The sequence below is a fragment of the Loxodonta africana genome, chromosome 2 (assembly GCF_030014295.1).
Source record: "Loxodonta africana isolate mLoxAfr1 chromosome 2, mLoxAfr1.hap2, whole genome shotgun sequence".
NCBI classification, from domain to species: Eukaryota; Metazoa; Chordata; class Mammalia; order Proboscidea; family Elephantidae; genus Loxodonta; species Loxodonta africana.
Genome location: NC_087343.1, coordinates 19,395,199 through 19,456,146, shown reverse-complemented (window position 1 = coordinate 19,456,146; position 60,948 = coordinate 19,395,199). Strand labels below are relative to the sequence as shown.

General features: G+C 41.3%; 1 non-coding gene across 1 annotated transcript; it reads left to right on the top strand.

Annotated features, from left to right (window-relative positions):
* Nucleotides 1-19,593: 19,593 nt before the first annotated feature.
* Nucleotides 19,594-19,664, top strand: TRNAG-CCC (transfer RNA glycine (anticodon CCC)). The gene has a single exon. It is a non-coding gene; the product is annotated as a tRNA-Gly (tRNA).
* The last annotated feature ends 41,284 nt before the right edge of the window (nt 19,665-60,948 follow it).

The window sequence follows — 60,948 nt, the reverse complement described above, 5'->3', positions numbered from 1 at the left end:
AAAGCCTTCAGTAGCAGCACTATCTATTTGCAAACCACTCCACAACAAACTGTCTTCTTTTCTCCCTTACCACAGCCAGAGGAAACCCCTGAAGTCCATTTCAAAGACAGAGGTTGCTACCATATGACCCATCAATTTGACCCCTGCATCTATATCCATAAGAACTGAAAATAGGAGTTCAAAAAAATACTTGAATGTTCAAAGCAGCATTATTCACAATCACCATAGCCAAAAGGTGGACACAACTCAGGTGCCCATCAGCTGATGAATGGATAAACAAAATGTGATACACATATACAATGGAGTATTATTCAGTTATACAAAAGAATGAAGTACTGATACATGCTACAACATGGATGAACCTTGAAAACATTATGCTAAGTGAAAGAAGGCAGACACAAAAAGTCAGATATTGTATGATTCCTTTTATATGAAATATTTAGAATTAGGTAAATCCTTAGAGGCAGAAGGTAGACTAGTGGTTGCCAGGAGCTGGGGAAATGGGAGTGACTGCTTAATGGGTATGGGTTTCCTTTTGAATAATGAAGATGTTTTGGAGCTACATAGAAGTGATGATTGCACAACTTTATGAACGTACTCAATGCCACTAAATTGTACACTTTGAGATGAAGTCATATGAATTTGACTTCAATAAAAAAAAAAAGAAAGAGAGAGAGAGGTTGTTTAGATATTACCGAAGTGTTCCCTTTTTATCCTGTCAACAGCCCCTGGAGAGGAATTCCATCATGATTCCTTGGATTTCCTTTGTTCTGATCTTGTCTCCCTCTTCATCCTTGCCAAGGCACAATAATCATACCACCATTCCTTTTCATTTAGATTTTTTATTGTTCAAATTCTTACTCATTAGAAGGACAATGCCTTCAAAGGCTTAGAGCTACAGTAAAAGTGCCCCACTCCTAGACACAGAGCTTGCTGCAAGAGTGAGAAAACAGAGTAGAATCTTGTACCCTAGTCTCTGCTTTCCAGATAATCCTCTTGGAGGGACTCAAAATGATTGGTGATCAAACTATTCAATATAAAGAACCAGATGAATGCAGAAGCCTTGACATCCCACTGGGTGTACTGTGGCGGGAGACTCGGTGTAACCTTGACGTTACCCAAATTTGATGGATGGAAATCAGGCTCTTAACTTTATTTTAGTATGGCTTGTTGAGCCTGAGACTCATATTTACATGTTGTATACAGCTGTGGCTGCTTGCAAAGGCAAATCCCTATGATCATGACTTTAGTTTTGCTTTTGGAAAGAAATGCTATACTTGTATTCCTCAATAAACCACCTCTAAACCTTTTCTCATTTTTGGCAAATTCCAATTTTCCTAGATTCAGACTATGTACATTCCACGTACCAATTATTAATGGATGTTTACAGCTGTTTCCTCTCATTTTGAGTCATGCCACACCAACCAGTGAAGGCCCTGAAAGCGTTACTCCAACCATGTCATTAATGAAATGGAATGCTTGAAGATGGATATCCTAGGCATTAGTGAGCTGAAATGGATTTGTATTGGCCATTTTAAATAATAAGAGAATCATATGGTCTACTATGTCAGTGTCACAAATTGAATTGTGTCCCCCCAAAATATCTGTCAACTTGGCTAGGCCATGATTCCCTTGTATGACTGTCTACTATTTTATGTTCTGATGTGATTTTCCTGTATGTTGTAAATCCTATCACTATGATGTAATAGGATGGATTAGCGGCAGTTATATTGATGAGGTCTATAAGATTAATAACGTCTTAAGCAAATCTCTTTTGAGATATAAAAGACAGAAGTGAGCAGAGAGATGCGAGTACTTCATACCTCCAAGAAAGCAGTGCCAGGAGCAGAGAGCGTCCTTTGGACTTGAGGTTCCTGTCCTGAGATGGTCCCAGACCAAGGGAAGACTGATGCAACACAACAATGTTCCTTCAAAGCCAACAGAGAGAGAAAGCCTTCCCTTGGAGCTGGTGCCCTGAATTTGGACTTCTAGCCTACTGGACTGTGAGAGAATAAACTTCCCTTTGCTAAAGCCATCCACTTGTAGTATTTCTGTTATAACAGCACCAGATGACTAAGACAGTAAAAAAAAAAAAAAAAAAGGAATGGTAAATTGAAGAAGAATGGCACCTCATTCATTGTCAAAAAGAACATTTCAAGATCTGCCTTGAAATACAACACTGTCAGTGATTGAATAATAGTCGTATGCCTACAAGGAAGACCAGTTAATACTATTCAAATTTAAGCACCAAGTGCTAATGGCAAAGATGAAGAAATTGAAAATTTTTACCAACTTCTGCAGTCTGAAATTGATCATACATGCAATCAAGATGTGTTGATAATTACCGGTGATTGGAATGTAAAAGATGGAAACAAGGAAGAAGGATTAGTAGATGGAAAAAATATGGCCTTGGTGATAGAAATGATGCTGGAGATCACATGATAGAGTTTTCCAAGACTAAGGACCTATTCATTGGAAATGCCTTTTTTCAACAACATAAACAGTGACTATACGCGTGGACCTCACCAGATGGAATACACAAGAATCAAAATCAACTACATCTGTGGGAAGAGATGAGGGAGAAGCTCAATATCATCAGTCAGAACAAGGCCAGGGGCCAAAGGCAGAATGGGCTACCAATTGCTCAAATGCAAGTTCAAGGTGAAGATGAAGAAAATTAGAATAAGTCCATGAAAGCCAAAGTACAACCTTGAGTATATCCCACCTAAATTTAGAGACTGTCTCAAGAATAGATTTGATGCGTTGAACACTAATGACCTAAGACAAGTTGAGTCGTGGAATGACATAAAGGAGATCATGTATGAAGAAAGCAAAAAGTCATTAGAAAGACAGGAAAGAAAGAAAAGACCAAAATGGATGTCAGAAGAGACTCTGAAATTTGCTCTTGGATGTAGTAGAGTAGCTAAAGCAAATGGAAGAAATGATGAAGTAAAAGAGCTGAACAGAAAATCTCAAAGGGCGCTCAAGAAGACAAAATAAAATACTATAATGAAATGAACAAAGACCTGGAGTTAGAAAACCAAAGGAAAGAACACATATGACATTTCTAAAGCTGGAAGAACTAAAGAAAGAATTTAAGCCTCCAACCAATATTGAAAGATTCTACGGGCAAAATATTGAACAATGCAGGAAGCATCAAAAGGTCGACATTCAACTAATTCCAGGAGGCAGCATATGATGAAGAACCGATGGTATTGAAGGAAGAAGTCCAAGCTGTAACAGAAGGATGTTTACCTGCATTTTATTGACTATGCAAAGGCATTATACTATGTGAATCATAATAAATTATGGATAACATTTTGAAGAATGGGAATTCCAGAACACTTAATTGTGCTCATGAGGAACCTGTATATCGATCAAGAGGAAGTCATTCGAACAGAACAAGGGGATACTGCAAATTTTAAAGTCAGGAAATGTGTGTGTCAGGTTGTATACTTTCACCATACTTATTCAATCAGTATGCTGAGGATTTCCTCCAAGAAATTGGAGTATAGGAAGAAGAATGGGGCATCAGGGTTGGAGAAAGGCTCATCAACAACCTGTGTTATGCAGATGACATAGCCTTCCTTGTTGAAAGTGAAGAAAACTTGAAGCACTTAACGATGAAGATCAAAGACCACAGCCTTCAGCCTGGGTTACGCCTCAACATAAAGAAAACGAAAATCTTCACAACTGAACGAATTAGGAACATCATGATAAACAGAGAAAAGATTGAAGTTGTCAAGGAGTTCCTTTTACTTAGATCCACAATCAACAGCCATGGAAGCAGCAGTCAAGAAATGAAATGACACATTGCATTGGGCAAATCTGCTGCAAAAGACCTCTTTCAAGTGTTAAAAAGCAAAAATATCACTTTGAGCACTAAGGTAAGCCTGACCTAATCCAGGGTATTTTCAATCATCTCATATGCATGCAAAAGCTGGACAATGAATAAGGAAGAAGGGAGAAGAATTGATGCCTTTGAGTTACGGTATTGGGGAAGAATGTTGACTATACCATGGACTGCCAGAAGAAGGAACAAATCTGTCTTGGAAGAAGTACAGCCAGAATGCTCCTTGGATGGGAAATCGGCAAGATTTCATCTTACATACTTCGAACATGTTATCAGGAAGGATCGGTCCCTGGAGAAAGACATCATGCTTGTAAAGTAGAGGGTTAGCAATAAAGGAGAAGACCTTCAATGAGATGGATTGATACAATGGCTGCAACAATGGGCTCAAACATAGCAACAATTGTGAGGATGGTGTAGGACTGGGCAGTGTTGCATTCTGTTGTCAAGGGGTTGCTAGAGTCAAAACCAACTCAACAGTACCTAACAGCAGCAACAAACTTTTTCTCTATGAAACCACAGTTTTATCTGGCCTTTGGAAACTAATTCATATCCCTAATTTGGCTTTGATACAAGGTCAGTGGCTTCTTCAAATATTATTTCTCTTGTCGTCATCATCTGTTTGATCCCACTATGAGGAAACAGCTGTATTGGGAGCCCTGGTGGTGCAGCGGTTAAAGGATATGGCTGCTAACCAAAAGTTCAGCAGTTCAAATCTCTATGGGGCAATACTACTCTGTCCTCTAGGGTCATTATGGGCCGGAATCAACTCGATGGCAGTAGGTTTGTGTTTTGGTTAATTTGGCTCCAAATCTGAGCCTATTTGTCTCAAGAACATAAGAAATCACGAGGTGACTATCAGCAAAATGTCCTTTAGGGCTTTGCATGCTCAGAGTTAAATATGAGACTATTTCTCAGGGTAGTGAGTAGTACAGCCGCTCTGACAACTGCGACTTGTCTATATATTTATGTCTCCTTAAGAAATCTAATGCAGAGAGAAGCAGGGTTGAATCACAGTTTTCCTCCAGAGATAAAATTCATCAATCTTAGGCTGTGGCTGGGTCTCTGTTGTGTCTCAAAAAGCCACGTGAAGCCAACAAACGAATACAACTATTATACCAAAAACTGTAGGTGACCAGGATAATGCTTTGTAACATCATTAAATTTCCCTTTCGGATAATGCAGTCTTTCCCCCATTAAGTTTAGGCCAGGAGACTGAGGATTATTGCTTATGAGAGGAAAGTGGCTATGAGTTAAAATAATAATGGTGACTATAATAGCCGTGCATACTTAGAGTGTGCATATTATGTGTCTGGCACTGTTCTATGTACTTGGCATATATTAGCTCTTTGAATCTAGTCTTAGGGACGTGCACTAAGCAGACAAACATAGACCTTTAAGCTCACATGTTAACTATCTTTGGCTACTAAAATAGAAAGCCAGATGAGAATTTAGGGCTCAAAGCCCTATTTAGCAATGAAATAACACACTTGCCTGACATTATCTCTGATCATACAGCCTCCAGGGATCTAGCTTGGAAGTGGTATTCTGGTCACATGGATTTCATCAGATGCCTTGATTATATCATGAAACATGGATGTTCCTTAGTTGCATTCCCTACTTCTGTGATCAGACCAGGTAACATAGGTACTAGAATTAGGTACACGTTCATATTTTTAAACACTTTTCCTACTGCCCAGCTCTGTGTTCACATAGAATGTAAGCACACATCATTTTGAACAGCTCTAGCAGCATTCTTTATGCTATAAACACCCGTTTTCTTCACTGGTTGCCATCCAGTGGACTCCAACTCATGGAGACCGCATGTGTATTAGAATAGAATTGTGCTCTACAGGGTTTTCAATGGTTGATTTTTTTTTTTGGAAGTAGATTGCTAGGCCTTTTTTCTGGGATACCTCTGAGTAGACTAGAACTTCTGATCTTTTAGTTATCAGTCCAGTGTGTTAACTTTTGCACCACCCAGGGACTAATATGTTATACTTATTCTGGTCTAGAATATTTTTTTTTTAACATTTCCAAATAAAAAATGTTTTAAAAGCTATTATGTCCTTCCTTGATTAAAAAAAAAAAAAACCCTACAGTGAAAAGTAATTTAATTTTTATTACTTGGAATCATAATTATGAATGGTGGTTGTGTTAGTTATCTAGTACTGCTAAAACAGAAATACTAACAGTGGATGGCTTTAACAAAGAGAAATGTATTCTCTAGGAGGCTAGAAGTTGGAATTCAGGGTGCCAGCTACCAGGGAATGCCTTCTTTCTCTGTTGGTTTCTGGAGGAAAGTCCTTGCCATCAATCTTCCCCTGTTCTAGGAGCTTCTCAGCATAGGGACCCTGGATCCAAAGGAAGTGCTCTGCTCCCAGCTCTTCTTTCTTGGTGGTAGGGGGGTCCCTCTCTTTGTTTGCTTCTGTCTCCTTTAATCTCTTGTAAGATAAAAGGTAATTCAGGCCACACCCCAGGGAAACTCCCTTTTGGATCAGGGAGGTGACCTGAGTAAAGGTGTTACATCCCACCCTAATCCCCTTTAACATAACCTAATCTTGCCTCATTAACCACAGGCAGAGATTAGGATTTACAACACCTAGGAAAATCACATCAGATCACAAAATGGAAGTAACAACTGCACAATACTGGGAATCATGGTCTAGCCAAGTCGACACATATTTTTAGGGTCAATGGTTCGATCCACAACAGTGTTCATACACAGTATTATGCCACGCAGTGTGTAGAGGCAAATTTAGGAGAGAGAAAGAGCCCACTTTCCAGAATCAGACAGTCCTGAGTTGAAATCCTCATTGTTCCCACAAATTGTCTCCATCAAAAAGGTGCAGGTCAACAGAGAACCCCTGAGGGAGCAGGAGATCAGTGGGATGCAGACCCCGAATTCACACAAAAAGACCATACTTAATGGTCTGACTGTGACTAGAGGAATCCTGGCGGTCATGGTCCCCAAACCTTCTGTTGGCCCAGGACAGGAACCATTCCCAAAGACAACTCATCAGACATGAAAGAGACTGGACAGTGGGTAGGAGAGAGATGCTGATGAAGAGTGAGCTATTTGTATCAGATGGACACTTGAGACTGTGTTGGCATCTCCTGTCTGGAGGGGGGATGGGAAGGTAGAGAGGGTTGGAAGCTGGCAAAATTGTCAAGAAAGAAGAGACTGGAAGGGCTGACTCATTAGGGGGAGAGAAAGTGGGAATATGGAGTAAGGTGTATATAAACTTATATGTGACAGACTGACTTGATTTGTAAACATCCACTCGAAGGTCAATAAAAATTATAAAAAAAAAGGTGCAGGTAAGAATTTCTTGCGATGTTTTTTAAAGGGATAATACATGTAAAATATGTACTATTGTGTCTGGTACATATTAAGGGAGTCCCTGGGTAGCACAAAGAGTTAAGTGTTCAACTACCAACTGAAACGTTGGTGATTCAAACCCACCCCTAGGCACCTCAGAAAAAAGACCTGGCGATCTAGTTCTACAAGGTTGCAGCCACTGAAAACCCTATGGAGCAGTTCTACTCTGAAACACTGGGGTTGCCAAGAGTCAGAATCTACTGAACGGCAACTGGTTTGGGTTTTTTTTTTTTGTTTGGTTGATTTGGTTTTGGGTAATATTAGGCATTCCAGAAATGTTAGCTTAGCTACTTCAACTTCCTTCACTTCTCCTTGACTTGTCTTCCTATAATTTTCTCAGAACTTACAGATGTGTGGGGCTATTCATTAAGTTTCTTATTATGATAATTATATGTGTTCCCCAGGTGGTAGTCCATGTAGAAAGAAGAGTGAAGTCCCTTCCTGCTCTCCTACCCTCATAGAAATGGAAATAAAACAATGAACCAGGATCTTGTGAAAGGGCTTATATAACACCAGGTCTACCCATGCTTCACTTTAAAAGTTAGCTGATCTCTCACGCCCAGTCTATGGATGGGGGAGATGAGTTCCTTATTATCAGTTCTGTTGTAACTGGATGAAGCAAACAATCAATACGCTTGGCCATCAACCAAAAGGTTGGTGGTTCGAATCCACCCAGAGGTGCCTCAGAAGAAAGGGCTGGCAATCTACTTACAAAAACTCAGCCATTGAAAATCCTGTGGATCACAGTTCTGCTCTGCACACCTGAGGTCACCATGAGTCGAAATCAACTCAATAGCAACTGGTTTTTTAGGAAAAGGAAAATGATGCAGAGTAGAAAGTATTTTGAAGTCATACACTTTTCATCTACACATATACAAAGAAAAGAAAATAACAAAATAAACACATCTGAGGTCCTTATTACTGCCGAGGCCCTTTACAAATATTAGCTCACTTAATCCTCGCAATAGTCCTATGAAGCAGACTTTATAGATGAGAAAACTGAGGTACAGAAAAATTAAATATTTGTCCCAGGTCACAGAGCTAACAAGTGGCAGGGCCAGGAGTTGAGCCCTAGCTGTCTGGGCCTAGAGCCTGTTATTTTAATCTCTACACCACGTGCCATAACTTACGTGGATATCCACCATACATTGTATGTCTGTGTCACCATCAGTTAAAATTTGCAAAATAATTAAAATATAATTGGTAACAATAACTCCTCTTATGTACAAAATCCAAGATTTAATGTAGGAAGGGTTGTAGAAAAAACTCAAGGCAATATTGGGGACCAGGGTATATATTCAGGCATTGCAATCAAAACCTGTGCATGAGTATAGTACAAAATATTATGTCAAATTAAAAAACAACTGTAACTTGTGGGATTCTGTGAGCAAAGTACCCAAACTCATTGCCGTTGAGTTGATTCCAACTCACAGAAACCCTATAGGACAGTGTAGAACTGCCCCATAGGGTTGCCAAGGCTGTAATTTTGACAGAAGCAGATTGCCACAGCTTTCTCCTGGAGAGCAGCTGGTGGTTTCGAACTGCTGGCCTTTCTGGTTAGTAGCCAAGTGCTTATCCACTAAACCATAACTCCTCTTTATCCTCTCTTACCCATATTTGGGTAACTTCTGTAGAGAAGGATCCCTTTTCCCCTTCCCTTGAGCAGTCAGATCAAGCAAGTCAGCTCCGGAGACCAGCAGGCAACATGTGTTGAAAGTAGATCAGCCTCACATCCAGGTAAATCTCTCCACGCTGTCCTCTATCAAAAGAGCTCATGAATGGAGGAGAAAGAGGGTAACTAAAGTTCGCACGGAGAGCTGATATTCAGCTAAGGATTTTGCCTCAGCTATATAGGACCTTTGGGAAGGGCACTGATGGTTCTGTGGTAGAACTCCCAGCTTGCGTGTGGGAGACCCAGGTTCCAATCCCAGCCAACGCCCCTCACGCTCAGCCACCATCAGGGATGGATTACCCAATAAGCGAGACACACAGGGCTTAATTGTGCTTACCTGCTAATCTGACGTGGTGAAACCCATGTGAAATTGTGCAGTATAGTTTGGTAAGTAAGCACAATTAAGCCTGTGCATGCCTTGTTTACTGTAAGCCGGTACATACTGTGCTTGTTGGTTAATCCACCTCCGGCCTCCACCCAACAATTAGTGGAACCTTGTGTGTTGCTATGGTGCTGAACACGTTTCAGCGGATTGAAATGGGCAAGGAAGAAAAGTCTGGTGATCTACTTCCAGAAATCAGCTAATGAAAACACTCTGGATCACAACGGTCTGACCTGAGATGGCACAGGAAGAGGCAGGGTTTTGTTCCATTGTGTATGGGGCCACCAAGACTAGGGGGCTGACTTGATGGCAGGTAACAACAATAACAAAAACATATAGAACCTTTAAAGCCAGAGTCAGGTGAGCTGCCCCAGCCTGGCCTGCAGACAGGTACAGGGGAGCCTGGGCATTCTTCACCAGTGTGTCTGGAGCAGAACCCAGGAATCTGTATGTTAAAAAGGCTTCCCCTTTCAGTTTTTCTGCCTAGCATGTCTAGATCCACCCGAAGGCTTCTGGTTTCCTGTTTGGTTGACACATCCAGGCGCATACAGACACCAAAATCAGGGTGGCTCAGTGCCTGTGTTTGGTGCATTAAAAATCCTCCAATGCTAGCAAGGGTAACACTCCCATTACGTGAGCATTTTGCTTAATCTGTTCTTATAAAATAGAGATGCATAGGTAGCCGAGCAGTTCCAAAAACATATGCTTGAAAACCATGCTATTTCTGGTTCTTCCCACCTCTCGGCCTTGAGCTCTGTCCACTAGCCTGGTTTCTGACTCCTCTTGCTGAACAATGCACCTCTGGGTTCCTGCACGGGGCAAGGGGCCTGTCAAGATAAGAGCCAGAGCAGCTGAGGAACATGGCGTCTCATTGGTCAACAGTGACATCATGTTCTAACTATCTGACTCTGGGGATTAGAGTAATTGGAAACATACTTCCAGCCTTCAAAGAACATGTATAACACTGGCTCTCTCACTTCTGTAAAATGTATCAATGTTTCTGCAATATGAGGTTTTGCTTGATTCTGTTTAGTTCTTATGCAAGCACAGTGTTCAGTCATTGATTAACCAACGTATCCCCCTGTACATACCTCAAACGTCCTTAATCTCTGCTCACTGGGTATTTCAGGAAAACATGAGTATGAACGTGTGTGAGTGTGTGTGTGTGTACATGTGCACACATGCATATGGGATCACATCCACAGGTATAAGGACCAGGACCTGAATACATGTTTTTTTGTGTGGGGAGGGATACAATTCAGTCCACAGTGGCGCGTGGCCATGGTGTCAACTCTGCAAAGAGGGAAGATTTGGCTCTTGCCAATGAACTTGTCCTTGGGCCTTTTCTTGGTTATCGAGTGCTGCTGTAACAGAAATACCACAAGTGAATGGCTTTAACAAAGAGAAATTTATTCTCTCACAGTCTAGGAGCCTAGAAGTCTGAATTCAGGGTACCAGCTCCAGGGGAAGGCTTTCTCTCTCAGTTCTGGGAGAAGGTCCTTACCAATAATCTTCCCCTGGTCTAGAAGTTTCTCAGCATAGGTTCCAAAGGACACATTCTGCTCCCAGCACTACTTTCTTGGTGGTATGAGGTCCCCATCTTTCTGCTCACTTCTCTCTCTTTTTGTCTCTTGTAAGATAAAAGGTGGTGTAGGCCACACCCCAGGGGGACTTTCTTTACATTGCATCATCCATGTGACCTGAGTAAGGGTGTTGCATTCCACCCTAATCTTCTTTAACATAATCTAATCTTGCCCTGGTGGCATAGTGGTTAAGAGTTTAGCTGCTAACCAAGAGGTCAGCAGTTCGAATCCACCGGTGGCTCCTCGGAAATCCTATGGGGCAGCTCTACTCTGTCCTATAGGGTCACTATGAGTGGGGACTGATTCTTAGGCAATGGGTTTAATCTTGCCTTCTTCACCACAGGCAGAGATTAGGATTTACAACACACAGAAAAAGTACGTCAGATCACAAAATGGTGGACAACCATACAATACTGGGAATCATAGGCTTACCAAGTTGACACGTATTTTTGGGAGGGACACTATTCAATCAGTGACAGGCCTCGTCTCTCCCTCTCTGTTCAGGGAGCCGCCACATGTCAGAGTTGTGGAGGACATCTCTCCATTGACATGAGCTAACCCAAAGCTTAGGAACCCAGTGCTGGACAAGGCTGCAGCAATTTCACGGCCCTTCACTGGGATCTCAAAGCCAGTTGAGAGATGCTGTGTAATGACACAACAGCTTGGAGGGGAGCTGGCCTTGTTTTTCCAAAGGGAATTGCATTCCCTCCCACAGTCTTTTTCCAAATGTCTGCTTGGGCATAGGAGTAGAAATCTGCAGACGTTTATGTTTCACCACCGGAGACTAGAAGCAACCACAGCATCAGGGGTTTCTTAGCAGTACAGTCCCGTGCTCTGCCTTCAAAAAATCAGTGCTTTGGCTTCTCACAGCATCATAGCATGGTGTAATCTTGTCTGTTCAGTCCATCATTCTGGGTAGTTTGATTTCTATCAAATGTACCTGGAGCTATTTTCTTTTTTATTTGAATACAGTTGCTACATTTTCACTATAGGGTTTTTTTGTTTTGTTTTGTTTTTATTTTCTGTTGAAGACAAATCAAGTCATAATCATTTATTGGCTCTGGGTTGGCATTTTGGCTAGATCAAGCAACACAAAGCTGGGGTAGAAGATTTATATTTTTCTTTTTAATGTATATGTGGAAACACTTTGTAATTGTCAAAGTGTTTTGCAAATAGCTATTGCTATTTCTATTCCTCTCATTCTGGCTATTCGTCACTCCTTCCACAGACTGAGGCAGCAGCAATTACAGAAACATGAAAGGATTTTAACTCTTGCATGCCAGCCTTGACTGACCAGTGTTGAAGGAAAAGAAGTGGTGAGAAGTCCTATCCTTAAAATAACAGACATCAGTGGTGATTCCACAGCTCTAGGAAGTGTTTTCGGAATCTGGAGAAGGAGATCTTTAAAATTTAGAGTGCTTGTCCTGGCTACAGGTGTTATGGATTGAATTGCATCCCCCCAAAGGATACGTTGAAGTCCTCACTCATGGGACCTGTGAACGTGACCTTGTTTGGAAATAGGGCCTTTGAAGATATTATCAGTTTAGCTAAAGAAACCCTGGTGGTGCAGTGGTTAGGTGCTCAGCTGCTGACCTAAATGTTGGTGATTCGAACCCACCAGCTTCTCTGTGGGCGAAAGACGTGGTAGTCTGCTTCTGTAAACATTACAGCTTTGGAAGCCCTGTGAGGCAGTTCTACTCTGTGCTGTAGGGTCGCTACGAGTCGAAATCGACTTGACGGCACACAACAACATCAGTTAGTTTAACATGAGACCATACAGGAGTAGGGTGGGTCCTGATCGAATCTGCGTGGTGTCCTGGTAAAGGAGGAGAAAAGACCCAGAAAGACAAAGGAAAGACATGAAGATGAATCTACAAACCAAGGAAGGTCGGGGCTACCAGAAGCTAGGAGAGACAAGAAAGGATCTTCTCCTAGAGACTTGGGAGAGAGCATGGCATAACTGACACATTGATTTGGGCTTCTAGCCTCCAGAACTGTGAAACAATAAACTCCAAACGCTGGTGGCATAGTGGTTAAGAGCTATGGCTGCTAACCAAAAGGTTGACAGTTCGAATCCACCAGGCACTCCTACTCTGTCCTATAGGGTCCCTATGAGTCAGAATTGACTCGATTGCAATGAGTTTTTTTGTTTGTTAGTTTGTTTGACACACCATCAACCAAAAAAAAAATGTTGCTGTTGAGCTGATTCCAACTTGTGGCAACGCCATGTGTATCAGAATAGAACTGTACTCCATAGAGTTTTCAATAGCTGATTTTTTCTGGAGGTAGATTGCCAGGCCTTTCTTTCAAGGTGTTTCTGGATGGACTTGAACTGCCAACCTTTTGATTAGCAGCCAAGCACATCAACTGTTTACATCACCCAGGGAGTCCGTAGGTCACCCAGTTTGTGGTATTTTGATACGAGTGACAGTCCTAGGAGATGAACACACAGGATAATTCACAGTAGGCCTTTTATAATTACAATGTCTGTGCCACAAAGCAAATTACAGCAAATATATCCCATTACGATATACCGATTGTCACTAACGTGCATGCCATTGATTATCTCTGCTGCTTTAAATTGGTGATAGGCAAGCAAATAAGGACAGAGTTGAAGGCGATTGTTGAAGATACTAGTAGATGAAACCTTGGCTTTCAGGGCTGTTAAATAATCTTCCTCCTTCCTCTGAGATCCTTTATCTCTCTGGGGAGCTTTGCGGTATTGATTACAGAATAATTTCTGATGATGATCAAAAAGAACAAAGGCCAAGACCATCAGAATTCGTCCCACACTTAGGAATTACATAGCAATTAATTTATCTGGTCAGGAACTAAATTATTCTGGAAAAGTTCGAGATAAAAGTCCCCATTTATGGCACTGTGGCATGTGTGTTCAATGCTTACCACCAAAGAGGCTTACGCATGTTTTACCTGTGGACATCACCTAGAGGGAGAGATTTGCTTTTGTCTTTGCTGTATAATTTGAATTGACAGCTAACTCCATCTCTCCAAAGTCATTTACCCTCTGTTGGTGCTAGGTTAGGTCAAAATTGGTCTGTTCCATAAGGTCTTCAATGGCTGATTTTTCAGAAGTAGATCACCAGGCCTTTCATCTGAGTTAGCAGCAGGATGCATTAACTATAGAGCTGATTCCGACTCCTAGCAATCCTGTAAGACAGAGTAGAGCTGCCCCATAGGGTTTCTAAGGAGCGGCTGGTGGATTTGGACTGCCAGTCTTTTGATTAGCAGTGAGCTCTTAACCACTGCACCACCAGGGCTCCTTGCAACACTCAAATCAAACCAAACCTGCTGCCATCAAGTCGATTTTAACTCATAGCGACCCTATAGGACAGAGTAGAACTGCCCCATAGAGTTTCCAGGGAGCACCTGGTGGATTTGAACTGCTGACCTTTTGGATAGCAGCCATAGCTCTTAGCCACTATGCTACCACGGTTACCTGCAATACCCAAGGAGTCCCCAAATTGCAAAGTGGGTACTGAATTGAGCTCATTGATCTCTGCTGTGCTCCTCCACAGCCTCCACTGCTCCCCGTTTTTTGTTTTCCAAATAAGGCTCTCGTTCGAGTCCACAAAAACAAGAATGGTGTCCACACACAGTTTTCAAAATGGGTCAGGAAGGATTTAAGCAGATGTTGGGGAACATATTGTTAAAGGGGTGGATAGTAAACAGGTTTTGCAGGCCTTCTAGCTACAGAAAGATCCCTGGGTGGCACAAGTGGTTTGTGATAGACTATTAACCTAGAGGTTGGCAGTTAAAATCTGCCCAGTGGAACCATGGAAGAAAGGCCTGGCAACCTGCTTCTGTAAAGATTACATCCAAGAACACCCTATGGAACAGTTCTACCCTGTAACACCTGAGGTTGACATGAGTAGAAATCAACTCTTCAGCAACAGGTTTTTGGTTTGTCAATAACAATATCACAAGGAGGATACCTAGTGCTGAATGTGAAGGAGAACACTGAGAGAAGGGGCCTGGGTATCTAGCAATGTGGAGCACCATACACCCCCGCACCCCACACCACCTTCATTTATGTGAGATGTAAACACACTACTAACTTATTTAAGCCATTAATATTGTGAACGTTGTTCACTCACTGCCTAACCTATTTCTCACTAATACGACTGCTTACATCGTTACATGTGTGATGGCTAAGGCTGTGTGTCAACTTGGCTGGGCCATGATTCTCAGTGATTTGGCAGTCCTACAGTGTTGTGATCAATTCCACGATAAGATTTGATATATGGTCACCTCCATGATGGGATATGCCATGAGTAGCCAATCAGTTGAAAGGGAGTTTCCTTGGGCATGTGGCCTGCATCAGATATAAGTGGACATTCTGGAAAGTCTTGTAGGCTTTTGCTAGTTCTGGATCCTGTAGCTGGCTCCTGTTAGCCCAGCCTCTGGTTCTTGGGACTTGAGCTAGCAGCTTACCTGTGGTCTTGCCTACTGATCTTGGTGTTCATTGCTCTTCGCAGCCTGTGAGCAAGAGCCCTGCTTTCTGATTTGCTGATCCTGGATTTGCCAGCCCCTGCAGCTACGTGAACCAGGAGAAGCCTCTATCCTGACCCACAGACTTGGGACATTCCAGCCTCTACAACTATGTGAGCCATCCCCTTGATAGAAATCTCTAAATGTACGTTTATAGCTTTACTGGTTTTGTTTCTCTAGAGAACACAGCATAAGACAACATAAGACAACCGATCCTACCTGCTATCATACTTTCTTTTCTCCTTGGATCAGAATGGACAAGGAAGGCAGAAACAGTGTGCCTAGCAGAAGGTAGAGAACAGGACTAGAAATGCCATTAGCACGTTAAGAGCAGTGTTGGTGCCTCAGCATAAGTCACACAAGGCTGGAAGTCCCACAGCCCCAGTCCCAGCTCTGCCACAGACCATATTAATAGTTGTCCCCAGTGAGCTTCATATCCATCAGTGGTCTTAGTTGGAAGAAACTAAAACACAAAAACAAACCCCCAAACCTAACAGAAACAAAACCCCTGGCTGATTTAAGAAGATCAGTATTATATTGAGGAGATGGGGCAGCTCCCAGAACAAGCAGGAAGGCCCTAGAAAAAGCTTGGAAAATGCTCTGAAACATGGGAAGCTGGAAGCAACTAGGACCATTTGTGTGACAAAATTTATGAGGTGAGGCCACCCTTGCTGCCCCAAACTGAACAAGAATGCCATCATTGCAGCATTAAGCCTGGAACACCTGAAAACTGTGCTGCCACCACCAACCACCAGAAGAGAATCCTCTTGCTTCTTTATACCTCAAGCCCCTGTTCAGAATTTGAAACAAGTACATCCGATTGGTGTAGCCTAGGTCACATGCCTGTGTTCTAGCTGCAAGAGAGGCAGAGAACCTGAAGGTCTGGGGTTTTCAGCATCTACAGTGAGAAGCAAGCACTGCCTCCCACTGAGGCTCATGGACTGATGAATGCCCCGTTTGTAAAAGGGGTTTCAGATGCCCAGAAGGGAGAAGGAGAAAGAGAGAGAGAAGCTGTCTGTGATAGGCCTCTGTTTCTTCCACAAAATGAGCAGGTTGAATTAAATGATCTCTGATGTTGTTTTAAATAAGTTGCTAAAACAGAGAAGTCTCTAAGTGATTTTTAGAAAAAAATGGTTTCAAATGGAAACTAGTGTGAGAATGGGTTGTATTGGAAAGGTAGGGTTTGTACATTTTCCCAAGAAGAGAGAGTGTTTGGGCGTGGTAGCTGTATGGGGAATAAAAGTTGGAAGTTGATACTATTACGATTAGTCTGTTGGGTGGAATTCATAACCAACTAAGGCCTTGCCAGTTATTCACCTTTGTGTAGTTTGTCTTGAGTTACCCTTGAGATTTTCTCAGCAATGTATTAATGTACCTTTGTACTCCTCGCGGCTGATCTCAAGTGTGCATGGCAGAAAACACAGCAGCTTTGTGCAGGGCATGGCTGTGGTCTCAAGATTTAAAGAGGAGAACTTCTCTTTTCTCTTGGAGGATGCTGCTGTTGTCAGTTGCTGTCAAGTTGGCTCTGACCCATAGCAACCCTGTATGCAACAGAACGAAACACTGCCCTGTTCTACACCATCCTCACAATGGTTGCTATGCTTGCTCCTATCTTTGCAACCCATCCAAGCCACTATCTTGGATGATAGTGGCACAAATTAATGTGATACAGTGTCTCCCAAGAAACCCAGGGGCATGCTGAAAATGGATCCTTGAGGTTTTAGGGAAAGGACTATTTCTTGGCCTTCTTCTAACATTCTGCCTTGCTTTTATAATTCTGGCTGACCGGTGCTGTGAGTCAGCCAGCAACAGTTGTAAAGGAGTCAAATCCATATACTTCCTAGGAAATGGAGTTAAGCTTCTCCAAGGAAACCCTTTTTTTTTTTAAATGGCCATTCACTGTGGATATGTGGCACGTAGTCTACCTTCAGCCCCTCTCTGGGCCACTGGCTTTTTTTAGACTGAGGGACCTGGGGAATTTCAAGGATAAAGCAGTCCATTCAAAGATGAGTTTTCTTTAGGTGTTGGGAAAGTCCGTGTCCAATCTGCTTTCCAATGACAATGAATTCTTGTGTCTGAGAAGCCATTTTCTCCAGTTGCTGCCAAAGAGCATCCAAATGGGTTTGACTCCCAGCTCTCCTTCGTATGGTGTGGCCTCTGATAAAATACTTAGTCTCATTAAACCTGATATTATTACTCTCTAAACAGGGGCTAGTAACAGTACCAACTCATAGGCATAGAGCCATTTTGAGGATTAAATAGTAGCACAGCTGCTAAACAAAAGGTCGGCAGTTTAAATCCACCAGGTGTTCCTTGGAAACTCTATGGGGCAGTTCTACTCTGCCTGTAGGGTCACTATGCTTTGGAATTGACTCAAAGGCAATGAGTTTATTGTTATCATGATTCAGGGTCAAGCAGAATGTAATCAGCTGAATTGCAGAAGAGGTTTATGGTTGATATAAAATGTAAGCTTCTGATACAAAGAGATACAAATCTTACTGTGAAAATTTATGAACACACCTTTCATGAAGACCTTTGAAGATAATCCTGACTATAAAATTACGTGATGGATGTTTCTGGCCATCCAAGAATTTACACAGTCAAGTGACTGTCATTACATCAAGGTTTCTACCTTGGGAATTTATACACTATTCCATTGATATGGCTTTGGGACAAAATCACCTTGGTACTTCATCACAGAACTGGCCTTCAAGCATGTAACGTACTTCTTCCGACACCCCTTTATAGAGGAAAATTGTCACCTTCTGAGGGATGATATGAAACCATCACGAGTCATTCAGAGCCAGCGCAGAGAGTGATATACAAGGAGAGAGGAATCTTATGTGGCTCACATAGGTGCGCTGACATCACACACACAGCTTCTAGGTTGCATTCACAGATGTGAAATGAAAACGACCTCTTCACGTCTAATATGTGATGCTTTCCCTGCAGATGCGTTGGAGCCTGTCTTTCATTTCTTGGATAGCTGATACACAATTGTTTATTGTGAAACTTTGGAGCCCTGGTGGCACAGTGGTTAATAGCTCTGCTGCTAACCAAAAGGTTGCCAGTTTGATTCCACAAGCCGCTCCTTGGAAACCCTATGGGGCAGTTCTACTCTGTCTTATGGGGTCGCTATGTGTTGGAATTCACTCGACAGCAAAAGGCTTTTGTAGGGAATGTGAAATATTTCATAATAAAGAAGTCTTCTGAAAAGACTAATTTCTGAATCAAAAAACAACAGAACAAAAAAATGACAATCTGGCTTCCCAAAGAGCTACCTCGTCTCAGCTATTCTCAGAATCTCATGATTTGTTTCCCTAATTCCCTCATGGCTCCGTCACAACCAGAGTCTGTTTACTGGTAAATGTTCCGAATCTATCCTAATGGATCACGTCCATCTAGTTAAGACTCACATTTGATTAGCAGGCAGCCATATTAGGAGAGCATTACAAAGGGTTGAGGCCTCCACTTCTTTTCGGGCTACAGTCTCCCTTTCCAACTGCAAGCAAATGCCACAGGGCAAATTTGCATTCGCAACGGATATTTTGAGAAATACTAATGAGGGATCTGTATGCCGAGTCATGGGGTGGGAGCTGTCCTCCATAACTTTTCAGACCTTCTGATTCTAGAGAAGTCATACCTAGATGCTTACGCATAGTATGAATCTTTTAAAAAATATGGGATGAAGCAGCAAGTAGAATACCTGCTTCAAGAGTTACTTGAATCGGGGTTAAGAGTCTTGTAGGTTTCCTCTTGCACACTGACTCCCATTGATTGGTTGTGGTTTCCAAAGCTGTTATGTTAAAAATAATTTGAAGAACGAACCTCTATTTATCAGGAAAGAGAGTGGGGGTCAGTAATAGGGTCTTGCACACGGGAGCAGTAGTAGGAAGGGGTATTACCTATGTGACGGATATACCAATTCTGGACTAAACTCAGAAATACCAAGGCTCTCTTCTTCGTAAACAATGCCCTTCCTCACTAAAGAGGGAGTTATGAATGGGGACTGGGTCCTTAGGAGAGCTTCAGGTTGGGGTTGAAATAGTCAGGACGATGTCCAGCTGCGACAGAGGGCTGATGCTGGGCCGGATCAGCTACCCCACAGCTGTGCAGCCAGCACGGTCACCACAGGCCATCAGTCACCAGTGTAGACACTTGTCTAGGCTCACCTCGTCAGACACATTTTAGGAGACCTGTATTTAATGATCTAGGGCATTGGTAGTTCAGTGGTAGAATTCTCGCCTCCCGTGCAGGAGACCTGAGTTCGATTCCCAGTCAGTGCACCTCATGGGCAGCCACCACTAGTCTGTTAGCACAGGCTTGCGTGTTGCTACGATACTGAACAGGTTTCAGTGGAGCTTCCAGACCAAGACAGACTAGAAAGGAAGGTCTGGGTCTACTGTATTTTTATGCAAATAGCATGCAGGTTCTGTGTTTGCCAGCCGCACCTCTCCCCTCCCGCCCCGTGAGGCACCCTCACAAGTACTGCCATGCCAATCCTCTTTCACATGTTGCAGTAAAAAAAATTAGCATAACACATTTAAGAAAATACCTGGAGAGGGGAGGGTGCCACTGGCAAACAAATGCATAAGGCATGCGTTATATGCATAAAAACAAGGTACTTCCAAAAACCAGTCGATGAAAGCCCTATGGATCACAGCAGTCCAATCCTACTGTACATGGGGTCACCATAAGTTGGGGGGCTACTCGGCGGAAGCAACAACAACATGTAATGATCCCAGTCAACTTTGCCTGCATTTGGGGTGTTCTGTCTCTGAAGCATAGGCCTTGATGTGAACCCCTTCAGTGGTGGACATGAGAACAAAAGTGACTGCTGGGGTGGAGCAATGGTGCTGAAGAAGTTAACCCAAGAACATGATTTTCGTTACAGGAATGTTTGGGACTCTCCACACAAATTCTTTCTTGTTGGCGAATTCCATGTTCTCTTCCAATTCATCTGCCTCACTCAGTTCTGTGTAGGCCCCCTCTGGGCGAGGCTGACCTGGCTCATGAGGATAGTCGTCACACCAACGTTAAATGTCTCTACTTTCTGGGCTGTTTTATCTTGGAGAAGGTTTTCCCAATAGCTTCATCTTCCCCCGACAAAAAGTTTAACTAACCTTTCCCTAGAGAGCTGATGTTTCTCTTCTACCTCAGTTCAACTGGAGAAGCTTGAAATACTGGCCCCAATTTTTTACTTCCCTGTGGCACTATATTCAAGATTGTCCATGGCCAAACAGAACTTAGAGTGCAATTCCTTGACCTTTGACTTTGCACTTGGCCGTGGACCTTTCATTGACTTATATAGTTTTTTATGCTGTGGTAACCCATTACTACAAAGTTGTCAGCTGAAAACTGTACTCATTTATGATCGTAGTGTCTATAGGTCCCTCACAAGTTCAGTGGGTGGGCTTGACTGGGTCCTCTGCTTAGGACCTTACAGATCAGAGACAAGGTGTCAGCAGGGCTGGGCTCTTATCTGGGGGTTCTAGGGATCAATTCACTTTGAACTTTATTCAGGTTGTTGGTGGATTTCAGTTTCTTGTGGTCATAAGATTGAGGTCTCTATTTCCTGGCCTTCTGTTAGCTGGGGCCAATCTTTGGGCCTATAAACCAAAAGAGGAAAAACAAAAAAACAAACTTGTTGCTGTCAAGTCAATTCTGACACATAGCGACCGTATAGGACAGAGTAGAACTGACCCATAGGGTTTCCAAGGAGTGGCTGGTGGATTCAAACTACCGACCTTTTGGTAAGCCACCATCTCACTTAACCACTGTGCCACCAGAGCTCCTTGTGCCTGCAGGTTGCCTGCATTTCTTCTCATGTTCTCCGTGTGCCCCGCCAGCAATGGGGAGTTGAGTTCCTCTCACAGGTCAACTCTCTCCCAGCTTCTCCTCTGCTGCATCTCTCTCACTCCAGGTGGAGAAAATTCTCTGCTTTTAAACAGCTCATGTGATTCGATTCCCTGTGTGGTGCAAACAGTTAATGCACTTAGCTGCTAACCGAAAGATTGGAGGTTTGAGTCTACTGAGAGGTGCCTTGGAAGAAAGGCCTGGTGATCTACTTCCAAAAGATCACACCCATCAAACGCCTTACGGAGCACAGTTCTATTCTGACACACTTGGGGTCTCCATGTGTTGGAATCAACGCCAACGCAACTATTTACGTATGTGATTAGATTGGACCCCCCTAGATAACCCTGGATAATCTCCCTATTTTAAGGCTCATAACCTTAATTATATCCTTAAAGTTCCTTTTGCCGTGTAATGTCACAAAATGCAGGGATTAGGGCCTAGACATCTTTGGGAGCCATTTTGCCTACCACATTGGCCAAGGGGATATTAGCAAAGGAGAAGCAGGCAGAAGCTTGAACTGCACACGCAAGAATGGCTGACCTCTGGCTCGTCAGTCAGCACCATGAGAATAACTCCCCCAGGTAGCTGATGGCCCTTTGGTCTGAACCCCAAAATGGACACACTTGGAAGAGCCCTGAGCCCAGATTGTAGTAAAGATCCAAGCTCAGCCCAACCTGCGCTTGAAACAGAGCCACCCAGCTGAGCTCAGCCTAGGATCAGTCCATCTGCAGCCGGTCAACTTGCGAACCTATTATCCTGAGAATGAAGACTTATTGTTGTATGCCACTGAGTTCGGGGGAGGTTTTTTTTCATGCAGAATTATTGTGGCAATTGCTGACTGTTATAACAACTGACCTTAAAAAGTAAAATAAATTTCCCCTTTGTCTATTTTTCTTCCTACCCCAATCTAAGGTTCTTTTCAAACCTGGTTTCAGTTCTAACTCATCCTAGAATGTGAGCTTCGTTACTATAAAAAAGGCTCTGAATAAGGACAGAAAATGTGGATTGGAATTCTTGATCTACTTTTGACTCACACGATCTTGGGAAGTTATTTGCTGTATATATGTCTTGAGTTTTGCATGTATAAAATCAAGATCATAAAACCAACCTCACAGGATTTTTATAAGAATTAAATAATATAATAAGTTTATTCATTCAACTGTTTTTTGGTCTGTTAATGAAAGGAATATTTATTGAATTCCTACTGTAAGCCAGACATGTTAAGAACCAAGGAATCAAAGATAATTAAGACAAATTTCTAATCTTCAAGAAGTCTATATGCTGTGAGAAAAGCATTTTGTAAATGCGAAAGCAGCCTACAAATCCAAGTCATTATTGTTATAGTTTATATTATTATTGCTGTTATTATTTTTCTTATCCCTTCCCACCAGAAATGAACTACCTTTCTATACTTCCTGTCCTATAGTCATCTAACCTGTCAATCAACCACTTGCTTATTATATAAGCTATCATCTCTAAAATCCCACGTTCACATTCTCTAACTGAGATAAAAGGTAGTTCCAGCTATGCACTGGGAAGGAGGCATTTCATTAAAAAACAAAAACCAAAAAAACCCATTGCCTTCGAGTCAATTCCGGCTCATAGCGACCCTAAATGACAGACTACAACTGCCCCATAGGGTTCCCAAGGAGCACCGGGTGGATTCAAGCTGCCGACCTTTCCGTTAGCAGCTGTAGCTCTTAACCACTACACCACCAGGGTTTCTATTCATTTCAGGGAGACCCAAATTCCCTAATGCCTGTAGGCAAGCATAGAAGTTTTTCAGATGAAAAGAATGGACCTTTCTCAGATCTATTTAAAATCCTCTTATTTATTTTCTTCACTCATAAAATGGACCTCAGAGTATTTTTGCCTCAGTGCCAAAATCCAACAGCACAAATTATATGCAATTCCAAATAAAAGATTATAACGGAAATTTTCTGACTCAATTTGTTGCTATAGTCCTCCCAAGCCCCATCTAGCTATTCAGCTTTTCCTCAGAATGAGAGCATTCCTGTAACTGCTTATGGTCCCTAATAGTTCCCTTTTCCAGACTCAGTTATTATTCAAAGTGTAACCCAATAGAATACGTTTGGAACATTGCATTACTGTCGTTCGCCATGCTGTTTGAGCTGTTGGTTTGCTTCCCTGCTTCTATCTCCTTTCTCCTTGTATTATGTCTCTGGACCGGAGAAAATTTTCCTTTGTTGGGCTGCACCTATTAGTCAAAAATAATGCTAAGTGTGCATAGCTTGACCTGTTCTGGAACAATTCACCAACAGCCCAACTGACAGGATATTGGCATAGAAACTGGCCTCAGGGACCCATCAACACCCCTGCTAGCACTGCCAGGAGGGCTGCTGCACTGTGATAAACTCCCCTTCCCTCCAAGGCCGTTGTTGACTTTGCCTCCATGGAGCAGTTTGAACTCTGTCTTGTGAAGTGGCCTCTGGTCCAGGCCCAAGGTTCACTCCAAAGCCACTGGGATGGCCACTGGGATGGCCTCACTGCTCTAAAAGAATTTTCTTATCTAGAAGATACGTCTATACGGAATGAATGAATAAATTGTAACAGGAACTGAACATCACCTTGCTTCCAAAGGAGGTGACCAATAAGGTAAAGATTACAGACACACCCACTGGTTAGGCAGGGGCCCTCTGGGAAGTGCAGTGTGTTTTTACCATTCTGATCATCACTTGCACCTGAATATGACCTCCAACATTTGGGCATAAGAGCTAGAGAGGCTGTGACATATCCTGGGAATGGGAGCTACTGTCTGCTAGTGCTGGCCTTAGGGAAGCTTGGTGAGACATGCCAGAGAAGCACATCAATGGAACTGGACCTAACCACCCCAAACAAAGAAAGACACTTAATGAGAATCTGGAGGGACAGGTAAACAAACAGAAAACAAGGGAAGCATTAGGGGCAAGACACAGAGAAAGCCTAGGGGAAATGAAATCTGAGTTTAGAGCAGTCTTGAACTCCTATTATCCCATTTCTCTGAAGCTTGTCGTACAGCATCCTCACTTGATCAAGAGTAGAAGTCTTAAATTGGCAGGCTCCAAAGAGATTTCATATCTCAATTCTGTGAGATTCAACAAAAATAAGATGCCTTTACTTCCTCCTCCTCCAATTTCTTGAAAAAACTTTAGAGTGTTGTCTTCTCTGTTTCAGCCAGAACCTTACAGCATTATAATAATAATAATAATAAAATAAAGAGACTTCAGAGGACATTTGTTGCATCCTTTTGCCTTGTGGCAAATTTCTCAAAACCACCCTTTTCATATTATGAGGCTATTATTAAACAAGTCAAACCAGAGAAGTTAATGCCCAACAGATATGTGGGCAGGGCCTTATCTCCTCCTGAGAAGGGACTCACCAACAAGCCCCTGGGTCTGGACATCAATTTAATCCCATTGGCCAGATGGTAGCCTTTCCAGGGTTGACACCATAACTTATTCTTTCCTCTACCTTCCATTGAGTCAGAATTGACTCCACGCAATTTTTTTTGGTATCTTCCATTGGATTTTCCAATGCTTGGCACGTAGTAAATGCTTCAGAGTTGTTTGGGTCATGGAGGAAAGGTCTGGATTTAGAAATTTGGCTCTCACACAGGTGATGGGGTCTGTTAAGAACCAGAATTATACTAGATCATACCAGGTGCCGTAATCCTCACCATGGAGGTTCCACCACTGGAACATGGAGCCTAGTCTGGCCTTATTAGGAGGATATTTGCTTTGCATTTCAAAAATATTTTAGGGATGTAAGCTCTGGTAAATAATCAGTGGGACAAGAAAGGAGCAAAGGCCTCCTGGTCAAATAAACACACATTTGCATATTGTGTATGACACTGGATTCATAAACAGACAAAAAATTGCATGACCATCTCAATGCTGCTCTAGTGCAGAATGGAGACTAGACCAAGGAAAGTGACCTTATGGACCAAGCCCAGTTTCAGATGCTGAGTGACCTAGAGGCTCAGGCTGGGTGGGAGTGAATAAAGGAGCTGAGCAGGGGCTCATGGTTTTGTGACTGGATGAAATCTCTCCATGGTCAGGGCAATCTTGTTGCCACACAGTGCAGGGCAGAGGCATCATGCAGAATATTGGCTAGCCCAAATGAAGGCACCCACTCTTGTGGCTGCAGCCCAGTGCCAGGTACTTGGTTTGGCAAGTAGGATGGACAGCAATGCCCATTTGCCTCCTGTCGTGGACTGAATTATGTTCCCCCCAAAATGTGTGTAGCAACTTGGTTAAGCCATGATTCCCAGTATTGTGTGGTTGTCCTCCATTTTGTGATTGTAATTTTATGTTAAGAGCATTAGGGTGGGATTGTAACACCACCCTTACTCAGGTCACTTCCCTGATCCAATGTAAAGGGAGTTTCCCTGGGGTGTGGCCTACGCCAGTTTTATCGTCTTTCTTTTGCATGTTTTTTTTTTTAAGTTTTATTGTGCTTTAAGTGAAAGGTTACAAATTCAAATCAGTTTCTCATATAAAAATTTATATACACACCTTGCTAAATACCCCTAATTGCTCCCCCTCTAATGAGACAGCACACTCCTCCCCTCTACTCTCTCTTTTTGTGTCCATTCGGCCAGTTTCTGACCCCCTCTGCCCTCTCATCTCCCCTCCACACAAGAGATGCCAAAGTAGTTTCATGTGTCGACTTGATCCAGGAAGCTCATTCTTCACCAGTACCATTTTCTATCCCATTGTCCAGTCCAACCCCTGTCTGAAGAGTTGGCTTTAGGAATGGTTCCTGTCCTGGGCTAACAGACGGTCTGGGGACTGTGACCACTGGGGTCCTTCTAGTCTCACTCAGACCATTAAATCTGGTCTTTTTGTGTGTTTTATGAGAATTTGGGGTCTGCATCTCACTGCTCTCCTGCTCCCTCAGGGATTCTCTGTTGTGTTCCCTGTCAGGGCAGTCATCGGTTGTAGTCGAGCACCATCTAGTTCTTCTGGTCTCAGGCTGATGCAGTCTCTAGTTTACGTGGCCCTTTCTGTCTCTTGGGCTCATAACTGCCTTGTGTCTTTGGTGTTCTTCATTCTCCTTTGATCCAGGTAGGTTGAGACCAATTGATGCATCTTAGATGGCTGCTTGCTAGTGTTTAAGACCCCGGGTGCAACTCTCCAGAGTGGAATGCAGAATGTTTTCTTAATAGATTTCATTATGACAATTGACTTAGAAGTCCCCTGAAACCATGGTTCCCAAACCCCTTCACCTGCTATGCTGGCCTTTGAAGCATTCAGTTTATTCAGGAAACTTCTTTGCTTTTGGTTTAGTCCAGTTATGCTGACCTCGCCTGTATTGTGAGTTGTCTTTCCCTCTACCTAAAGTTGTTCTTATCTACTAACTTATTAATGAAACTCCTCTCCCTCCCTCCTTCCCTCCCTCCCCTCTCTTGCAACCATCAAAGAATACTTTCTTCTATGTTTAAACTATTACTTGAGTTCTTATAATAGTGGTCTTACACAATATTTGTCCTTTTGCAACTGATTAATTCCACTCAGCATAATGCCTTCCAGATTCCTACATGTTATGAACTGATTCATGGTTTTATCATCGTTCTTTATCGATGCATAGTATTCCATGTGTGAATATATCATAATATATTTATCCATTTATCTGTTGATGGGCACCTTGGTTGCTTCCATCTTTTTGCTATTGTAAACAGTGCTGCAATGAACATGAGTGTGCATATATCTGTTCGTGTAAAGGCTCTTATTTCTCTGGGGTATATTCCAAGGGGTGGGATTGCAGGATCCTATGGTAGTTCTATTTCTAGTTTTTTAAGGAAGTGCCAAATCAATTTCCAAAGTGGTTGTGCCATTTGACATTCCCACCAGCAGGGTATAAGTGCTCCAGACTCCCCACAACCTCTCCAACATTTATTATTTTGTGTTTTTTGGATTAATGCCAGCCTTTTTGGAGTGAGATGGAATCTCATTGTAGTTTTGATCTGCATTTCTCTAATGACTAATGATTGTGAGCATTTCCTCATGTATCTGTTAGCTACCTGAATGCCTTCATTAGTGAACTGCCTGTTCATATCTTTTCCCCATTTTTAAATTGGGTTGTTTGTCTTTTTGTAGTTGAATTTTTGCAGTATCACGTAGATTTTAGAGATCAGGCACTGATTGGAAGTATCATAGCTAAAAACTTTTTCCCAGTCTGCAGGTAATCTTTTTACTCTTCTGGTGAAGTCTTTGGATGATCATAGGTGTTAGATTTTTAGGAGCTCCCAGTTATCTAGTTTTTCTTCTACGTTCTTTATAATGTTTTCTATACTGTTTATGCCATGTATTAGGGCTCCTAATGTTGTCCCTATTTTTTCTTCCATGATCTTTATCGGTTTAGATTTTATATTTAGGTCTTTGATCCATTTTGAGTTAGTTTTTGTGCATGGAGTGAGGTATGGGTCTTGTTTCATTTTTCTGCAAATGGATATCCAGTTATGCAAGTACCATTTGTTAATGTCTTTTCCCCATTTAACTGTTTTGGGGCCTTTGTCAAATATCAGCTGCTCATATGTGGATGGAGTTATGTCTGGATTCTCAATTCTGTTCCATTGGTCCATGTATCTGTTGTTGTACTAGTACCAGGCTGTTTTTGACTACTGAGGCAGTATAATAGTTTCTAAAATCAGGTAGACTCAGGCCTCCCACTTTGTTCTTCTTTTTCAGTAATACTTTATTTATCTGGGGCCTTTTTCCCTTCCATATGAAGTTGGTGATTTGTTTCTCTATTTCATTAAAAAATGTCATTGGAATTTGGATTGGAATTGCATTAAATCTATAGATCGTTTTTGGTAGAAAAGACATTTTTCTAATATTAAGTCTTCCTATCTATGAGCAAGGAATGTTTTTCCACTTATGTAGGTCTCTTTTGGTTTCTTGCAGTACTACCTTGTAGTTTTCTTTGTATAGGTCTTTTACATCCCTGGTAAGATTTATTCCTAAGTATTTTATCTTCGTGGGGGCTACCGTAAATGGCATCGATTTGGTGATTTCTTCTTCGTTGTTCTTTTTGTTGGTGGTGTAGAGGAATCCAACTGATTTTTGTATGTTTATCTTGTATCCTGATTCTCTGCTGAACTCTTCTATTAGTTTCAGTAGTTTTCTGGAGGATTCCTTAGGGTTTTCTGTGTATAAGATCAAGGCATCTGCAAATAGAGATACTTTTACTTCTCCCTTGCCAATCTGGATGCCCTTTATGTCTTTGCCTAGCCTAATTGCTCTGGCTGGGACCTCCAGCACAATGTTAAATAAGAGTGGTGATAAAGGACATCCTTGTCTGGATCCTGATCTCAAGGGGAATGCTTTCAGGCTCTGTCCATTTAGGATGATGTTGGCTGTTGGCTTTGTATAAATGCCCTTTATTATGTTGAGGAATTTTCCTTCTATTCCTATTTTGCTGAGAGTTTTTATCATGAATAGGTGTTGAACTTTATTAAATGCCTTTTCTGCATCATTTGATAAAATCATGTGACTCTTGTTTTTGTTTTAATCATATAATGGATTATATTAATTGTATTTCTAATGTTGAACCATCCTTGCATGCCTGGTATAAATCCCACTTGGTCATGGTGAATTAATTCTTTCATATGTGGTTGAATTCTACTAGCTAGAATTTTGTTGAGGGTTTTTGCATCTAAGTTCCTGAGGGATATAGGTCTGTAATTTTCTTTCTTTTTTTTTTTTGATGGTGTCTCTACCTGGTTTTGGTATCAGGGATATGCTGGCTTCATAGAATGAGTTTGGGAATATTCTGTCTTTTTCTATGCTCTGAAATACCTTTAGTAGTGGTGGTGTTAACTCTTCTCTGAAAGTTTGGTAAAACTCTGCAGTGAAGCCATCTGGGGCCAGGGTTTTTTTTGTTTGGGAGTTTTTTTAAATTTCAATCTCTTCTTTTGTTATGGGTCTATTTAGTTGTTCTACCTCTGTGTTAGTTTAGGTAGGTAGTGTGTTTCTAGGAATTAACCCATTTCTTCTAGGTTTTCAAATTTGTTAGAGTACAATTTTTCATAGTAATCTCATATGATTCTTTTAATTTCAATTGGGTCTGTTGTAATATCGCCCATCTCATTTCTTATTTGGGCTATTTGCTTCCTCTCCTGTTTTTCTTTTGTCAATTTGGCCAATGGTTCATCAATTTTGTTGATTTTTTCAAAGAACCATCTTTTGGTCTTTTTAATTCTTTCAATTGTTTTTCCATTTCCTGTTTCATTTAATTCTGCTCTAATTTTTATTATTTGCTTTCTTCTAGAGCCTAAAGGATACTTTTCTTGCTCTCTTTCTATTTATTCAGGTTGTAGGGATAATTCTTTCATTTTGGCCCTTTCTTCTTTTTGGATGTGTGCATTTATTGATAGAAATTGACCTCTGAGCGCTGCTTTCTCTGAGTCCCAAAGGTTGTGATAAGAAGTGTTTTCATTCTCATTGGATTCTATGAATTTCTTTATTCCGTCCTTAATGTCTTCTATAATCCAGTCTTTTTTGAGCAGGGTATCAGTTTCCAAGTGTTTGATTTCTTTTCCCTAATTTTTCTGTTATTGATTTCCACTTTTATGGCCTTATGGTCAGAGAAGATGGTTTGTAATATTTCAGTGTTTTGGACTCTGCTAAGGCTTGCTTTATGACTTAATATGTGGTCTATTCTAGAGAATGTTCCATGTACACTAGAAAAAAAAGTATACTTGGCTGCTGTTGGGTGGCGAGTTCTGTATACGTCTATGAGGTCAAGTTGGTTGATTGTGGCATTTATTTCTTCCATGTCTTTATTGAGCTTCTTTCTATATGTTCTGTCCTTCACCGAAAGTGGTGTGTTGAAGTCTCCTACTATTATTGTGGAGCTGTGTATCTCACTTTTCAATGTTGTTAGAGTTCATTTTAGGTATCTTGCAGCCATCCTCCTGGTATATTGTCCCTTTAATCATTATATAGTGTCCTTCCTTATCCTTTGTGGTGAGTTTAACTTTAAAGTCTACTTTGTCAGAAGTGACTATTGCCACTTCTGTTCTTTTTTGATTGTTGTTTGCTTGATATATTTTTTTCCCATCCTTTGAGATTTAGTTTGTTTGTGTCACTAAGTTTAAGGTGTGTCTCTTGTAGGCAGCATATGGACGGATCGTGTTTTTTTAATTCATTCTGCCACTCTCTGTCTCTTTATTGGTGCATTTAGTCCATTTACATTCAGAGTAATTATGGATAAGGATGAATTTAGTGCTGTCGTTTTTATGTCTTTTTTTGTGTGTTGTTGACAGTTTCTTTTCCCCACTTAATTTTTTGTGCTGAGCAGTTTGTCTTTATATATTGTCTTTTCCTCTTTTTGTTGTTGTTGATTTTGTTTCTGCTGAGTCTCTATTTTTTACTTGTATTTTATTTTGATGTGTAAGATAGTTAGTCTCCTTTGTGGTTACCTTAATATTTACCCCTATTTTTCTAAGTTTAAACCTAAGTTTTATTTCTTTATATCATCTTGTCTTCCTCTCTATATGAAAGATCTATGACTACATTTTTTAGTCCCTCTTTATTGTTTTAATGTTGTCTTTTTTACATAGTAACATCACTGTTATCCTGTTTTGAGCTTTTTTTTTTTTTTATCTTGATTTATTTTTTTTATTTACCTGGCTGGGTTGACATCTGATTGCTCTGTCCAGTGTTCTAACCTTGGGTTGATACCTGATATTACTGATTTTCTAACCAAAGAACTCTCTTTAGTATTTCTTGTAGTTTTGGTTTGTTTTTTATGATTTCCCTAAACTTCTGTTTATCTGGAAATGTCCTAATTTCACCTTCATATTTGAGGGACGGTTTTGCTGGACATGTGATTCTTGCCTGGCAATTTTTTTCCTTCAATGCTTTATATAAGTCATCCCATTGCCTTCTTGCCTGCATGGTTTCTGCTGAGTAGTCCAAGCTTATTCTTATTAACTCTCCCGTGTAGGTGACTTTTCGTTTATCTCTAGCTGCACTTAAAATTCTCTCTTTATCTTTGGTTTTGGCAATTTTGATTATAATATATCTTGGTGACCTTCTTTTAAAATCTACCTCATGTGGAGTTCAATGAGCGTCTTGGATAGATATCTTCTCATCTTTCATGATATCAGGGAAGTTTTCTGCCAGCAAATCTTCAAAATTCTCTCTGTATTTTCTGTTACCTCTCCCTGTTCTTGTACTCCACTCACGTGTCAGTTATTCCTCTTGATAGAGTCCCACATGATTCTTAAGCTTTCTTCATTTTTTAAAATTCTTTAATCTGATTTTTTGTCAAATATATTGGTGCTAAGTGCTTTATCTTCAAGCTCACTGGTTCTGCCTTCCACTTGCTCAATTTTGCTCCTCTGGCTTTTTATTGAGTTGTCTAATTCTGTAATTTTTATTGTTAATCTTCTGCATTTCTGATTGCTGTCTCTGTATGGATTCTTGCAGCTTATTAAATTTTTTACTACATTCTTTAATAACATTTCTAATTTCTTCAATCGCTTTATTTTTGTGCTTTTTGGCTTATTTTGCATATTGCCTGATCTCCCTCCTGGTGTCTTGAAGGGTTCTGTATATTCACCTTTTGTATTCCGCATCCAGTAACTCCCCAAAAGCAATTTCATCTAGAAGATCCCTTAATTCTTTGTTTTCAGAGCTTGTTGAAGCAATCATAGTCTGTTTCTTTATGTGGTTTGATATTGACTGTTTTCTCTGAGCCATCTTTAAGTTATTATATTAGTTTATTTTATGTTTGTTTACTGTATCCTAGCTTCTTGCTCTGTTTTGTTTTAATATGCCCAAATGGGTTGCTTGAGTGAGAGCTAGCTTGATTTTTTTCACCTTTGAAGCTCTGGCATCCTGTTGCCAGATGGCTAGAGCTGTTATCAGGTATAGCAGTCTAGGAGTCCATTCACTTTTCTTGTATGGATTCAGCTCAGGTGTCTGTGCAGCTCATCATCATGTGTGTGGTACAGGCTCTGTCCTACAGTCTTAGAGGGGCTGGGGTGAATGGGGTAGGTACCGGTATCTGGTTGCAGCAGGGGCCATGCTCTGAACAAGGCAGGGGGCTGAAAATTGTCCCCCAAGTATCTCTGAGGAAAGTGTGTCCCTGTTCCCTAGAGCATACTGGTGGGCGGGTTGTGCAGATGGACCATGGGCCCCCAATATTTTTGGCTGTAAGGACTGGGAGGTACCAGTTATCCTTGGATCCCTGTCACAGGTGGCTTGGTGACCTGAGTGGAACCACCAGTCCATATGCCCCTGATGTGGGTAGGTGTGTGTGTGGGTAGGTGAGTACCCTGTTTAATCGGCAAAATGGTGTCAAATATCAAACATCCACCTCTCCACCGCACAGCTGAATCTGTTGCAGTCTGCCAACAAGGGCCTATTCTCCCAAAAGAGGCCCACACAGGTCCATGCAGAGGGAAAGGTATTCTAAGTCCACAGACCATTTATGCCAGGACAGGAGCCGCTTTTGTCTGGAGCTTCCCAGGTTAGTGGAGCTGGCGAATTATCTTTTCCCCCAACTGCAAGTTTATTCCTTCTCAAGTCCAGGAGAATGGTTCCCAGTGCTCAGTAGGGCCTATCCCAGGCCCAGGGAAATCAACAGCCTCTGAAGCTACCTTGGGTGTGGGGAGAATGGTACTTGGGTTTTGCCCAGACCGCCATTCTTCTCTGGTTCCAGAGATGTGAGTAGGCTGTGCAACTGGCTTCTTCTACCTGAGGAAACTGCAGCCGAACGCTACTACCAGCCCACCAAAGCCGCTCCCAGGAATGGTGCCTGAGGGACCCAGGTGACTTAAGTCCGGCAACTTCTCTCCACTTCTGAACTGTCTCTCCCTCCCCCTCCTGGTCAGCCTGTTTTCTAACTTTGCCTTTGATGTTCAGGGCTCCTAGCTTGTCATAAATATAATCGTTTCACTTGTTTTCTCAGGTCTTTTTTGTAAGTGGGATCACTGGAAGCATCTGGCTATTCTGCCATCTTGGCCCTGCCTCCTCACCTTTTGTCTCTTCAGAGATCAATGGAAAGAGGAGCAAGCAGAGAGTTGGGAACCTCATATCACCAAGAAAGCAGCACTTGGAGTAGAGAACGTCTTTTGGACTTGGGGTCCCTGCCCAGAGAAGCTCCTAGTCTGGGGGAAGATTGATGAAGAGGCTGACAGAGAAAGAAAGCCTTCCCTTGGAGGTGACATGCTGAATTTGCCCTTTTAACCTACTTTACTGTGAGAAAATAAACTTCTCTTTGTTTAAGCCATCCACTTGTGGTATTTCTGTTATAGCAGCACTAGATGACTAAGACACCTCCTCAACCAGCCACCCTTGCTCAGGGCACAGCCTCCATGACTACATAGTGGCCCTGGTAACAGGACTGGGTCTTCCCAGGGATTTTCCTGAGAAGCCAAGGAGAAGGAGAGGGAAGAGGGTGCTTTTCTTGGTTTCTGGATCTCTCGTTTCAAGTGTTTCACTAGATACAAAGGAGGAAACTGAACTTACTTGATTAAACTAGACTACTTAATATGGATTCATCAGATTCTTAAGGTTCCACAGACAGGGTTCTTTACAGTGTCTCTGAATATTCTAAAATTTAGATCATGTTTGTTGAGTGTGTGATTATAGGAACTTTTCTAGACAAGTTTTTCCTGTCTTTTATCAAAGTCTCAAATGGATCTGTGATGAAAAAGGTTGAAATTACTGGTCTTAACATCTGTTGTAATTCAAGGATTCAAACAATAAGGACAAGTGAGAATAAAAAAGATCTGCCAACGAATTTTTCTTTATTTCACTTTAATTGTCATGGCCCAATGAACATGATATAAATGTAAACTTCTTCCCCAAAAGTTTCACATTCAAGGAAACTCCTTCTCCTTAGTTGCCTCACACAGTCTGCACCATGATTCCTAAACCCTCTATTATTGTTAGTTGCCAGCGAGTTGCCTCAGACTCATGTCAATCCCATGGACAGCGGATTAAACCATTACTCAGTCCTGCACCATTTTTACATCTTTGGTATTCTTGAGTCCATTGTTGCAGCCACTGTGTATTCTGAATGCTTTCCAACCTAGGGGTTCATCTTCTAGCAATATATTAGACAATATTCTGTTGTGATCTGTAGGGTTTTCATTAGCTAATTTTCAGAAGTAGATCACCAGGCCTTTCCTCCTAGTTCATCTTAGTCTGAAAGCTCCACTAAAACCTGTCTACCACGAGAGACCTTCTAATAATCTAGTTATTAAATCAATAGATCTGAAAGTCTTCCAAACAAAGATCAAAACCCTTCAAGGGGCTCCTGTTTGGAGTCAAGTTGAAGTCTTGCCCCTGCCACTGGCTAACTGGGCTTGGGTGAGCAGGACTTAGGTAACTTATTTTATTGCTTATATGTCAAAGTAAAGGTCAAGATGTAAAAGTAAAAGATCTGCCTACCTGAAAACATTGTTTTAAGAGAAAAATGCAATAATACATGGGAAGCACTTTATACACTTCTTGACACAATAAAAACTATATATGTGAGCAGTTTGGTTTTTTAATTATTACTATTGGGAAAATTAGCCCATTAGAAGCAGAGTGGGGACTTAAAATTTTTTGATGGCATTTTCTTTTCCTTTATGCTGCTTTCCTTAAGGCTTTTCTCAAATTCTATGTAATTTCAGTTGCAAATGCCCAAATTTCAAGGGTAAGAGACATATTCCCCTTATTATTATACCTTGGAGCTGTGTTAAAATAAATTCGACCTTTAAATAATTTAACAGCTATTAAAATTTTTTTTTTTTTTTAACAATGTACAGTGAATGGGATTTAGAAGACCAAACTTCGACAAATGGGTAAAAGAGTAAGGATGACTTGGCATAAGGAATAGACGCACTTGGGTGAAGTGATGCAAAAAGATTACAGGCCATTCTTTTTTCCCTTGGGTTTGTATCTAGGGCCAGTCTTGAACTACCGTGGCCTTGGGGCGACACTTGAATTTAGAAAGTCACATCCAGCACTTCAAGTACTAACTGTCCAGTGGACACAGAGCCTGGCTGAGTCCTGAAATCTCCTTCCATCCTCAGTTGCCTCCGTGGTGTAGACAGCATACTTTCAAAGTTCAAGGACACTTTTAACCCCTTTTTCCTAGTCATCTCTCTAGTGATAATCAAAAGATTGTGCCTGGGCCCTTGCCACATTTATTTGGAAAGATTTTGAGATATAATTCAGCTAAACTGTGGGAGGTAGGTCAGAATTTGCAATCACAATTAACCACATAGGACTAGCAGGTAGTAAAATATAACAGCAACAGTTGCTGTCAAGTCAATTCTTACTCATGGAGACCACATGTGCGTCAGAGTAGAACTGTGCTCTATAGGGTTTTCAGTGGTAGTAATCTTGCAGAAGTACATTGCCAGGACTTTCTTCCCAGGTGTTTCTAGGTGGATTTGAACTGCTAGACTTTGGGTTAGTAGCCAAGTGTGTGATTATTTGCACCATTCAAGGATCTTAATTCAGGCTGCACATCAGAACCACTGGCTCATATTTACAAATGAACATTTAGGGGCCTGGCTCAGGTAGGTTTGTGTAGTAGTCTGGGATGAGGCCCACTGCACCTCCAAGAGGAAGGGAAAGAAACAGTGCTTTACCTGGTGGTACAGTGGTTAAGCGTTAGGCTGCTAATCAAAAGGTCAGTAGTTCATATCTACCAGCCACTCCTTGGAAATCCTATGGGGCATTTCTACTCTGTCCTATAGGGTCCCTATGAGTCGGAATCAACTTGACTGCAATGGGTTTGTTTTGTTTTAGATAATATAATAAAGATGACATTTTATACCTTTTGAAGAATACATAATAAACATGCACTCACATGCGTCTGTAGCAATGTACAGCAACAAGTGAGTACAGAGACATGATCACATACAATCTACGGAGGATAGGACCCCAGATTGAAATATGGTGATAGAAGTGAATATAGATTTAGCAGAAGTAGTGGTATACAAAGGGAGGCAGAGAGTATAAGACTCCCAGGGATCCTCCCACTGCCATTTCTGTGCTATTCTACTGTCCTCTTCTGATCCAAATGGGCAGGACATAATCTTGTCTCACTGCCCAACAACATTGGTGTAAGCACAAGCACCTCACTCAGGGTGGGTCAGCCATAACATCTCAGGCTTCAGAAATTGGTCCAGGGCTGTACCGTCCAATGTGGTAGCAGTTGACCACTGTTATGGATTGAATTGTGCTCCCTCCCGCAAAAAACATGTTGAAGTCCTACCCCCTATACCTGTGAATATGACCTTGTTTGGGGAAATAGGGTTTTCTTTGCAGATGTTTATCAGTTAAGTTAAGGAAGTCATACTGGAGTAGGGTGAGTTCTAATCTTAATCCTATCAGTGACATCTTATAAAAGAGAAGGACAAACACCAAAAGAGCCACACACAGGAGGGAAGATAGCATTTGAGGATCCATCTACAAGCCAAGGAATACGAAGGATTGCCAGTAGCCACCAGAGCTAGGTGAGAGGCATGAGAAAGCTAGAGAAGGTTCTTCTCTCAGAGCCTTCAGGAGGAATTGTCATGGCTGATACCCTGAATTTGGACCTCTATCCTCCAGAAAGGTGAGAAAATAAATTTTTGCTCTTTAAAGCCACACACTTGGTTGTATTTTGTTATAGTAGCGCTAGCAAACTAGGGCAACCATATAGGACAGTACAGATCATACTATTGGATGGTCCTTGTTGAAAGGATAGGCTTATGACTCATTCTAAGACAAATGAGGGTTGTTCTCAGGTTTTATTAAAACAGAGTTGGCAGACAGAAGACCCTCTCCTTGTAGACATTAAAGATGGAAAAATGGAAAGCTGTTGCAGATTATGCTCCCTGAAAAACAGATTCTGAGACAAAGATCTCCTTGCTTGTAGTTTTTAGGGTGTGTTCTTGGGATCAATAGTTGTGGAAGACAAGGAAAGGAGGCAGGATTGGGTGATGGGAAGTGTTGGACTAACGTGTACTCTCAAGGAAGAACTTTGCTGACCATATCAGGAGCTCTGACACTGGAATGACTCTTCAGAGTCACTCTGAGGTACAGGAGGAGATCAAGCCCTTCTACTGCTGTATTGACTAGTCACTGGATGGAGCTGACCTGGAAAGTGGGCGTGAACTTGGGCTAGCTGACACTCTTCAGCTGAGGCAATTCCCAAAGATGGCTGACAGCTGAGAACTCATGGCATCTGAGGGAATCAGTATTTTAGTATTTGAGTATTTTAGGCTACATATCACAGAATTCACCACAGAAGCATCCTTGTACTTCCTGTAGTTTGCTTACTAACACCAATTAAGTTTTTTTTTTTTAATTATTTTTATTTCTAACCTTGTTCTAATTGGGTTTTCTTCATCTTCTACCAAAAGATGCATGTCTAAAACAAATATATATAAATGCATATGCGTGTGTGTGTGTGTGTACATATACATATGCATACCTTTACCAGTTGCCATAAGGAGACTTGGTGGCACAATGGTTAAGTGCTTGTATTGCTCACCGAAAGTTTGGTGATTTGAACCCACCCTGCAGCTTGGCGGGAGAAAAGACCTTGTGATCTGCTCCCTTAAAGATTGTTGTTGTTATTGTTAGGTGCCGTCAAGTCTGTTCCAACCCATAGCTCTCCTATGAACAACAAAACACTGCCCAGTCTTGTGCCATCCTCACAATTGTTGTTGTGTTTGAGTCCATTACAGCCTAGAAAACCCTATGGGGCAGTTCTACTCTGTCCTATAGGGTCGCTATGAGTTGAAATTGACTTGATGGTACACATCTACAATAACAAAAACCAGTTGCCTTGGAGTTGATTCCGTGTGTGTCAGAGCAGACCTGTGCTCCGTAGGGTTTTCGATGGCTGTTTTTTGGAAGTAGATCACCTTTCTTCTAAGGAACCTATGGATGGACTTGAGCCACCAATCTTTTGGGTGACCACTGAGCACGTGAACTGCTTGCACCACCCAGGGACTCCATATATGTATACACCTGCTTGCAAATCTAGAAAGCCAAAAATGGAAGCATGTCAGAAAATACTTGGGAGGGGATAAAGGGAGGGAGTAATACCATTATTTTTGGTTGAGATGCCTTAGGTCACTTGACCAGATGGAGGAAATGGAAGATGTTTCACAGACATAGATAACTAAACTGGAACTGAGTGAGCATTCTTTGAGGGAATTCACTCCCACGACCACCTGCTGGAGTATCATGGGACTGAAAGCGTAATGTCTGATACATTCTTGACTACCCTTTTGTACAAGTTGATTTTCCCAAAGATAGAGGAAACAAATAGTAAAAATGCTCCTATGACCTTAATTCCAACCAATGAGGAGAATTTATTTACAGAGAAGAAAGTTAGTAGAGTCCTGGAAGAACTTGCCCATATTGCTTTAGAAAGTTTTGGTAGACTGGGAAGAAAAGGCTTGAGAGATGTGGGATCTGGATCTAAGGAAATGAATGGTTGCATGTTATAAGAACTGAATGGGGAAAGGGCTCAAGAGGGTTGAGCAAGTCTTAAAACTCGAATTCTCGGTTTGTAGCTCCAATATAGAAAGAAGTGGAGAGGAAGCAAATTTGTATTCTCAGAACAAATATAACCTTTAAGGATTGTGTTAATGAGACTCAGCCCTAAATGCACTGAGGTTTGGAACACAGGTAAAGATGTTAACCAAGGCTCTAAACTCTCCTTAAAACAACAATCCTGGAAGGAATGGATTCGTATAGCTGAAGCACACCTAGTGTAATTGGGTTACATATATTGCTGGCTGACAGTGGAATCGCAGTCTTCAGTGGCTATTTTTGTTGCTGTTTTATTTTTTCAAACACAGAAAACCCCCACTGGTAGGCAGGGAACTGAAAAATAAGATCTATGAAGAAACGAAAATGAAACTTTGGCTGTTCTTTCTTGGCTCAGGCTGTTGCCTCTCAGGGACGAGAAGGAACAGTAGCTATGATTTATTGAGTTTTTACAAAGTTCCAGGCATTGTGTTAAGTGCTTTACGTGAGTTATCTCATGTAAAACTTTACAGCAATTTTTTGGGGTGGTTGTTCCTTAGTATCCTAGTTTTATATATGATAAACCTCAGGCTCAGAGAGGTTGGGTGACATGTTCTAGGCTGGAGATGGCTGCCAAGGCGGAAAGCTGGAAGTTCAGACAAAGCCAACATTCCAGACCACTATCCAGAAAGAGCTTGCAAATGAAAATGTAAATCATTTTGCATGATCTTTGAGGCTTTGTGAAGAAAAGAATCAACGCTCCATAGGAACAGAGCAGAGCACAAGGGTATCAGAAGGAGGACGTCCAGTGAGGGATGAAATATAACTAACTCTCTAGCATCTGGGGTCTTAAATGCTTGTGAGCAGCCATCTAAGATATTCCACTGGTCTCACCCATCTGGAGCAAGGGAGAATGAAGAAAATCAAAGACACAAGGGAAAGATTAGTCCAAATGGCTAATGGACCACAAGTACTATGGCCTCCACTAGACTGAGCCCAGCACAACTAGATGGTGGCCAGCTACCACTTCCAACTGCTCTGACAGGGATCACAGTAGAAGCTCCCAGACAGAGCTGGGAAAAAAAATGTAGAACAAAATTCAAACTCACACACACAAAAAATGGACCAGACTTACTGGTCTGACAGAGACTGGAGAAAACCCGAGAGTGTGGCCCCTGGACACATTTTTAGCTCAGTAACGAAATCACTCTTAAGGTTCTCCATTCAGCCAAAGATTAGAAAACAGGCCCATAAAACAAAAGGAAACTAAATGAGCACACCAGCCCATGTAAGGATGAGAAGGCAGGAGGGGACAGGAAAGCTGGTAATGGGGAGCCGAAGGTCGAGCAGGTGAGAGTGTTCACATGTGATGGGGTTGGCAACCAATGTCACAAAACAATACGTGTACTAATTGTTTAATGAGAAGCTAGTTTGCTCTGCAAACCTTCATCTAAAGTACAACAAAAAAAGAAAATAGTTTCACTTCAAAAATGAAAAAGAAATATAACCAACTCTCTGCTAATGGACAGACCACCAGCCCAGCAGTGGGGCTGTGACATCCCAGAGGAAGGGGATCCTCTGTTCCTCTTTCTATCTGACCCACCCAGAGGGGGTCCATTTTACAATGCCCCTGCCCGGAATGGAAACTTTTCCTAATTCACACAAAAGTGCTTTGTATGTGTAGAGGGCCAGGATGAAAAGTGGACTAAATGAATGAATGAATGAATGTGAGAAGTTTAAAGAAGAGAGAATGTTCATGCAACTTACAATAAGATGAATAAGGTACATTGTGAAAACAGTCATCCAGTGAGATTGACTTCCACCCTGGGCAAGATGCCTGGAAAGACTTATTAAGGGAATCACTCCTAATGTTAAATGCTGTCTTCCATGGCCCTGCTAGTCTGAGGTATTTTTTTTTGGACCAATAAAGTCTAGAGCAGGGATGGCATTAGAATTGTCACTCACCCCAATAGAAGGAGTCTTATGTGAAGCTTAGTATGTATGTTTTAAATATATATCTACGTATGCTTGTATTATTTCAAGATAATTGGAATTCAGTAAATATCTGTTGAAGAATGAATAAAGGTGTAACAAGAGAATAAGGTCAAAATGAATTCACATATTGATATAGCTGTTTTCAAAATTAATTTGACCTTGTTGGTGTTGGGTGCCATTGAGTTGATTTTTGACTCACAGTGACCCCATGTGGCATGATAGAACTCTCCCAGGTCTTTCTGCCACAGAGCCTGGGGTTAATTCAAACCACCAACCTTCCAGTTAGCAGCCGAGTGCTTAACCGTTGTTCTACCAGGGCTCCTTAATTTGACCTAAAAAAAATTGACCTTAAAAAAAATTGACCTTAGGATATATTAATTGATGCAGTAACAACAATGATCTCATTTATTTTTCTGCTCTCAGCTTTAGAGAAACCTTTCTTGACTTCAAAATCTATATCAGATTCTTCCCTACAATTCTTGTTCAAGCACCCAAATTCTTTGCCTTCAGACCACAAACCACATTTTGTAATTTATGTCTCTTAGTATGTGTTATAAATTGAATTGTGTTCCCAAAAAGTATATATTGAAAATTTGGCCCATATGGTTCTGTTTGAAAATAAGGTTTTCTTTGTTACTTTAATTAGGTCATACCCCAGTAGGGTGACCCTACTAATCTCTTCTGCGTTATAAAAAGAATAGAATAGACACAGAGACGCACACACAGGGAAAGACAGACAGTATGTGAGGATCATCTACAAGAAAAGGAATGCCAAGAATTGCCAGCAGACACCAGAAACTATGAGAGAGGCTCCCAGAAGGTATCGTCACAGCTGAGATCTTGATTTGGACAGTTAGCCTCCAGAACTTTGAGGAGATAAAATTCTGTTCTATAAAACCACCACTTGTATTAACACATGGCAGCTCCAGGAAATGAAGATAGTGCATATTCATTTAAAAGCTGTCTTACCATACAGGAACTGTGTCCTGGGGGTTGATTACTGTACTTGCAGCACAAAGCACCCAGCACAATGTCTAGCCCATAGGATTTGTCCAATGATTATTTGTTGAATTACAAATATGAACAACAGAGGGAGGGGAGACCACATCTCTGCTTACTAGATAGAAAACCACTGGATATCACTCTCATTCTGGATGTCACACTTCAAATGCGTGAAGGTGAGAGGAGCATGCTGAGAAGAGAGAAACCAATCATTTATTAAAGATAATCCTGAGCCAGGGAGGAGACTTGACTCCAAATTATGTGAAGACACGGAGTCACTTAGTCTATTGAGAAAAATCTCAAGGTGAGGAGTGGGGGCATGGACAATGACAGCTGATTAGCTGACTACAGATATTGCAAGAAGGTGTCTCTCAGGATGTGAGTATTCACATACGTTTGTAGTTGTTCTTCACTGTCATCAGGTCAGCCTCAACCCATAATGACCCCATGCACAATGGAACAAAACACTGCCAGGTCCTATGCCATCCCTGTAATCGGTTGTGGATCCAACCAATGTGATCCATAGGGCTTTCACTGGCTGATTTTTGGAAATAGATCACCAGGGCTTTTTTTTCCTAGTCTATCTTAGTCTGGAAGCTCAGCTGATGACACCTGTTCAGCATCATAGCAACATGCAAGCCTCCACTGACAGATGGGTGGCGGTTGTGCATTGATTGATGTGATGGTTAAGATTGTATGTCAACTTGGCTGGCCCATGATTCTCAGTGTTTATATATGGTCACTCTCATGATTGAATCTGCTGTGAGTAGCCAATCAGTTGAAAGGGAGTTTCCCTGGAGTTGTGACCTGTATCCAAATATAAGCAGACATTCTGGCTTTTTTATTCACTCTGGGTCCTGCGGCTACCTCCTCTTTGTCTAACCTCTGGCTCTTGGGACTTGAGCTTATCTGCAGACCTTGGGAATTGTCAATCTTCACAGCCTGTGAGTGGGAGCCCTGCTTCCAGCCTACAAATCTTGGGTTCGCCAGCCCCTGTGGCTACACGAATTGAGAGAGAAACCTCTATCCTGAACCACAGAGTAGGGACATTCCAGCCTCTACAATTGCATGAGTCATTTCCTTAATACATATATTTATATGCTTTACTGATCGACGGCAGTGGGTGGGTTACTGATTTTGCTTCTCTAGAGAACCCAGCTTAAGACAATTGAGAATTGAACCTGATCTTCCGCATGGAAGGTGAATATTCTACCCCTGAGCCACCACTACCCCTTTTCACACGCATTTTTAATATGGCCCTCAGGAGTAGTTTGGAACCAGTGTTGACAATGATAATTACTAGAAGGTAAACCTTTGATCTTGGTGTAAAGAATATTCTTTTTAATATTTAAAATACTCAAAACATAGAATGGGCAACCTCAGGAAGTCTTCACACCCTCAAGTAGACAAACACTTAGTGGTATGTTGTAGTAGAGAAAATTAAGAAATAAAATGGGGTTGGGTCAGCACCAGATGTACAGTTCTGGAAAGTTCTGGTTTGTAATGACCACCTTAATTCTGCCTGGGCTGGCTGGGTGATCTTTGGCTTCTTCTAATACCAAAATTCTGCAGTTCTGGTTCTAAAACCTATCATTTCTTCCCATCATTTCTTAGAACTTCAATAGTCCATGCCTTTCTCAAAAGGGGTTGAATTGATAATTTGGCCTTTTATGTTTGAAGTATCCAGGGTGTGTTGCTGAAACTGTAAACTCATAACAAATGGGTAATGACTTAATAACTTCACTTTTTCAAATGGAATATGAGAAATCTAAGCAATTGCCCAAACTGCCTAACTGTTAACCTTGATTTATTGGTAACAAAAGCAATCACATACTCTTGGTAATATAAGCACTATCTAGACACGGTATTAATATTTATTAAAACATTTTTTCCTGCACAGCAAAAGAGAAGTGAACTTTTTTTTTCCAGTAAACAATATTTGGCAGCATTTTGACTAGCAAATAATTTTGTTACACCAAACTGTGAGTATATAACTCAGACTTTTCACCTTTTTCAAATCTCACAATTCTTGATTGAATTGCTGGGAGATGAATTTTTTTTTGATCTCCCAGGAATAGATGCCATTTGGCCATTTGTCTTAGTTCTTCATTCTTCTTCACTAAGTTTAGGTAGTAGAATGACAGTTTTGGTATGCTGGAAAGTTCTAGTCCTTGAAACTGAGATGATCAAATGTTTCAATATTTTATTTTATTTGTTGTTGTTGTTGTTAGGGACTGTCAAGGTGGTTCCAACTCACAGCAACCCCATGTACAACAGAATAAAACACTGCTCAGTACTGTGCCAGCCTCAAAATTGTTGCTGTATTCGAGCCCATTGTTGCAGCCACGGTATCAGGCCATCTCACTGAAGGTCTTCCTCTTTTTCACCAACCCTCTACTTTACCAAGCATGACTTCCTTATTTACATATCATTTACATTCATTTTCCTCCCTCCTGCCACACTCCTTCATTCATTCCACCAAGTCCTACTTGGAAAGATGTGATCCAACACACATTTTATGGTATTTGTAGGTGCTACATTATTTTTTTTCTATCTTACATTTTTACACTTATAGTTACTGAAAACATCACCTTTACATTCACTACTCATCCGATCCATTTGACTAAAAGCAATGATCATACAGCAGATAGTCTGGGGGACCGTAGTTTTATTAGCACATGTGATGCATAAATACACTCTTGATTCAGCAGGGATGTTATCACCTCAATTACAATTAATATTGCACAAGTCCTGTTGCCAGTTTTTCTCATCTCATTTTTTCCCTTCAAACTTCTTTTTAATCTTGTTTCTTTCCCACAAATTATGAGGCAAACTGGCTGTGCTGAGGCAAACTTCAGCATCAATAAATCAAGGGCTCCCATAAAACTGTATAATTTCTTGCTGATGGCACTCGAAGAAGAAAGTTATTAAATCATTACTCACTTAATATGAGTTTGTAGAATGCTCTAATACACCTCACTACATATTTTGCCTAGTATTATCATAGTGTAGAAAGCTGGGTATTGTATAAGAAACTTGGGCAGGATCTTAATGACTTTCTGAGTTTAATACTTGGTCTACTGCTGCTAATGACAGAGATGAGCTGATAACTTTTGAAATGTCTGTTGTTATTTAACTGTAACACCCAGGGTCTGGTGACATGACACAAAGAAAAAGCAGAGTGGAGTCAGGGAATGCAGGTATGACACTCTTGCTTGGCCATCTCGTGGAGGGGGATCTCTTGTTCACCTCTGCGTTTCCCACAGCTTGGCGCAGCACACCGCGCATTGCAGGTACTCGTTGCTTGATGTTGTTGTTGTTAGTTGGCATCAGGTCGGGCCCAACTCATAGCAAACTTATGTATAACAGAACGAAACCTCGTTTGATCCTATGTTATCTTCATGGTCATTGATATGTTTGAGCCCATTGTTGCGGCTATTGTGTCAATCCATCTCGCTGAGGGTTTCCCTCGTTTTCTTTCACTTTACCAAACATAATGTCTTCTTCTAGCAATTGGTCTTTCCCTGATGACGTGTAGGTGAGTCAAAGTCTTGCCATCCTTGCTTCTAAGGAACATTCTGTTGTATTTCTTCTAAGAATTGTTTGATGAGATGAACTTAATGTTAGAAAGGGAAGAAGAGACACAAATCCATATAGATGAAGAGAGACGTTCATACATCTAGGCTAGAAGACTGATGCTTTGCTTGCCTCAGAGGTGGTATGGTGGAGTGGGGTTCCCTGGAGTGGGGTACCAGTAGGCTCTGCAGCTGGGGGCAGGCCTTGGTCCCTGAGAACACGTGGGCTGTGACAATCATGGGACATGAGGCTTCAAACTTTTGTTTATAATCCACAAACAGGAGGCCTCAACATACAGAAAAGCCTGGCCTGGGCCTATATTTATTTTTATAAAATTCTGCCATATCATAGCCTCTAACGAAGACGTGGTGGTGCAATGGTTGAGTGCTCAGCTCCTAACCTAAAGGTCGGCAGTTTGAACTTAACAGCCGCTCCGCAGGTGAAAAGATATGGCAGCCTGCTTCTGTAAAGATTACAGACTTGGAAACCTGTCTGTAGTTCTACTCTGTCCTGTGGGGTTGCTATGAGTCAGAATCAACTCAACAGCACACAATAACAACAGTCATAGCTTTCAGGGGTACATGTGCTCCTCTATGGCTAGAAATAAAATTTCTCAGTAACTGACCTTCAGTCTTTATGCCTCTACTGTCCCATTTTGTAAACTGCTGCTCCAAAGCACTGAATGGAGGCTTGCTGAGCTGCATGTGTTGATTAAGCCAAAACCAAGCCAAACTCGTTGCCCTCAAGTTGATTCTGACTCATAGTGACCTTACAGGACAGAGTGGAACTGCTCCATCATAGGGTTCCCAAGGAGCAACTGGTGGATTTGAACTGCTGACCTTTTGGTTAGCAGCTAAATTCTTAACTACCATGTCATCAGGGCTTAGAGCTTCTGAAAAAACTGAAATTTTAAAAAAATCAGAATCATAAATATGCCACGAGGAGTTCACTACCAATCTCCTGTCATTTACAACTATAAAGTCGACTACAGTAATTTGAACACCAGGTGATATAGCTTTATTTGTATAACCAGGTGCAAGAGTAGTAGGGCCAACCTACTGGAAAGCTGCAGGAAGAACACTTGAACTGAAATATCAGTCCAACTTACAGACCAGTACCTGGAAGCCCACCATCACTAATTCATTTATTTGCCTTAAGTGTTGTCCTTTTCCAGTAATTCTCTTTCTCATACCTCCACATCCACATTACTGTATTAATTTATTAATACCTTAGGGTGAGTTTGTCAAATCCAGGGGCAAGGGAAAAGGTAGGGAGATGATTGGTGGCTTAAAATGGTGGTCATGGTAGAAATATGAAAGATATTGGGATCAAAAATTGAGTTTTTGCCCAGATGGTAGGATCTGAATCATGGATTTCACAGATGGTCTGTTTTAAAGTAGTTTCTCACTGTTGGCATTATTGACATTTTGGAGGCTGTTCTGTGCACTGTGGCATGTCTAGCAGCATCCCTAGCCTCTACCCTCTAGATGCTCTAGTTTCTCCCTTCACCCACCCGTTTGTGGCAACCAAAAATGTCAACGGACATTGCCAAGTGTCTCAAAGAGTGACAAAAGTTACTCTTAGTTGAGAATTGCTGGTCAAATGTAAATTATAATCTCCCGGTTGTTAAAGGGTACCCACTGCAGTCAAGTCTATTCCTACTCATAGCGACAGTAGAACTGCCCCACGGGGTTTCCAAGGCTGTAAATCTTTACAGAAGCAGACTGCCACATATTTCTCCCACAGAGCGACTGGTGGGTTCGAACCCCTGTCCTTTCAGTTAACAGCCAGTTGCTTAAACCACTACACCACCAAGGCTCCTGGTTAAAGGGTGGAAGTCGGGATAACCGATTTTTCCCATAGGTGGAGCTCTTGTTCAACAAAGTGCTTCATTAAAAGGGTAAAGGCAAACCTGAATGCATAGCACAGTTCATTGGCCTCTTAATCAACGGCAAATTGTCCCTTGGTTCTGCCTTCTTCTGTTTCAGCAGCAGGAGCTAAATGCTCTGTAAATCTTGGCTTTTACCCAGCCTCACCCTGGAGCCTTTCTTGATATGAGCAGGGCTGGGTAGCCAGCACCCTCCGTCTTCCAATCAGCCTTTCTGGGCAGCCCAGACCAGGTCAATGCAACCATTACAAAAGAATTCTGTTTTGTAATGGTTGCATTGACCTGGTCTGGGCTGCCCAGAAAGGCTGATTGGAAGACGGAGGGTGCTGGCTACCCAGCCCTGCTCATATCAAGAAAGGCTCCAGGGTGAGGCTGGGTAAAAGCCAAGATTTACAGAGCATTGCCAGCAGGCCACTCATATGCTTTTGATATTGCAAAACTGTTCCTTGTTACCCCGTACATTTTGTCTTTAAATTGCTTTTATTGTTTTGTGTGGTCTGTGGTACACACCTCATTTCTTTCAGCTTGCAGCCATAACATTTCCAGCGGTTAACTGGTTTAACAGAAGTTCCTTGTATTTTAAGGCCAAGGAGGTGACATTCAGTGAAGGGGTGAAGGTGAGGGTTTGGAATACAGACCCTGAGATGAGCAGTGACCAACCACTTCCAAAGAATAAGCTTTTACCCAAAAAGAGAAGGTATGTTCTTCAAGCAACCAAAGTGACGTAAGAGAGTCTCAAAACTCCCTTTGCTATTTTGGTGTGATTAGAAGGGACTGGTTATGTGTTAGACAAATTGCAGTTCTCCCTAACTGGACTGAGGGCAGGTCATGCTACCGAGTGACATGGTCTTCAAGCCGATGTGCACTATAATCCGAATGTTTTTCTCTTCCACCTGGTAAGTGGATGGGTTGGCAGATGTAGGATAGAGTGGGCACTTGGGCTGACTTGCTCTTAATTTTTCGTTAGCAAGAGAGTGCCCAGTGTCAGGACTCAGATTTGTTGTAACTGGGAGCAGCCAACCAAGCCCATTTACTAACAGATCAACTCCCTTTAGCAAATCCTATGAGAACTCTGGTTGCTCAGATAACACTCAGGAGGCCAGACATTCAGGTCCATAGGGAACGTTCTTTAGGTTCACTAACTAAACAAGTTCTTTAGAAAATAAATTTGTTTACTTATTTGTTTTATTGTGCTTTAGGTAAAAGTTTACAGCTCAAGTTAATTGGGTCAGCCATGTGCAAATGTAACCTGTGTTCCATCTTGTGAAATGATGTCACCCCCAAACACCAGCACTCAGTGTACTCCCACCTGGAAGCACATAAACCCACAGGCAGGACCTCATCTTGGCCAAGTGTGCTTTTCAACACCCCAGAGTCTGCTTTTGGCGCCACTCTGGGGACCCTTATCATTTGCAGCAGTAGGTTCGTGTGATGCAATGCTTCACCTTTGATCGGGTGGAAGGAGTTCAAGAAAGCACATGCTGTGACTTGCTTCCATTAATGCAGTCCCCTATGACCAGCAGTAGACAGAGCTTTGCAAACTAAAGATCCTGACTTCGGTCAAGAGTGGTACCTGGATTTGTATTTTTATAAGTCTCCATGGATGTTTCTTGTATATGCAACTGGCCTAGAACCATTGTTTTGATACAGAGATTCTCAACCCTGGCCACACATGAAACCAAACCAAACCAAACCTGTTGTTGTCAATTCCAACTCATAGCGACACTGTAGGACAGAGTAGAATGACTCATAAGGTTTATAAAGACCAGCTGGTGGATTTGAACTGCCGACCTTTTGGTTAGCAGCCATAGCTCTTAACCACTGCCCCAGTGTACCACCAGGGCTGTACCTGGAGATCTTTTAAAAATGCTTTCTTTTTCTTCTCCTTCTTTTCTTCCTCCTCCTTTTATTTATGTTGACTTTGCCTAGGGTAGTACCCTCTTGTTTAGTTCTCTTTCTCGAAAATCCCAGATCCAGATTAATACATTAAGTTATTAAAACCTTAGGGTGAAAGAATTTGTCAAATCCAGGAGTGGAAGTTAGGTAGATGCGAAGCTTAGAGATTCCTACAAGATTCTGATCTCAGTGGCAGATATTCTGATTTAATTAGTCTGGGGTAGGGTTTTCTCCAAGGAAAAGTAATAAAATTTAAATCAGTGGCTTCCAGTCTAGGCTGCATAGTTAAGTCACATGGGGGCCCCACCTCAGAGCAACTGAAAATGAATCTCTGAGGGGGAGCCTAGGCATTTGTAATTTTTAAAAGTTCCTCAATTTATTCTGATGCATAGGAAAAATTGAGGTCCATTGATACAAACTCTATTATTTTCCATGGGGACCATTTCTACCAGCAATCAAAAAGACAGAGAGGATGATGAAAAAATATAAATACAAAATGTCCTGGTTTTTTATGCAAAATGAATGAAAAATCAAACAACTGTCCAGGAACCTATAAGGAGTGTGTGTGTGTGTGCATATATACGTGCACATGTATGTATGTGTGCACATATATGGGTGTGCAAGTATGCATATACGTGCATGTGTGTATGCATACGTGTGTGCATATGTGAGTGAACATTTGCAGGTGAGGTTTTGCAAAGCTGCATGAGCTTGTGATAAAGAAAAATAAATTCTGTCTCATGAATATCTATTGAACCTCTCCTAAGTGCCAAACACTGTGGGGGAAAATACCATAAGGAAGATTTTGTCCTTTCTCATGGTTTAGAATCTTAAAATCTCAAAAGGAATGTTGCTTTGACAGGCCTAGTAGAGGCAGAGAAAAGCAAGAGAGAGAGAGAGAGAGAAAAGATCTACATTAGGGCTCAAGTCTCAAATCTGGCATTTATGTGACCTGAGAGGAAGCTCTATGCCTTTCTAGGTCCTTATTTCTCCCCTGGTGAAGGTCCCATTTGTCCTAGAGAGGCCACCCTCCTGCATCCATTTCTTCTCTATAGCTTCTTCTTCCCTAGACAAGTGTCATACTGTCTCCTCCCCATACTCTCTGGATTCATTTATGCCTACATGGTCCAGACTTACTCCTGATCCCACTTCCCTCCAAAATTCCTCTCCCTATCTTCTATGTCCTGTTCCTTCAGGGTCCTGTTCCCTGGAGTCCACAGCAACGGCTGATGTACCATGAAATTCCCTAGGGGTAACGTGCTAATGAACAGTAATGGAATATTTGGTTTTCCTTCCAAGGATGAGTACTTGGGAACACAATGTCCAGAATGTGTATTTCCTGGTGGGGGTTAGTGAAACATTTGAGAAAAAGATGAACTTCTGTTTGAAGCCCCTCAGATGACTCCCAAGAGTGAGCTGCTTGTTGTCCTGTGAGCTGGCTCTCTGGTGGGCAGATCTATGGGGCCTCCTGTTACCTAAGTCCGGAAGGCCTAGGTCCCACTTCAATGAAAAGCAAGTCCTCTTGACTCTGCAGGACTTTGTCACTCTAAGGAACTCAATAATGTTAAAAACCTCAAATCTCATCCCTTTGAGAATAGTCACTAATTCCAAAGAAAAAAATTTTTTTTAATTGGATTGAATTCAGTGTTTTCTGTGAGGGATACATTTTTAGAAACAGTGATATCATGACTTTCTGTTAAGATAATGGAAAAATATTACTTAGTTCAGTTTATACAAAAGGCTAAGGATCATGCTTCAACAACCTTGCTGATAAAGATTTTTGTGTTATTCTTGTGCTATTCCAATAAGAAGTAATCACCACCTTCTCTGAATTATTATAGAAACGTATTTCTACTCAGAGCCTGGTTATTTAGGTACATATGTCATTTTTCCCAAACGGAGGTGTGTGTTTATATTTGTGTGTTAAAATGTGTTGTATTGTTAAGTGCCATCCAGTCAGTTTCAACTCATAGCCACTATATGTACAACAATGTGAAAACACTGTCCAGTCCTGCACCATCGTTACAATCGTTGTTATGCTCGAGCCCATCATTGCAGCCCCTGTGTCAATCCATCTCTTTGACGGTCTTCCTCTTTTCAGTGACCCTCTACTTTACCAAGGATAATGTCATTCTCCAGGGACTGGTTCCTCCTGATAACATGTCCAAAGTACACGAGACGAAGTCTCACCGTTCTTGTTTCTAAGGAGCATTCTGGTTGTACTTCTCTCAAGACAGACGTGTTTTTTCTTCTGGCAGTCCATGGTATATTCAATATTCTTTGCCAGCAGCAGAATCCAAAGGCATCAGTTCTTGGTCTTCCTTATTTATTGTCCAGCTTTCACATTCATATGAGGCGACTGAAAAGACCATGACTTGAGTCAGACACATCTTAGTCCTTAAAGTGAGGCCTTTGATTTTTAACAACTTAAGGAGGTCTTTTGTGGGAGATTTGCCCAGTGCGTTTCACTCATATGCCATGAAATTCTAAATGAATGGCTCTTTGGGCGTCTGTAGCAAGCAATATAAAGAAATCACCCAAGCTCATTGGCTCATTGCCTACTGCAGAAATGCGTAGCTGGTGTTTTCTACTTGGTAGTTGGATAGAAGAATCCCCGGAGTTTCTCGGACCATTGTGAAGTTGTCCCTGAGAGGGAGATATGCAGCTTCTACTCAATAGGGATTTAACCATAATTTTGCTCCAGGTTTTTAGTGTTGGTTGAGATAGGACCATTGGATTTAGCCACAAATTAGGTATTGGTGACCTCCACATCAGGATTTCAGTAGACTGCTATGCACAAAAAGAAGCCAGATTAACTAGGTTAAAAAATGAATAAGTAGAAGCAGTAGGAACTTGTATTAATTTTCTATTGTGGTATAACAAATTATCACAAACTTGGAGGCTTAAAACAACATCCCAACAAAATGCCTTTATTAGTTCACTGTTCTGCAGGTCGGAATCCTGGGATGACATGGTGGTTTCTCTACTCAGGTATTATGAGGCTAAAATCAAGCTGTTGGCCAGGCTAAATTCTTATATGGAGACTGAAGAAAATCTGCTTCCAAGCTCACTCATATTGTTGGCAGGATTCAGCTCTTTGTGGTCGTAGGACTGAAATTGATGTCCTTGTTTCCTTGCTGGTTGTCAAGTTCCTAGACCTGTTGAAACCATTGCTGTCGAGTCGATTCCAACTCATAGAGACCCTATAGGACAGAGTAGAACTGCCCCCATAGGGTTTCCAAGGAGCGCCTGGTGGATTCAAACTGCTGACCCTTTGGTTAGCAGCTGTAGCACTTAACTACTACACCACCAGGGTTTCCCAAGTTCCTAGGGGCCACCCACATTCCTAGCCACTTGTCCCCCTCTACCACCAAGTCAGCAACATTGCATCAAATCCTCATGTGATTAGATTAAGTCCACCTGGATAATCTCCCCGTCTTAAAGCCAATTGTGCCATAACCTAATCATGGGAATGAGGTATATCACATTCACAAGTCTTGGGATTGCACAGTGTATACACCAGGGGTTGGGGATCTTGGGAGCCATCTTAGGTTTCTGCCTACCACAACGCTTCTTCAAGAGGCTTGGCTATGAATGGAAAAATAAAAGGAAGGATACAATAGAAGAGAGTGGGATTGAATTGTCTTTTGTTTTGTTTTAAAATGATCAAGAACATGCCTTGACTGTATTCAGAGGCTGAGAAGAGAGAAATGATGTAGAAGAGTGATTAAAACTCCAGGAAAGAGGGAAAAGCTGTGAAGAGAGTTGAGTACACAGCTCTGGAGTACATGGTTAAACTTAAAGGAAAACCACCCTCTTTCTCAGAGGATGAAAGAGAGACCATGAGGGTGAATGCAGAGATGGAAAATGGTACATGCCAGGCAGGAATCTGATGGAATACTGTCTGATCACCTCTATGCTTTCTCTCTGAAGTAGGAGGCAAAGGTTGTCAGAGGTGGGCATAGGATAGATAGTATTAGGAGGATGTTGAGAAGGTGGTTATTAGAAATGGACTTCAGATGGCTTTGGCTGGCCCCAAACCAAACCAAACCCATTGCAGTCAATTCCAACTCATAGTGACCCTAGAGGACAGAGTAGGACTGCCTCATAGGGTTCCCAAGGCTGTAATCTTACAGAAGCAGATTGCTACGTCTTTCTCCCACAGAATGGCTGGCAGGTTTGAACCACCCGCCTAGCATTTAACCACTGTGCCACACAGCTCACCCAAGGTATCCATAAATGCTTGAGGTACTAGTAAATCCATCCAGTAAACCTTGAAAGATGGAAGCTGCCTTGTACCTCCAAGTGAGAACTATCTGTGTGCACCTCTCCCCAACTCTGCATTCAATGACATCATCTTAGAAACTTGAAATCAGCTATGGTGAGGTATTTACACCTTGGAAATTGGCAAACGTTACAAATCAGGGCTTTTTAAAAAGAGAGCTGGTGACATATTTACACCTTGGAAATTGGCAAAGATTAAAATCAGGGCCTTTTGAAAAGGCAGCTGGTGAAGTGTTTACACCTTGGAAACTGGCAAACATTACAAATCAGGCCTTTTTTAAAAGAGAGCTAGCTGTTAAATATTTACTAGCACACCAGTGTGGCAAGAACGGTTGTTTGGGTTCCAAAGGCATCAGTCTATTTTAAAACTCTTCTGTTCATAACTGTCAGTTCCACAAAGACGGTGTCATGGGTTGAATGGTGTTCCCCAAAAATATCTGTCAACTTGGCTAGGTCATGAGTCCCTGCATGGTTGTCTACCGTTTTATTATCTGATGTGATTTCCCTATGTGTTGAAAATCCCATCACTATGATGTAATAAAACAGATGAGCGGCAGTTATATTGATGAGGTTTACAAGATTAGATAGTGACTCTTTTGAGATATAAAAGAGAGAAGCGAGCAGAGAGACATGGGGACCTCATACCACCAAGAAAGTAGTGCTGGGAGCAGAGCATGTTGTTTGGACCTGAGGTTCCTGTGCTGAGATGTTCCCAGACCAAGGGAAGCCTGATGCATCACAAGGACTCTCCTTCAGAGTCAACAGAGAAAGCCTTCCCCTGGAGCTGACACCCTGAATTTAGACTTGTAGCCTACTCGACTGTGAGAGAATAACCCTGTCTTTGTTAAAGTCATCCATTTGTGGTATTTCTCTTATAGCCACACTAGATGACTAAGACCAATGCTGTAGGAGAATCTGGCTTAGTTGCAGTTAAAGTGAGCAAGTTTTCAAAATGGTGGGTGAGGTAGTCAAAATATTCAGCTCTCATACCAATTCCTCAAACAGATGGATTGACACAGTGGCTGCAACAATGGGTTCGAGCATAACAAACGTTGTGAGGATGGCACAGGACCAGGCACTGTTTCATTCTGCTGTACATGGAATTGCTATGGGTCGGAACAGACTCCATGGCATCTAACACACCAGCAACTATCATATATACACCAGCAGCAAGGCGGGACACTGCTAAAGGAGAGCCAAAGAGCAACTTGCAACCCTGTTCTCTCCACCGAACAGCGCTCTTAGCCTCACAGATTCAAATGCAAATATCAATCTGGGTTCACGATACTAGGAGTTGTTTGAGATACTGAGGTAAATATGAGTAGATAATTAAAAAAAAATAACATTTCTTCTTTCCTTCCTTCCTTTCTCTCCCTTCTCCCTCTCTCTCTCTTTTTCTTTCCTTTGATATTTGATTTTTTAAGAGAAAAGTGATATTGGGATTTGTTCAATCAAGTCTGGAAAGGAAAAAAGACAATATGGAACTAGAGATAGAGAGAAGCAGTAAAGAGAAAAGAAAGGCAAGCAGAGTATACAAGAGCTGTCAGAGATATAAATGTAATATTCAAAGAAGAAATACTTACAATAAAGAAGTAAATTAAAGTCTAAATTTCCTTAAAAACTCTCTAAATTGCCAATTAAAAATAAAAAAAACCAAACCTGTTGCCATCGAGTCAATTCCGACTCACAGCGACCTTATAGGACAGAGTAGGATTGTCCCATAGAGTTTCCAAGGAGTCCCTGGTGGGTTTGAACTGCCAACTTTTGGTTAGCGGCTGTAGCACTTAACCACTACGTCACCAGGGTTTCCTCTGGTCTACATAAAATCAGCAAGGTGAATACTCACTTTGATTCTTTGGTCAAGAAGTTGTACTCTCTCAGTGGCCCCAAACATTCAGGCAGCAATCTGCAGCTTGAACTACTTCTATTTCAGGAAAAGACATTCAAATGCTATCTTGACGAGTAAGAAGTAAATTTGCCCAACCCGTCTTGTCTTCTGTAATTCACACTCCTTTCTGCCTCCAACAGCCCTCTAAACCAGAGTCCATCATGACTCTTGGTGACCCCATATGTGTCGGAGTGGAACTGTGCTTCATAGGGTTTTCAGCTGTTGATTTTTCAGAAGTAGATCGTCAAAACTTTCTTCCGGGGCACCTCTGGGTGGACTCAAACTTCCAACCTTTGAGTTAGCAGCCGAGCCTCTATGGGGAGAATATTTATAACTGGGTTCAGGCAAGGCAAAGCAGACAAAGCATTACAGAATTTTGATTTCTGTACATTATTTTATCCCAATGTTATCTGTGCTAGAAGAAGGCACTTGAAAAGTATGACAAGAAGGAAAATTTGGGATCATTGACACGGAAACTCTTCAAAAGTTTCAGAGTCCTTAAACCGAATGCAATGTGTGATTGGGTGGTTTTTTTGTTGTTGTTGTTGTTGTTGTTTTTGTTTGTTAAAGGAATTTATTGAGACAATGGGAAAAATCTGTCAGTATATTAGCTAACACTTATGTATCAATATTAATTTCCTGGTTTTCATAATCATACTCGGTTATGTAAAAGAATGTCCTTGATTTTAAGGTATATTATATATATTTATATATATATATATAAACTTGAAGTATTTAGGGTAAGTGGCTCCATGTCTGCAACTTTTTTCTTTTGCTGAATCCGAATGAAGGGTATTTGGGAATCCTTCGAAGACTTCTTGCAACTTTTCAGTATGTCAGAAATTATGTCAAAATAAACATTTAAAAGGGAAAAAAAAAAGATTCAGCGTCTTTGTTCTTTTTTCACCTGAGACCATAACCATTTGGTAATTCTTACAGTTTTGTTGGAGAGGTCAACATGAACAAAATTAATTATAATAATATAAGGATGGATTTTGTTTTTTTATCAGTCTATCTCTCACGGTCAGACTAAATGTCACTCAGCTCCAAGCCACCCAGGACAGCAAGAGGGTAAAGGACAAGGCTAAATGGCAGAGGTGAAGCTTACTCTTGATATTCCCCTTTGTCAAAGTAATTGGCTTTGGTTTTCCTTGCTCAAGGGACTTTGGGACCATAACTCAGAAGCACCGTGAAGAATAAATTTGGACTCTGGCCAGGTCCTTAATACCGTTTTGTTTAATGGCCTCTCTCCTCTTAGCCGCTACATAAAAAGCTTCGTCAGTGTTCCCAAAGACCACTCTGATTTCTCATGGCTCAACAAATTTATCCAAATGGATTGCTGTGATGGTTGTAAAAATTAAAGTTCATTCAGGATTCTGGAGAAACTAAAATAGCCTAAGACTGCCTCGTCCGTAAGGCTGAGTCTTTACCATCGGACCTTCATGAGCAACTTATTGTACTAGTCCTATGACACTTTGGAGAAACTCATGGATGTCCAAGAATGTAGGCTACTAACTCACTGATTCTTCAATTTTGTTTAAAAAAAAAATCTAAATGGCTCTTTGAACCAGGGAATTATTTAATTTCCAATATTTTTATACAGGGAACAAGTTGAATTTTAACATTGTTTGAATAAAAGAATAATGTATAATACCAATCAAAAGTTCAAATAATATAATTTTAAGATAACTGTATATATAAAATTTAAACATAAAACATACCAAAAAAAAAAAACCTGTTGTCATAGAGTCTATTCCAACAAGCAAGAGAAATTATTTGCTTTATAGAAAGACATCTTGACAAATCGAAAATAGCAACGCATATTAATTTTTAAAAGCTTTCAACAACTATGAAGAGGATAATAAAAACCACTCATCAGTCTACTACCCAGAGATGTTTATCACTAAAACTTTTCTCTGTTGTTGTTGTTGCTGTTAGTTACCACTGAGTTGGCCCTGACTCATGGTGACCCTATGCACAACATAATGGAACATTACCTGGGTCTGTGACATCCTCATGTTCATTGGCATGGTTAATTAAGTCCATTGTTCCGGATATAGTGTAGCTCGTTTTCCAGCACTATATCAGACAATATTCCGTTGTGATTCGCAGGCTTTCCATTGGCTAGTTTTTGGAAGTGGATCACCAGGGCTTTCTCTCTGGAAGAAAGAGAGCTGGTCTCTTAGCCTGGAAGCTCTCCTGAAACCTATCCAGCCTGGGTGACCTTGCTGGTATCTGAAATACCTGTGGCATAGCTTCCAGCATCAGAGCAAACACACAGACAACCACAGTACAACAAACTGACAGACAAGTGGTGGAAATTTTTCTGTAGGTGCATTGTATTAGTAGGTTTTTACTGAAGTAATGCACTGTAATAACCACAAAATTTCAGTTGACTACAAGAACAAACACTTGTTTTTCCCTTCATGAGTGTATAGGTTGATGGCTTGGCTGAAATTTGGCTTGCTGGGCTCAGCGAGTTCCACTTGGACCTGGCTCCACGTGGCAGGTGGGCTTGGACCTAAGCCACATGTCTCATTCTGAGTCTAGCGAACACCTGAGGTCTACTCCTTTCTTGGCTATGGCAGAAGCAAAGTCAAACCATGCAAGCTCGTTCACAGGGTCTGCTCTTATCACATCCCGTAGTGTTTCACTAGCTAAAGCTACTACACAACCTATCACAGAGTCAATGAGACAAGGAATATACCCCTCCCAAGAAGGCCAGGGAAGGAAGGAAAATTTATAATTGCATATATGTACATAGCAGTCCCCGGGGGTTGCAAACAGCTAGCATGCTCAGCTGCTAACCGAAAAGTTGGAGGTTCGAGTCCACCTAGGGTGCCTCAGAGGGAAGGTCTGGCAATCTACTTCTGAAAAATCAGCTATTGAAAACCCTATGGACCATAGTTCAACTCTGACACACATGGGGTGGCCTTCAGTCAGAGTTGACTCAATAGTAACCGGTTGGTTATATATGTACATATATGTGTGTAAGTGTGTGTATATATGTATGGTCTGCATGTACATGTTCATTAATAGCACGTACTTCATAGGATGGTTTGGAAATTGAAATAGATCAATATATGTAAATTTTTTATAACATTAGCTGGCCCATAGTAAACACTCGGTATATGTTCACAGCATTATCACATATTTGAGAAAACAGAGTCCTGCTCGCTCTCTGTATTTGAACAATATTGTGTTATGAGTATTTCCCAAACCATTGAAATGTTACAATTTTAATGTCATGGAATATATTATTATAATTTATTTATGCATTTCCAATTGTTTGGATACGACAGTGTTATCTTAGTTGTTGATCTGTTTTTCTGATAGAACACCCTCCTCCTTTCACGCACAAGTCTTTGACTTAATATCTGATTGTCCATTCCTCAAAGAGACTTCCTAACTCAAACGCTATCAGTATTTTAAAGCTCTTGTCAAATTCGTTTCCTCCTACCTCAAGAATCTTGCCCAGGTCCCTTCTTCCCCAGGCACTGTGACTGGCATGAACACCTGCTCCAGGGCTTCTGGCAGCAGCATCTACTATGGACTTGCTCCAGGGCCTGCCCCTGCCGCACCCAGCACAGGCTCAGTGTCCACCTGTGTTCTTTTCACCTCATCTATGCCAGGATTGGGTATTATGTTTTAACTTTGCAATTTTAGAAGAAAAAGTCGTATCTCATTGCTTTAATTTGTAGCCCTTTGTTATGAATTTGGACATCTTTTTTTTTTTTTTTTTACATATTTTGATATTTTTAAAAAATTATCTATGATTTCCTTTGCATATTTTTCCTACTGTGATATTTGACTTTGGTTCTTGGTTTGTAGGAACTCTGAGCACAGTGTACTGCCAATGTTCGTTTTGTCTTTTTGACATTAGAAATTGTAAGTTTTCACTTAGAAAAATGTATTATCTTTTGCTTTGCAATTTCTTTTGCTTTCTGCTTAGAAAGCCTTTAATTTTGTGAGACCTGATAATATTTACTTATTTTGTATTTTTAAAGGTTGAATCTTTATATTTTACTCTTTAATTCATTATGAATTTATTCAATTCAGTTTATGGTCTGAGATGAGGAGATAAACTCCCTCTCCCAAATAGCTAGCCGATTGTCCCAGTACCATTTACTGAATAATCCCTCTTTTGCCACAGAAAAAAAAAATTAAACATATACTTTCATGTATCAAGTGTTTATAAGTACATCTGTATATCGCCATATTAAGGCATGCCTTCATAAACAAAAAAAAAAAAGTTTTTTTTTTTCATAAACACTAAATAAAATACAGCAATAACAAAACATGGCTCTAACTGGACGGGTGGCAGTGGCTGACAAACTGATTAAACCGAGAAATTAACATACACCAGGGTCAGTGTGATCTCATTCTCTCATTTACTATTCAAAATAAATAGTTAAAATAACCATTTCAGTTATAGACTGGATAAAGATGGCAACTTTATATCATCCATTTACTTAAAAAAAAATTATTTCTGAGAGATTTCATTTTATTTATTTTCAGTACCAATCTAATGAATAATCTGTGTCTTCTAAACTCTTTTTTTTTTTTTTTCTAAACTCTTGTTTTAAGAGTTACATGTGTCGTTCTTAAAAAGGTTAGGAGCCCCAGGATTCGGGTGACGTGAAGAACTGCAGCCCTTATTGACTGAGCATCCGCTGTGTGCAAGGAATGTCCTTCGTTGATGGAATGAAGAGAGTCATCTGCTTGCATGTCAGTTCCTCACACACAGATGTGCACACTGAGGCTCAGGCAGGGCGCACAGAGGGCTCACGTCCAGTGAAAGGCTGAATGGGCTCCGTCTGTGGTAGCCTGGCTCGAGGCTCCAGGCCCTTTCCACAGCACACTGCTTCTGTGGTACTCCTCATGTCATGAACGTATACGTTTAAAAGAATAATCACATTTTTAAGGACTGGTGGTGTGACTGTTAAGTGCTCAGCTGCTAATTGAAAGGTCGGCGGTTCGAACCCACCCAGAGGCTTTGAAGGAGGAAGACCTGGCGATCTACTTCCATAAAGGTTACATACTAGGAGACCTTATGGGGCAGTTCTACTTTGTCACATGGGGTCACCATGAACGGAAATCAACTGCACAGCTAGCAACAACATAAAAGGCAGCGTTACCTTGCCCTACCATTCTCTGCCCTCGTATCCTACTTCCCAGAAGGAATCATTTGTTGCTGGTTCTATTTTTCATTCTTCTTAAAATATTGTGCTTATTATTATGCTTATTATGTGTTAATTTCAAGTACTATCCATTCTTTTATAACTTTTAGTAATATGCTTATTATTGGTGTTTTAATTTTAGGTCATGCATTCTTTCCAAGTGATAGGTAAGTATTTGTGGCTTTTTTTATCTCCTCCCCTTCTTCCAAAATAATTTAATATAACTTTATGAATATATATGATGTACATATACATGGCATATATATTCATATATGCCATGCATATGTACATACACATACATGATATATATATATATATATGATATGAAAATCAAAGATGTTGCCTTGAAGACTAAGATGAGCCTGACCCAAGCCATGGTGTTTTCAATCACCTCATATGCATGTGAAAGCTGGACAATGAATAAGGAAAACAGAAGAAGAGCTGACATCTTTGAATTGCGGTGTTTGCGAAAAATATTGAGTATACCATGGACTGCCAAAAGAAAGAACAAGTCTGTCT